The sequence below is a fragment of the Dreissena polymorpha genome, chromosome 15 (genome assembly GCF_020536995.1).
Source record: "Dreissena polymorpha isolate Duluth1 chromosome 15, UMN_Dpol_1.0, whole genome shotgun sequence".
NCBI classification, from domain to species: Eukaryota; Metazoa; Mollusca; class Bivalvia; order Myida; family Dreissenidae; genus Dreissena; species Dreissena polymorpha.
Genome location: NC_068369.1, coordinates 7,031,571 through 7,103,659, shown reverse-complemented (window position 1 = coordinate 7,103,659; position 72,089 = coordinate 7,031,571). Strand labels below are relative to the sequence as shown.

The 72,089-nt window shown below is 35.1% G+C and overlaps 4 protein-coding genes, 2 long non-coding RNA genes and 1 other non-coding gene across 7 annotated transcripts in view; 5 read left to right on the top strand and 2 right to left on the bottom strand.

Annotated features, from left to right (window-relative positions):
* LOC127860898 (toll-like receptor 4) overlaps positions 1-3,414 on the top strand; it is a 3,839-nt gene extending 425 nt beyond the window's left edge. The window contains exon 1 of the mRNA XM_052399204.1: positions 1-3,414. This exon is cut by the window's left edge and continues 425 nt beyond it. Coding sequence (XP_052255164.1) covers positions 1-2,232 — 2,232 coding nt within the window. The 3' untranslated portion in view covers positions 2,233-3,414.
* Positions 3,415-10,269: 6,855 nt separating this feature from the next.
* On the top strand, positions 10,270-17,246 carry LOC127860940 (uncharacterized). The gene is made up of 8 exons (XR_008039973.1): positions 10,270-10,413; positions 10,825-11,041; positions 12,965-13,180; positions 14,561-14,629; positions 14,883-14,930; positions 15,101-15,154; positions 15,363-15,391; positions 17,233-17,246. It is a non-coding gene; the product is annotated as an uncharacterized LOC127860940 (long non-coding RNA).
* Positions 12,160-12,241, top strand: Trnas-aga (transfer RNA serine (anticodon AGA)). Its single transcript has one exon. It is a non-coding gene; the product is annotated as a tRNA-Ser (tRNA).
* Positions 17,247-17,364: 118 nt separating the features above from the next.
* LOC127860815 (uncharacterized) lies at positions 17,365-20,642 on the top strand. The gene is made up of 7 exons (XM_052399105.1): positions 17,365-17,409; positions 17,447-17,524; positions 17,851-17,973; positions 18,306-18,414; positions 19,041-19,120; positions 19,355-19,525; positions 20,221-20,642. Exons 1-7 carry the CDS (start codon positions 17,365-17,367, stop codon positions 20,329-20,331), a joined length of 717 nt encoding a protein of 238 aa, XP_052255065.1. The 3' UTR covers positions 20,332-20,642.
* A 2,223-nt stretch (positions 20,643-22,865) lies between these two features.
* On the bottom strand, positions 22,866-27,059 carry LOC127859280 (uncharacterized). The gene is made up of 3 exons (XR_008039287.1): positions 26,362-27,059; positions 25,926-26,069; positions 22,866-23,016 (listed from the first exon to the last, which is right to left on the bottom strand). It is a non-coding gene; the product is annotated as an uncharacterized LOC127859280 (long non-coding RNA).
* An 8,640-nt stretch (positions 27,060-35,699) lies between these two features.
* On the top strand, positions 35,700-41,693 carry LOC127860517 (toll-like receptor 4). Its single transcript, XM_052398631.1, has one exon. It carries the CDS (start codon positions 36,173-36,175, stop codon positions 38,405-38,407), a length of 2,235 nt encoding a protein of 744 aa, XP_052254591.1. The 5' UTR covers positions 35,700-36,172; the 3' UTR covers positions 38,408-41,693.
* A 15,492-nt stretch (positions 41,694-57,185) lies between these two features.
* LOC127860518 (beta-1,3-galactosyltransferase 2-like) lies at positions 57,186-62,300 on the bottom strand. Its single transcript, XM_052398632.1, has 2 exons — positions 62,169-62,300; positions 57,186-59,943 (listed from the first exon to the last, which is right to left on the bottom strand). The coding sequence occupies exons 1-2, from the start codon at positions 62,181-62,183 to the stop codon at positions 58,645-58,647; spliced, it is 1,314 nt and encodes a 437-aa protein (XP_052254592.1). The 5' UTR covers positions 62,184-62,300; the 3' UTR covers positions 57,186-58,644.
* Between the last annotated feature and the right edge of the window lie 9,789 nt (positions 62,301-72,089).

The following is a 72,089-nucleotide window of genomic DNA, read 5'->3' as shown; positions in this document are numbered from 1 at the left end:
GCTTTTTTGCCAGAAACACTAAGCACACTGATTCTTGATGGGTTCACAGTTGATAACAATTCTATACCTAGCTATCCAAATCTGTCACACTTGCGAAAACTGCAAACATTAAAACTAGATGGTCTTAGCGACAACTTTGACATTGGTAAACACACAAACAGACTGAAAGAATTGAGTTTGTCAGGATTATCTTTCTACAGTCACTGTAGCATACCCCATATTTCAAACTCGACATTTAGGCAGTTGTTATCAATTGTTAAATTGAACATTTCGTCTTGTTCCGTAAGAAGTATTTCAGCAGGGGCTTTTGAACAGCTTTATCATCTAGAAGTATTAGATTTATCTTTTAACAGGAAGCTTGGATTCAGATCATTTGAAAATTTATCCTATGGACTTCAATTTACAAATATTCGAAGCGTCAATATTTCATATATTCATACCACATTTGGTATTGGAACAAGACTATTTAAGCAAGATATATGTTACCTTTGGAACACCAGTGTAGAGGAAATCGCCATCTCAGGAAACAGAATAATGTCTTTCGAGACCAATGCAATAATACTGCTTCCTGGATCGTTAACTACCATCGATATGTCTGAAAATGAAATCACTTTTGGGCCATTTTTGTTACAGACATCGTGTATGACTAACCTGCGAATATTTCTTGGCGGGTTGCAGCATCTTGCTCACAACCCGTCCAGATACTTTGCTGACGACACTGAAGAGGAACCAACATGCAACAATGACCGGATGCTTTCTAGATGTCCATTTATGCATGAAACATTTCTAAAGCAACTAGCGGCGAATAAGTCACAGTGTAATTATTTGAAATCCGCTGGGAAAAAAACACCGCGTTCGTCTTACTTTCCAAAATATCTAGAATTTGTTGATTTGCATGAGGGAAATTTCATTTACAATTTTTTGATCGATTATAATATAACACCAAATGCTAATTTTGTCAAAGTTCTCGATTTGTCGAATAACATATTCAACATATTCATCGGTCAATTTGGACCGTTTCCCAACATTGAAGTGTTTAATATATCCCGATGTTACATCATGCAGCTAGGGCAAAATACACTAAACTATCCTTCATTACAAATCCTGAGACTGGATAAAAACTACCTTGGCGACCAATTAGCTGACAGCTTGCGATCAAATGTTTTTGCTAACTTAATATCATTAAAGACTCTTAATTTATCGGCGAACGGCATTCCGATTTTGCATACATCGCCGTTTGTGTCATTAACAAATTTAACACATCTTGATCTTAGCTACAACAATATAGGTATTCTGAATATTATGACTACATCTTTAATAAGCTTATTGAAGATAGATTTACACGTAAATTCACTCCACACAATTACGAGTGATATCCGGAAAAGCTTGGAAATGAACGCAAACAGAAGAAATTCCACTTTCGGACTTGACCTACGAAACAACTCGTTAGATTATTCGTGTGAAAATCAAGACTTTCTTAACTGGCTATACGAACATAAGAGCAACATGAATGCGTTTGAGATGTATGTTTTTCGATTGTCAGATGGTAGGATCATGAATGTCACATGGTTCCAGAACGACATCAGTTACCTCGCAGGTAACTGTAGATCTTACACGCTTCTGATCGTCATTTGCTGTATCGGCATATCTTCAGCACTGGTCACAGTTGTGGGAGGTGTTATATACCGACATCGCTGGAAACTTCGATACCTGTTGTTCATGTCTAGGAAGAGATTCTTCGGTTATCGTAGATTACCGGGCTACACGCTAATAGAAAACTACATATTTGATGCGTTTATTTCATACGCAGAGGACAATTTTAGATTTATTTTGGAGGAAGTAATTCCAAAACTTGAGGCGGAAAACGTTTCTTTGTGTGTGCATCAGCGGGACTTTCAAGCAGGAAAGGCCATCTCGGAAAACATTATTGAAGCCATTCAGAGCAGCAGGAAGACCATCGTAATACTGTCGGAAGCCTACCTGGACAGCAAGTGGTGCATGTATGAATTCAACATGGCGCGAATGGAGAATCTTTACTCGAGAGAGGATCAGGGGTGTCTTTTGATTGTTATGCTTGAAAATGTGCCTCACAACAAGATGCCACTAGAAATGCTTCGATGGATTCAGGAAAACAGTTATATTGAATATACAAACGAACCAGAGGGTAATACAATGTTTTGGGATAAGATGGTATCGGCAACAAAGTTTAATGTTTTTGCACTTCAGGATTAAGATAGGTCTGATACCCGATATAACCAACATTTATTATGTTATTTTTAAAAGTATAATATTTGCATCGATGTGTATTTTTTCACTGAACTTTATTATATGAAAATAATACATTTTAGTAAATCAAGGTAATCCCGCAATGCTTTGCTTGGTTGACAGTTCGTATGGGTTAATAATTTTAATTAGTGTGTGTTTCCTATGGTTGTGTCTATCGTCTTAACTTTTGTGCAATTGCTCACTTGCAATAATTTAAGGGTCTCTTGCTGATGCGATTGGAGCTGCACTTTATGGTGTTCTGTTAGAACAACAATGTACTATATTATGTATAAAACATATTATCTGTCAATGTATTGGTATATAAGAAGTAAGATTGTGCCTCAAGGATTTGCAGCATTAAATTGGCATTTGTATTTAACTCACCAAAGTACGCGTTTTTTACTAGATATTGATAATTCGGTAAATTGTTAATTGGTGGCTGATTTATACGTGAATGTTTCAATGCTTGCATAAATATATTTACACCAATCAATAAAATTGAGTTTTAAAATCGTTCCAAATATATGATGTGTTTGTTAATATTGTTCACGTTTAATTTTATCACCACGATTTGTCGTGCAACTTGGGCTTCACGTGGCTTTTAGCTGAATGTTGGAAGGAATATTGTTTATTTTTGCTAAGAAATGAGAGAAATCTGTTATTAGGAGTATATACACAACAAGGCAATATAATCGCATTTGTCGCACAATGCTCTTGTGGCTTTATGGAAATTTCAGGACGAAGATCCGATTATTTTATATGTTGCTTTGTCAGTTTAATAAAAAACGACATGCAGTCATTTCATTTCATAAATATTCAAAAGTTACACTTATATTGGCTCTGGTGATAACAAACACTGAATTGTTAAATAATACTAATTATCTCATTAAAATATATTTTATAACCATTTCTCTTGATTCCTATAATATGCCATTTATATTTATTTACACTTATATTTTTTGTAAATACTCTTAACTACCGGTACTTTTGAGTGTTTGAGCTAAATACAATCTTTAAAAATAATCCCAAAGAACCACTCCTGTAATCATGGTTTGTGTTTGTTTTGCAGGCGTGAGCTCTGTCTAGTGTTGATGCAATTTGTCAGACTGTTTTTAAATTGGTTACTGTTAATAAATGCCATACCTTTTATATGTTATGTTGTTCTCATTCTGCTACAGCTGAAGTCTCAATATATTTTAATTACATAAACGTAGCTGTATGGCATCGTACAAACGCAGTACAAAGTGCGTATGAGAGAAACCTTACCCAGCAGACACAAGACGTTCGACGGACGTCAGATTAACGTCGGGTTCCGACGTCGGATGACCGTCAGACTTATGGTCGGATTTGCAAGTTTTTTAGACGTCATTTTCCGACGTCATCCCGACGTCGGGTTTCGACCATTTTTCTAACAAAATCTGACCTGTACCGACCAAAAACCCGACCGTTTTCCCAACCAAATCAACCACTTTCCTGACCACTTTTGGACCAAAAACCCGACCATTTTTCCAATCAATTTCCCGACCATTTTTCCAACCAAATGAACCACTTTCCCGACCATATTCGTGACCAAAAAACCGACCAGTTTCTTGACTATAATATTACCCGAAAACTAGGCATTTTTCAATCAATACTTGACCATTTCACCCATTTCAAACCAAAATCAAACTGCAATGCTCATTCATATAGTCTTTGTCAATGTGTTTAAATTGTCACCTGCTGCCATGGAGCCAAATAACACAAAAGTAAGCACGTTAGGTGACTGAAATCAATAGAATAACAGAATAATATTGAAAAGTGAAACAAATTTTATTTAAAATATGAACAAGCACATGTTTTTACATTTCTTCGGAAAATACAAATTTACATAGTGAAGTTAAACATTTAAACAAACTTTGTCAAAGAGACAAATTACGCCCATTTTATTAGCAGTCGTATGACATAGTCATAAGCATATACATTCAACCTGTCATTCAATCATGATAACAAGATCATGTATCAGACTCTGTCGACTTAAGCATTGTGTGTGTGTGTGTGTGTTGGAAACTATATTCAAAGAGCAACAACAAATTAACATTTTCTATATCAAAATCAACTTTCAATTATCCAACATGTACACAGTTTTTTTCTTGAGGCTGTAAATTTCACATACTATAGAAACTGTTTATGAAGTAATCGTATTAAAAACATTTTCAATGGAGTATATACATTGAATTTTATGGATAAACTAGTAATAAAGCCAGGTGTGTTCAAACGTCACAATACTTAGATTGAACTCAAGATTGTCTCTATGTTTGTAAATACAGAATAGTCAATATTTTGAATGTCTTGACATATTCTAAGCGAGTGGCTTTTTGTCGTGAAAACACTTATGTGCTAAGAATTTCGTCTTTTAATAAACCAATAGTTCTAATTCAACTCCATTTACCAAGGGGCTCCTATTTCATAACAGAGTTATGTGTTTTGAATCCAATATGTTTGCATAAAGTACCAATAAACACAACTGCCTCTGTGACACAGTTGATTGACTAATGCTGGAAAACAAAGATTTAAATAATTAAGCAAGTTTTAGCTCTAGAATATTTACTTTTGGAAAAAAATACACCAAAATGTGAAAAGCTCCTACATTAAGGTAGCAACAATCATGCCATCTTTAACTAGGCTGTACACCCTAGCGAGAGCAACTGCTCCACTTATCTCAAGGCTTGAAAGCATTTCGTGTAACCGACTGACGAAACCTCTAAATTATGCTTAAAAAAAGAGTGTTTGTTTTCAAATAAACATAACTAGTTAATTACATCAGTGTACCGAGTTTCAATTTAAAAGCCTTGATAGTGTGAGAAATCCTTTTAAGTGCAGAACTGACTATTTTTGCAATTGACTAAATATATAAAAAGTTGCAAACAATGGTAAATTGCTATAAAATATATGTTATTGAATTCAAAAAAGGAAAAAAATGCAATTGTAATGTACTTATGCCATTGTTACGTACAATTCAAATATCTCAGAAAATGGCAAAAACACATCTTCATCAAGCATAATATCACATACATGTTCTAGTGAAGAAGAGTTTGTGTGTAGTTGTTTATCAAATTTTCTTATCACGTTCTTCCACCACCTCCTCTTCTGTCATGGGCATATTAGAGACAGTGAGCAATGGCCTGGCATACATTCTGCTCCGCATTCGGTGTCTGGAGAACATTCGCTGAAAAACAATGTAATAATCGTTAATATTCCAATGAATTTAATGTACCTGATTGTGTAAACATGTACATCAATATGATATTAAAGGTTTTTATCCATGTACATTGACTGGTGCATATGAATAAGAGATATAGAAATCCGCATCAGCAGCCTGTCGCTGGGCAGTGTTTCATGTTAATTCAAAATCAAGATAAATAAACATCCATCAATTGTTTTCATCATTTTAACTTTTAACATCTCTTTTCACATCGTGGCAAATGGACTATGTTTTTGCCAGAAAATGACAAATAACCGAATTTAATATAGGTACATTAAACATTTCTAATCCTTGCAAGTTGAAAGTGCTTTAAGTTCCTACGACTTCTAAAGTATTTAGCCAACTGTATATAATAGTACGACAAAGGCCGAGCGCTGTTTATTAAGGTGGGTGGGGAATAACAACAAGGCTTGGGAATTGATCGACGTGCGGTTAAAGTTTAAACATTTCAAGCTTTTCATGCTAGCACAAATCAACGGCTTACCTTTTCCTAATTTGAAATAGTAGAACTTTGCTGTAAAATGTTGTATTTGCGTAAATAGCTGTATTTGAAAATGGCTGGAAACAATGGCGCCGCCTGTTTGAAATCCCGCACGTCTGCGCTTGCGCGAGCAAACATATTCTAAAAATAGATTCTAAGAGCTGTAACTTTGTGTACGTGCGATGATAATCGGTAGATGAATTACCTTCCATTACTTCGAAAAAGCACCAATGATTTAAATAATTTTTGTTTTATACCACTTTTATTTATAATTGATTATGAATATACAGTATCTGCAAATACCGACTGAAAAACCGAAGTCATTCTGACGACTTTTTCCGACGTCTAACTTACGTCAGGGTTGGACGTGGGATAGAGGTCGGGTTTTTGGTCGCCGACGTCGCGACTAGAATCCAATGGTAAACTGACGTCTACCCGACGTAATGTGTTTGCTGGGTATGGTCGAGATAAAATAGCGTTTCAATGTTCGAAAGATTCCGCGTCTTCGAAACTTACTGGCCATCATATACACTTCCTTTACGAAGACTGCTTCTTTGCTAAGCAAATAAATATACCAAAGCGTCTTAACTCGTTTTATGCAGGATAAAATGCGCATTCTGAACAGAAAATATGGTAAATGCGTGTTTTCTAAGCAATATAAATTAACTATGATAGTCCTGTGCAGACTGACAAAACTTATAAACTTGTTTAAGCAGCGGTTAAAATCTGCCCAACAAAGACGATAGTGAAACGTAAATAATCATTTTGTTGTTGAGAGCTGGTTTGGTCCACGGCCGTCTTACTATATAAAGGATAATCCACTATGGTCACGTGACGGCTTCAAATACTCTCTTTTATAGAAGGAAAGAAAGTAATAAAGTTACGTCCCTTTACGATTTGAAAGAGTTCAAAAATACTAGAAATCTGAAGGGTATTGCTTACACGGCAGCTACTTGTTCACAGTACGTGTGATATAGTTCAAAGGTGTTCATTTTGAGCGTCATGAAATTTCATTTATAGTTGCATTAGTGTTGCGAGCAATCTTCAATGTGAATTGTGACTAAGCTGTTAGTGTTTGACGTGACATTCATTTTCGCGACCGTCGTCTTGAACGCGGTGAGGGCGTCTTCAGAAATTAGCTGAATGTCCAGCTTTTAAGTGTTGTTTATGTCAATAAGTGCTTAAATTTAAACGTAAAAATTATTTGGAAGTGCATTTGATAAGTCTTCTTTGGTGTAAAGAGGTTAAATGTGAAGTGCTTTGTCACCGTTGATATCCTAGTGCAGTGCTCAGTGACGCATTATTGATATCAAAATCTACATAGTGCATTGATCAGTGACGCTTTCTTGATATCAAGATACAGTAAATCAGTCTTAATTCATTATTATAAAATTGATATGGTTTCTTGATGTTAAGAAACCAACATACATACACACGTCGAAGCAATTCCTAACGTCACTCAATAAACATTATGTTCAATTGTTGACATTTGTAAAGTGCGTGAAATGATTCCATCTGCGTAAATGGGCAATAAAATAGTTCCAAAGAGTTGCATTAAAACTCGCAAGTTTTTGCACGATTTATCGTACATTTAAAAGTCATATTTCTTAATTTAATTAACGTTTCGCGATAATTATCAATTGCTGGTAATTATTTAATAATCATTAAAACTGTGTAGCTTTGAACTGCTTCTCAAAGGATGACAATTTGCAGTGTTTTTCAAACTGCAACTAACTTCACACCTAATCGAGCGTCGTTTGTCTGCTTGATTGCGCTGTTTTCACAACTCGAATATTTTTAGCACCAACCAGACGAGAAAGCGTCCTCGAATAATTGCCAGTTAATTAGGTGTGAAATGCCTTTCATGGACCGGCACACGACCTCGAGTTATCGAAAATCGCATGTTTGAGTTATCGCGGGTATTTTTATATAGACATTTAAGGAAAATGCTAGGGACTTTCTTTAATGCTCGAGTAATCGCCAGTTTTCGAGAAATTGCCAGCTCGAGTTATTGCAATTCTATTGTATATAAAGTGAAGTGCTCAGTGACGCTTTCGTGATATCAAGATCTAACTGGTGCAGTGGTCAGTGACGCTTTCGTGATATCAAGATCTAATTTGTACAGTGCTCATTGACGCTTTCTTGATATCAAGATCTAAATAGTGCAGTGCTCAGTGACGCTTTCTTGATATCAAGATCTGTATAGTGAAGTGCTTTGTGATACTTTTTATATTAAGATTTATAAAGACTAGTGATATAGACCTTTATATAGTGTTCAGTGACACAATTTGATATATAGTTCTATTTAGTGCAGTGCTTTCTTATTTTTATTAAAAATGTGTACACTTTTTAGTGCATCTGTAAGACTTTTTAGATAATCTTTTAAGCTTAAAGTTTAGAGATTTTTTATTTTATTTTTTTCTAGATATTTAAGTCAAGTGCATCTTAATAGTTATTAATTGTAATTTCTGCTTTTTAGTTTATTCACAAGGGTTTTCTTTCTTTTAAGTCAGAATAAGTGAGCACAATTTACGATTAGCCTGGAATTTTGTGTCGGGAAGCGTTTTTCTTCTGTACTTTCAGATTTAGAACCAAAGATGGATGCGCCAATGTTGATAGCAGGTGATTCTAATGTGCACCGCATGAAGTGGATCGTACCTGAGAATGGCACGTCTTTCACGTTTTTGCCTGTGTCAGGTAAGCAAACACTCAAATGTAACATTGAGTTTGTCGTGCACATCATTTCATTTGTGTTTTTATGCCCTCAAAGGTGGGCATATAGTGATCGCATGTCCGTCCGTCTGTCTGTCCGTCACACTTTGCGTTAAGGTTTCGAAGTCTGTCCGTCACACTTTGCGTTAAGGCTTCAAACAATGCTCATGTCGCTTCAGATTTAACCTTCATATTTGGTATGCATGTGTATATGGACACTGCCTTTCCATAGGTACACAAATTTTGACCCCTTTGACATTGACCTTGAACTTGGGGTCCGCGTTTATGTTTCAAAATCTGCGTATTATGCATTATATTATATTATACATTTAACATTACAAACAATGCCATTATGAAAAAAATTAATTGGTTGTATATGTGTGTAGTTGCAAAATAATTCAACTCTCAGCTTTATAGCCCAATGACAAAAATTATCAAAGGCTCTGGGAGTCCGTTTATATGGACTATATATTTGTGCATGATATTTAACTCAAAATAGAACATGCTGACCTAATGTATAAAAAAAGACGCATTATTTTTATAAAAATAAAACACACAAGATTGTTCCAATTATAAAACTTGACATAATGTATGCATGTTTACATATATTTAGCTTACCTTAGCACAAAGTACTTATAGTGAGCTATTGTGACCGGTCTTTGTCCGTCGTCGTCCGTTGTGCGTTGTATGTCAACATTTTTACTAAAACAACCTATTTTCTTAAACCACTGAGCCTATTTTGATGAAACTTAGCAGGAATGTTCCTTGCGTGGAGCTCTTTCATAGTTGTTTAAAGATTTGCATTCCATGCATAACAGGTTGCCATAGCAACTGAAAGTTCTCCTTATATGTATATAGTAAAAACTTCAAAAGTCTTCACTAAAACCACAGGGCCTAGAGCTCAGATATTTCCCATGAAACATCGTCTGGTTTAACTCTACCAAGATTGTTCAAATTATGTGCATGCCATATTTTTCAAATAATGCCCTTAGAGTCCAAATTGGCCCTACCCTGAGGGCAAATGCGTTTTCCATATATGTATAAAGCGAAAACATATTCTTTTCTGAAACCACTATACCTAGAGCATAGATATTTGGCATGAAACATTATCTAGTGAACCTCTACCAAGATTGTTTAAATTATGTCCCTGGTGTCAAAATTTGGTGCAATCTCATGGGCAAATTTGTCCTTATTGGTTACATGTATAGTGAAAACTTTAAAAATCTCTGAAGGAGTAAGGAATTCAGTTCCAGTCTGTAAAAAAAACATAAGTCATGTATAGGGTCATTATGACCCTCTTGTTTAAACGGGATTATATTTGAATTAATTGCAATCTGGTCTAAAATGATGGAGACTTAGCAGAAAAAGAAAGTAGAAAATATCAATCAGAAAAAAATTGCTGAATAAATAATTTTGTTCAATTCATTTATGTAACAAAATTGGCAGCAGAAAAGTGTCACTAGGCATACATTACTGGTTCGCAAAGAACTTGAAAGAAGCAGTATACATGTCACTCATGCAAAGCTAGTTTTACTGGTAATATTGTTCAAATTGTATTTTCAATCTTTGACTTTCAAATAGGAGCCATATTTGTGAAGGATAGACGGAAATTTATCAGGAGTTTGTCAGGTGCCATGGAGAAATCTCATTTTCAACGCATCTATTTGCATCTGGGCTCTAATGATGCTCTGGTTGACCAGTCTCTGTTGTTCAGGTAGTTTTACCATTAATTTAGCCACTCAACCTTACAATACTGTAGTTGTTTATTTGGAATTTGTAAACAAAGTAATGTTAAAAGAATAAATTAAATTCATATTACTTTGTTAATATTTAGGGCATTTTATGTCAACTGGTCTAGAAGTCTTGGTGAGCTGTTGGCGTGGGAGACCTCTTCCTCAAACATTGTCTTGTGTCTGTATGGCATGCACATATTAAACATGTTTTGTATTATTTTCAGAATTTTTATTCAGATCATGCAGTTTTCTTGGTGAATTTTTATGTTTGTGCATACCCTTTTTCGAACAATCTACCCTTCAAATACCGAAATCAATGTAATTTGTTCGCTCCCTCTCATTGTTTTTTTATTGTTTTAAGTAAAGTGTGCATGTCTGAAACTCTTTTGTAGACATGTTGTGAAAACCTGTGACGTCATACACGAGATCAGCCCAGACACAGAGATTGTTATCTGCTCTGTGTTGCCTCGTGATGTTGACAGAAAAGATGGCCGGTCTATATCACAGGACAAAATGACTGCTATTTAACGCTGGATACTTCAGGCCAACCAGTTGTTGAAAGATTTGACTAACAGCACAACCTTCATCCGGTTTATAGAGTATAGGAAGGTACCTAATAGACATGACTCATACACATTGTTCACAATAAAATAGATATGTCAGGGTTTGTTATCAATAAAAAATTGGCATACATGTAGACAAAATATTTCTGTTTTTGTGATATATCATGAGAACTTAATTATTTATAGTTTTATACAATAGTGCACATATACATGTATAACTAAATCAAAGGCTTATACAATTGCCCATTGGTGAGCTGTTTTGGTTATTTACCTACAGTAACAACATATTCGTCATATAAATCAACTGCAATTTCTAGTTAAACAACAATAAGTGCACATCCTTATACCTGCAACTATCATCTGGCCTAGCTTAAATAAAAGTAGGTTAAGAACTGCCTTATCAAGGCTTTCATGATCAATCCCTACAAAGCGTACAATTGATGAAACCACCAGCTACCAACATCTTTTGTTGAGCGCATTTATTAACCGGACCTGTCCTAACCAGCCTGATGTGATGCATTTATAAAGCCTTATTGAACGAAGTTTGCTAAATACAGATAAAAAGTCCTTTAATGCTATAACTCTTTATATTTTAATATATCAAAAAAAATGTATTGCTTTTTAAAATAAATTTCCAAGAAGTCATTTTTTACACACACAGAATTGGAACATGTTTGGTACACTTGAAACATAAATATACTCTTTTTTAGCTTTTTTTCTTGCATACAATTTTTAGTTCCATTGAGCACACTGCAGAAAAGATGTCACTAGCAAAATAAAAAGAAAAATATGTATTATACTAGGACATTATTTCATGAACAGGCAATGAAATAATATAACAACTGAATATTGTATATTTCAATAAAGGTATTAAATGCGTAGTTTAAGGTAGCGCACCTCTAATGATTTCCCGCGATTTATTTTAAGATCATTGCCGATCTTCAATGATCGCTTATTTCCGAGAGATGCATTTTATTTTTTTTAAACTTCGAATTTTGATATATGTTTAACTTATTCATTTAGAATACATTTTTTTCACTATAAATATTGACTTTGATCCAATTATCATCTGAAAAATACGATTTTGCAATTTCTTCAAAGATCGAGCGAGCCTTTTAACCTGTTTACATATGGGTATCTAATTTAAGGTTACACTGATGTAAAGTTGTCGTGGCCGAGTGGTTAAGGCAATGGACTAGAAATCTTTTGGGATCTTCCCGCGCAGGTTCGATTCCTGCCGACATCGCATACTTTTTGCGACGCGTTTTATTTCTTTTCTAACGTAATTTGATTTAATATAGCACATATGCTATGTTTATTGTTAAATATGTTGAAAATTGAATGCACATCCTTCAATTTTAAAATTAAAACAACGTTATGGCTAAATTGATTAATTTACTGCTAAAAATACGAATGATGCATGTTGCATTTTTATTTTTATTAAAAAAAGTAAACGGTAAATCTGTCTATTTTTTTGGTATTTTTGCTGTATATAGTGTTTCTATAAAAACTAAGTTTAAAATATAACTTAAATGATACTATTTTGAATTTTATGACACTTTGTTTTTAACCGACCCAATTTTTACTTGGCTGAAATCACTTACATTTCATGGCGCTATTCCATAGATTAAAATTTGTAAAAAATAAAAGTCTGTAAAATAATACTTATTTCATCTTGCTCAAACTTTAAACACCTTTACTGCATCTGTACACACCAACTGCATGCCCATATTTGGAAATTTGAATGAATTATGGAACTTTTATATACCCCAGGGGTGAAAATAAACTGGACAAAAGCCGAGCGTGAGGGTGGTTTTGAAAAAATCGGTATATTTTTTTAAAAAGCATGGAAAGCCAACCTACAAATTTGCATGTAGTTCAGTGAAATGATGCTGATTAGGAAAATAATTAACTAAATTATATTTGGATATGTGCCCATTAGAGGTGCGCTACCTTAATGAACCTGTAGGTGGCCAACCTGCTGACGGCTGATGGTCTGCATTTGAGCCAAGCAAGTGCCAAGAACTGTCTCGAGTGCATTGTCCAAGATGTTCTCCAGCATGCAGAGGTCAAGGAGTCTGCCAGCCTTGAGGCTGACCCTCTGTCCGGTCCCTGGCCTTCTCTTGGCACTGCAAACACTGATGATGCCTCATTGACAAAGACTTTTGCAGCTGTAGTTCATGAGGTACTTAATTTATTTAGTGAACATTTTAAATGTTACAATTTTCACAGGTAATAGTGTTATCTCCCTCCCCTCCCTTAAAAGATGGGCATATAGCTTTGCACATGTCAGTCGTCCATCGGTCACTCTGTTTCTCTAGACGAAACCTTGTCCGAGTGATATTTCTTTGCTACCAAATTCTCAAACTTGGTATATATTGTTTCTAACCAATAAAGGATGACCCCTTTTCTGGTATTGATACCTCAAATGTCAAGGGCGCATATTAAAATATTTCTTTAATATGAAAATTGTGTGTCAGTAATATGTTAAGTACACCATTTTAGGGAGTAATACATGTCTAACAAACATTTCTTGTTCAAATTGAATTATTTCTCCCCCATATGGGGTATATATTGTATTTGTTCTGTCCAGAGAAATGTCTGAATGGATAATCTTCCTGGATACTTGTCGGCACTTCTTCTTATAAACTACTGAAGTGTTTGGAAGAAGTGATCAGTACCAACCTTAGTTGTGCATATTGAAAGAAATTTTTATTTGGGTCAAGGTCACTAGGTCAAAGTATATAATTCATAAATGCTTTAAATCTCATAAACCAATAAAGGGATGTCAATGGTACTTGGTCAGATTGATAAGCTCCTAGCCTAGTTGCGCATATCGTCTGGAAGTTTCATTTGGGTCAAGGTCACAAGGTAAAAAAAAGGTTTACCTGATAAATTATCTTGTCAGCACTTCTTCTCATAAAGCAATGAAGGGATTTCAATGTAACTTGGTCGGATTGATTAGTACCTAGCATAGTTGTGCATATTGTCAGGAATATTTATTTGGGTAAAGATCACAAGGCAAAAAATTAGTATCTGACAAATTTCTTGTAGTTGTCCATATTGTCAGGAATTTCTGTTTGGGTCAAGGTCAAAACATAGAATTCCCTTGTCAGTGCTTCCTTTCATATAGCATCAAAAAGATATCCCTGAAACCTTCATATATTGAACAGGCATAAAGTGATCAGTACCAACCCTATTTGTGCATATTGTCAGGAATTTCTATTTGGATCAAGGTCAAAAAGTTAAAAAAAATCCTTGTAAATGCTTCTTCTCATAAACCACTGAAGGGATATCACTGAAACTTGCTTAATCTGATCAGTACTAAGCCTGTTTGTGAATATTGTCAGGATTTTTCATTTAGTTCATTGTCAGGGTCACACGGTCAACAATTAGTTTGTCCATTTTCCCTACTCATCAGTAAAATTGCTAAAAAAATGGAAACATGTTTTTGCCCAGTAAAAAACAGCTCTAGTTTTTAAAATATATATTATGTTTATTCTAAACCTGTTGTTGAAGGAAAACAGTTAACTCAATTATGTATTGAATCATGCACGCACTTCAGCTCGCTGCCAAGAACTTCATGGAGAAGACGAAACCTATTAAACTCAAAGAAGGTCCTCTAAATAAAAAGGTACCATACATTTGTTTTTTTGCTTTTTATGTTACTTTAATTTGCATATGTTTTTTTTTACAGTGTTAAATTGAAATGTCTACATTTTGCATGATACTATATTAATCATTAATAATTTTATTGAAAACATGCACAAATAACATATTATTTACTATTGGTCAATTCAATATTAAATCATGAATAGACATGTGTAATAATTTGTAATGACTTAGATTGAGCCATAAGTGATTCAGATTTAAATACTGTATTTTAGGTTTGCACTTGTAAAAAGCCAAGAAGACCAATACTAGGGCGGAAGGAGGTAATGTGTTATTGTGTTATCCAATAACGTGTGTACGATGTTAAATGTTAAGTTTATAGAACTGTTAGAAAACAACATTCAAGTGTAAATTCAGTACTCCTAGTACAGTGCAGATTGAATGATTAAATGGTAAAGTTTTTTTGTTTTTTTAGTCCTAATACTTTTTTTAGATTGCTGTGACATCTGACAGCCATGGGAGAAGGCATATTCTAGGACAGAATGAGGTAGTCTTCTTTTGTATTATTGTGGTACACAAAACATTATTTTGAGCAATTTAAAGATGAGTGCTGGAAATGTATGACTAATTAAAGCTTATTTTTATTGTTAATGTATTGAAATAGATTATTTATGCTGGTACAAAATTGAACAAACACTTTTAACATGAATAAGACTCTTAAGACTTGAACTAATCATTGTTCAATCTGTAATAAGTTTCAGAAGGTTTCGAATTTCCAAAGAAGGTATTGTATCAAATGTTAAAATGTTGTTAAAAGTTGGAAGTTATTAGTATTCTTTTTCACATCATACTGTCACACACAAAAAGTTCGGTATAGTTGTCAGTCTGTGATCAGGGTTTGCATTAGTGATTTTTGAAAGTTCTTCATTAAAATTCCTTCCATAAAAACAATTAAAGGCAATTATTTTAGTAATTAAGTACACAATTCATGAAGAGGAAAGCATTCTTAAATATGTGTGTTATCCTTAGCATGTGTGGTACACTGAGAATGTGTGGTACACTGAGCATGTGTGGTACACTGAGCATGTGTGGTATCCTGAGCATGTGTGGCATCCTGAGCATGTGTGGCATCTTGAGCATGTGTGGTACACTGATCATGTGTGGTACACTGAGCATGTGTGGTACACTGAGCATGTGTGGCATCCTGAGCATGTGTGGTACCCTGATCATGTGTGGTATCCTGAGCATGTGTGGTACCCTGATCATGTGTGGTATCCTGAGCATGTGTGGTACCCTGATCATGTGTGGTATCCTGAGCATGTGTGGCATCCTGAGCATGTGTGGTATCCTGAGCATGTGTGGTATCCTGAGCATGTGTGGCATCCTGAGCATGTGTGGTATCCTGAGCATGTGTGGTACCCTGATCATGTGTGGTATCCTGAGCATGTGTGGTATCCTGAGCATGTTTGGCATCCTGAGCATGTGTGGCATCCTGAGCATGTGTGGCATCCTGAGCATGTGTGGTATCCTGAGCATGTGTGGCATCCTGAGCATGTGTAGCATCCTGAGCATGTGTGGCAACCTGAGCATGTGTGGCATCCTGAGCATGTGTGGTATCCTGAGCATTTGTGGCATCCTAATCATGTGTGGTATCCTGAGCATGTGTGGCATCCTGATCATGTGTGGTATCCTGAGCATGTATGGTACCCTGATCATGTGTGGTACACTGAGCATGTGTGGTATCCTGAGCATGTGTGGCATCCTTAGCATGTGTGGTATCCTGAGCATGTGTGGTATCCTGAGCATGTTTGGCATCCTGAGCATGTGTGGCATCCTGAGCATGTGTGGTATCCTGAGCATGTGTGGCATCCTGAGCATGTGTGGCATCCTGAGCATGTGTGGTATCCTGAGCATGTGTGGTATCATGAGCATGTGTGGCATCCTGAGCATGTGTGGTATCCTGAGCATGTGTCGTATCCTGAGCATGTGTGGCATCCTGAGCATGTGTGGTATCCTGAGCATGTGTGGTATCCTGAGCATGTTTGGCATCCTGAGCATGTGTGGCATCCTGAGCATGTTTGGTATCCTGAGCATTTGTGGCATCCTGAGCATTTGTGGTATCCTAACCCTTATCACCCATTGGATTGTCAGAAGTCTGCCGGAATTTGCAGATGTTGAAAAAAGCTCTTGACATAATGAGTGTTATGGTTGTTTTCCCTCATCCTATTTACGAGCACACAGGCACAAAACAATAATATCTTGTTCAGTGTTATAAAGGTTAATTGCCAGAATTATATTTTTTATGGGGATACTTGATCTGTAATGAGTTTTGACAATTTTATAGGTGTTAAATGAACAAAGTAGTATCTAATTTTTCTTTAATACATATTTTGTAGTATTGACATTTTCAATTATTTAGCATATTTGCAGATTTTAGGGCATTGTTGAGAATGTTATTTCAAAAAGGTACAACTCTTGAGACGAAAGGATGTTATAGATATATAGCACATGCATTCAGACCTGTAAACTTCCTATTCCATGCCACATTATTTTAGATCATCAAAAAAATTCTCATTTTTTGTTCATGAAAAAATTTATCCAGCATAGTTACAATTAATTTTGTAGGGACCGACTGTCAATCAGTGAAGGAGTAGAGATTGTATTGGTGGGTGCCAAAGTACAAGTCAAACTACTCAGATCCACGGTTCATACTTGGTATGATTTTAGGTTGTTGTATTTTTAAGTGAGAATGTAGTTATGTTATTTTGTAGCAATTGTTTCAAGTCTTGTCATAGTTACTCAGCAATGATAATGTGATTTTTAATTGTTATCATAATAGAAGAGGACTTCTCCAGCTCGAACCCCTGTGGTGCAGCAACGCCCGAAGACCTACCGCATAGTCATCCGGCCTAAAAAGGTTATTTAAAAAAACAAAAACAGAATTGTTATGGGCATCCTGTTTTCCATAAATGTATGCTTAAGTAACATGTATTTCTTAGTTGTTTTACAGATAACTGCAGATATATCACTTCTACTTTGATCATTACAAATTAGCATCTGGATATTTGGAAACTAACATGCATCACAAGAGCTTAACAAATTTGATCATTAAATCTGATTGTCCCTAACATCTTTTAGGAAAAACAGGCCTTATTAGTATATCACACATTTTAACATTGCAAATTAATTGAAAGCGTTGTATTATTGTATTGTTATGTTTAAAACAGTCTTTCTTATTTTTAGACTACCTGCCACACTTGTCCTGGATGTAAAGTTTTATGCTCATCTGATGATGCATTACTCAACCACTACATTAAACTACATGTGCGATCCATCACCAATAAATCTAGTCATCCGGTTTCAAAGGTTAGTCAACCGGTTTCAGTGGTTAGTGTTGTAATCATATTCTGTTTAGATAAACTCCCTTCACCTATATGCAATATGCATTTTGTTTATTTGTTATGCCCTCAAAGGGCGTGTAATTTGTATGGCGTCTGTCATTCTGTATGCTTGCACACAAATGTGGTTCTAACAGCAATTTGATTAAACAAGATTAATACAGTAACATTGTCATTTCGCTGCATAATACATTATGACCCGATGGTCATATATTTTAAAAAAGCTTGATATACCTACACTATTAACTATTTTTTACATATGAAGATTAAATGAGTGTGATTGTATTCTTTACTATTTAGAGTGTTCAAGAAGAGTCTGTCCTCCGTGGAGTGAAGCCTATTGTCTGTGAAGAGGCGACCAGTTGTAATAAAGACAAGGGAAAGCCAGACCAGTTTGCCAGAGCTGAAGGTATGAAGCAGACTAGTGTCTTTGGTTTGTTTTTGCACACATAATCACCTTAAAAGATTTTTCTATAAAATATTGGCAAAATCCCTACAACAAGAGCTGTCACCATAGGATGATATATACCCACGTCCCTCCCCCTCGCAAGGTCATTGAGGCGTCAAGGTCAAAAACACATATGTCAGAAGAAAGGTATTGTCTAAAGGGATGTTGTGAGGTGAATTGGTTTACTATTCAGAAAGTTATGGGCAATGTGAAAGTTTTCGGACGGAAGGACAGACTGACTGACTGACAGACGGCTGGACTGATGGACAGTTCAAAAACTATATGCCACCCTTTTGGGGCATACAAATGTAATCAATAAACATGAAAATAAAAAAGTATAAAACAGTATATTTTATTTGTAAATGTCAACTGTTGTTAAATAATTATTCAAGTAGATCTTCATGTGCTTCAATAGTAGGACTTGTATGAAAGTAATGCGTAAGTCTTTAAGTATTTAATACAGAATATCTCTCAAAACAGACTGATACCCAAAGAAACAATATTATGGAATATCAACTAGATATGATAAACAGTTTTTGTAAATGGATGTCTATTTAAAAATATTATCTGCAATTGTCTTACTATAGGATTGTTCATCGCAGACGATGTTGACATCTCTCAACGGAAACTTATTTTATTAAATGATGTTGAACAACACCCTGGACCAGTAAGTTCTTGTTAATTTGCTCAATGTGTTTTTAAACAATCAATACATTAAAATTTAGTTAGTATTCATGAAATATGAACAAGTTAGGGTAAACAGTAAGGAAAAAACAAATACCACTATCATATGCAAAGCGAGACAAAAAATGTTGACAATGTTTCAATTATTTTGTATGATTAAGTGTGGCCTTAGTAATGCTTTTAATGACTACCATGCTATGCTTATGAATAATTTTAGGTGTACTCCTGCAAGTGGTCATCCTGCAATGTTAAGTGTACAACAATTGGATTTTTAGATGCACACACCGTATCACACACCACACGTGACAAAATTTGCAGATGGGACAACTGTACAGAACTGACTAGGAACAATAATCTTGAAATCCATGCCCTTCAACATCTTTATAATGTAAGTCATAAATTTCATATTTGTTTATTATATTTCAATATCAGGATGACATTATAATGATGTATCCCTAAATATCAAATAACAATGTTATGATAACACTATACATTTTGTGCCTGATGAGTCTCTTTGTCACACAATAACACAAATTAACACAATTATTAATATGGATTACATAGGTTTCCCCATGTTCTTACTTTATGTAAGTATCATTTTTATGTCCCCCCCCACTATAGTGAGGGACATATTGTTTTTGTCCCGTCGGTTGGCTGGTTGGCTGGTTGGTTGGTTGGTTAGTTGGTTTGTTTGCCCAAACTTTAACATTTTGCCATAACTTTTGCAATATTGAAGATAGCAAATTCATATTTGGCATGCATGTGTATCTCATGGAGCTGCACATTTTGAGTGGTGAAAGGTCAAGGTCATCCTTCAAGGTCAAAGGTCAAATCCAAGGGAAGTAATAAGCTTTAAAGGGAGATAATTATCTGAACCTGCCAAATGATAAAAAATATAAATAAAGCGGCGCAGAAGGGGACATAGTGTTTCTGACAAATACATTTCTTGTTATAAATGCATAAACAATTTTATATGAAATTAGAAATATTTAACTATTTCATCAACATTAAGAACCAAAGACAGGAACATCCACTTGCATGATAAATGATTTGCAGCAATAAAATAGCATTTTTTTTTATAAGGACCAGACGATATTTGGAGCCCTTGATGACTGGCTGTCAGTGTTAGGAGATCAGAAGCTGCAAGAAACAACAAATCTGGTGTTATGTTCAAAGCATTTGGTAACATTTTAATTTGATTTATTATAATTTGGATTTTAAGTTTAATTTCAGGTTTCACTTTGTGTTAAATATGCACTTAAGTAACCTAAAAAATATATTATGTTGTATTGTTATTGATATTTAAAGGGACATGGGCAATGAAAACAAAGTTACTGTGAAATCAAACTGGAAACGGTACTATGTTAAAACAATCATTAAAGCGGTGCTAAAGTGACGTCACAGCTCTTAAAATTTAAAAGTTATAATGGTTACTGAAAGTACATGTGGTGTTTTCATTTTGAATTTATTGGTCCATATATTTGTATTGGTCACTTTTTGACATACGTCCCAAAAGTGTTTAAACTCAAAATGTAAACCTAAATATACAAATAAATAAACAAATAGGCCCAACATAAACAAAATATTTGTATATTTATTTTATGCACACTTTTTATTAATGATTTATACATAATTATAGGACATGTATAGACATAATATTATAAATGTAGACATTGGATCTAAAAAGCTACAGTAAAAAAAAATCTAGAATAAAATTAAAAAAAGTAAAAAAAAGTAACCAGGGCTCCCTCTGGCTCAATTTTTTTGTAGCCAAATTTACCTTTATATGTCTTTATTCATATTATTTTCGATATTTTATGGGTGATGATGTAGAAAACCTTGTAACCAAACAGATTTTTTTGTCACCAACTTTCCTTATTTGTAGCCATTGGCTAATTTGGCGAATGGCAGAGTAAGCCCTGGTAACCCTCAACAGGGCTCAACCACTGGCCCCAGGAGTCCTAGAGAAAAAGTCTACCACTTAGACCACTCGGTCATCCGTGCTCATACAATGATCGATGTATTTTATACTTTATATAAGCAATCCTTTTAGTTTCACAAAATATAACGACAACAACAGAACTCTCTAAATTATGCAATCGTTTCACTTTGCAACGCTTTATAATGTTTAGGTTTTCAAATGGTCAAAAGATGCATATTATTGCTATTTTAGAGGATGGTTAATGTTCAGTATTTCTGTTTCGTCACAAATATCATAACTAAAACGAAAATTTGCGCATCTGAAACAACTTTTTTATTTTTTCAATTAACCAAACAAGTGACAAGGCCCTTTAAAGAGTCCATCAATAAAGGATTGCTTTTTGTAGAATGTACATGTATAGCCATTACATGCATACATAAAATTAGGAAATATGTATATTTAAAATGTATTGCTACATATAAAAGGATGGGGGGACTTCATTGTTTGTCCTGTTAAATGTTGCATCAATTGCCATTTAATCAAAAAGTAGCCTCATATCACAGACAAAAAATGCTTGTGAAACATGCATGCAACCCTAAAATACCATATATTTACAGTGCAATAGTAAGTTCATATGCTACCATATAATAAAATATCCTGAATAGAAATTTCTTGGTAAAAACCGAGTTGAACAAGCAAATTCGTTGAATTGATTTCCCCCGCCAATATGCTTCTTGACACTAAAAAAAGCATTTTTTCAAGATACAAAGGGCCATAACTCCGTTATTAACAGATGGTGTATGCTATTAGGCGTGCATCATCTTCATATATATATACAAACATACCAAGTTTCAATTAAATCTGCGTAAGCACTTCCAAGATATGGCTCCGGACACACAAAAAAGCATTTTTTAAGATACAAAGGGCCATAACTCTGTTATTAACAGATGGTGTGCAATGCCATTTGGCGTGCATCATCCTGTTATCCATATATATATACTCATACCAAGTTTCAATGAAATCCGCCAAAGCACTTCCACGATATGGTTCCAGACGGACGGAAAGACGGACAGACGGACAACGCCAAAACAATATCCCTCCGCCTATGGCGAGGGATAATAAACATGAAAATACAATTATCATTTTATGAGTTCCCAGGACGGATGCGAAAATACTTCATGAAATAGAAAGGTTAGAATGGGAGCTTGACCTTGTGTTCTGCTAGTTACAGGCAACTTAGGTTGAGTGTCAATAGATACTTTAGTATATCGTTCAGACACTATTTTCATATAATAAAACCATATAAAGATGTGACTTTGACCTTTGGAGTATCAACACCAAAATGGATAGAGGCCTGTGTCTTGGCATGAACCAAACTATACTAAATGTAAAGACAGTCAAACAAAACTTAGATATTACTTGCACAAGGCTGTCACAAAGATAAAATATGTTTACCAAACTTTGCGAACTTGAACTATAATGCATCAACGACAAAATCAAAAGGGGCATAACTCTAGTGGAAAACCATGACTTTGCCCGAATTGAAAACTAATGGACAAACATAACTGAAAAAATCACTTAAACAAGGTTGCAAATAAATAAAATTGATAATATCAATATAGTGACATAGACCTTCAAGATATTAACACCAAAATCAATAGTGGTCTTCCTCTGGTAGTAAGCAACAACCAAATATGAGAATGAGGGACAGAAAGAACTTAAGATATCCCTTCAACAAGGCTTTCACATAAAGGAAGTATGTTTATGACCTTTACCTTCGAGGAATCAACACCAAATTCAATCTTCCTCTGGTGGCGAGCTGCATGTCATGTGATTGATGACCATTGTTCAGGGTTATATCCAAAATTGAAGTTCAGTGCTGTTTCTCTCATCGATCAAGAGGGTTGAAGTCACATTTGCTTCAAATTCTGCACTCAGGTCCCAAGTCATCCCTAAAGCTGTAATGCAGGAACGTTGACTCGCATGAGCAGCAATACTTAAGGTAAAGTAGTAGTTATAACAATCCACGTGTCCAACTACATGTAACAACAATCTCCTAGTATAGATATAGAACAATTAAATAATCTTCAAAATATAATCATACAATTGTTTTTTTTTACCAATCAAACCTTATTATATTAATCATTATTTATTGTTAATCATATTTAAACATAGTAAGACATTGATATATAGTCTCAGTATTGCCCCTACGCACTGTTCTTGAAGTATGTGTATATATGAATAAAAGTTTTGAAGTTTTCTTCTTTCCCACCTAAGCATAATCGTTGAGAAGAATAAAGAAAAACTTCTTAGACCTGGCAAAAAACATACACAAAGATGAAACACTATGGTTCTATCAAATACTCCAAGAGGTTATATTAGTAGGATAATACAATTGCCATCCCCAGATGGAACGCTTAACTTGTCTCAGTGTTAAATAGTCTAGGTGTCAGTAGGTGAAGCCCTTAGTATTAAAGTAGCATGCTCCTGTGAAATCAGTATCCAAACTCAACATCCCATGTTGAAACAGGGGCCGAATTATAGCAAAATTGAATGCCTTGTGATATTGAACATGCACTCATTTAAAACAAATTTTCTCGGAACGTATTTTTTAAATGGCCACGACACAAAAAAAGTTATTAAAGCATGACAAACATTTCAAAGGCAAGAAAGGGTTTTATCATTAAATTTAGGGGTTATGTGTCACACCAGTATCGACCGGTTTTAACCGGGTATTGACCCCTGGCCCGGTCAATATGCCAACCCTGTTATGTGACCCTAAGTTTAAATATAAATATAAATGCTGACATCTCTTGGTGGAAGCCGGATCAGTATCAATTTATTTGCCCATTTAAAGTCTTAGTGCAAAAAATAGGTCAATGTCAAGATCAAACTGAAGTTGAGTGATGTGGGTGTATAGAAACGGTTCCATGCAACTGTGAAAGCTTTGTAGCAAGCAGTATTGGTGTCATATGAAATGCACCATTTTGGTTAACCAAGACGTTTATAATTCTTAATTAAAGTGCAAAAGAAGGTCATTTTAAAGTTCCAAATATGGTCATGTTATTTAGGAGTGTTGAAAGTGTGCATAGATACAGGGTTTTTCACCTAATAAAACAGAGGCGATTGCAGGCTACTTCACAATTCCAAAAAGTAGGTTTTTTTTTCACAATTTTGAGCTAAAAAATCACAACTAAATAAACACTCAAGAGTATCAATTTATATATATCTTTGACACAACTGAAATGTGTTGTTACTTCTTTTCAGCTCAATTCAACAGTGAAAAATGCCCATAATATCACTTTAACTGTAATTTCATTTAATTCCATACAACACATACAGACAAAATTCTTAATTTCAATCAATTTAGGGCCAAAACTCTGGAACTGAGTCTAACAAAATTTGCAAGTGTTCCACAAAAATATGACACTTAATATTAGTTTCAAATTTCTTGACATTTCATCAGTAGTTATTAAAAAACCGTTCGTGGAAGGAAATAATACTAAATTTTAATCAATTAAGGGGAATAACTCTTGAGATACCAAGCTGATCCTGACAAAATTTATGCATGCACCACCACCGTATGACACAGAAATATTTTTGTTTCATTACATTTCAACCACTTGTTACTGCAAAACAGCTCTGGACTGACTAAATTAATAATATTTTAATTTATTAAGGGGGCATAACTCTTGAAATACCAAGGCTGTCCATACAGAATTTGCATGTGCACCACCACCGTACAATGATACATATGTAAATAAGTTTCATGAACCTCCATGCAATCGTAACTAAGAAACTGCTCCGGAGAGAAAAAATCTTCAATTTCAATCAAAGGGGTATAACTCTGGAGTTACAGAATTTGGGCTTGCACCACAGCAATATGATGATACATACTTATATTAAGTTTCAATAACCTTCATGCAATAGTTACTGAGAAACAGCTTCGAATAGGGAACACAAATCTTAAATCAATTAAGGGGCCATAACTCTGGAGTTACAAGGCTATCCAAGAAAATTTACATGTGCACCACTTTATCATAATGATGCATATTTATTATAATTTTCATGAACCTCCGTGCAATAGTTTCTGGGAACAGCTGAAGACAGAAAAAACACACCTCAATTTCAATCAATTGAGGGGACAAAACAGAATTTACCCGTGCACCATCGCAGTATCATACTACACATTTATATTAAGTTTCATGAAATTTCATGCAATAGTTACTGAGAAACAGTTTCAACGAAACAAAAAGTGACAACATTCATTAATTTCAGTAAAATAAAAGCGCTTAACTCTGGAAATACCAGACCGACCCCAACAAAATTAACACATGCACCACCGCAGCATAATGATATACATTTATGGTATGTTTCATGAAATCCCATGCAATAGTTAATGAGAAAGAGCTCAAGACGGAAAAGTGTGACTGAAGGACGGACGGACAACGCCAAAACAATATCTCTCCGCCTTCGGCAGGGGATAAAAACTATACCAAATGTGAAGACGGAGCATCACACAGAACTTAATATATCACTTGGACAAGACGATCACATAAAAAAACTATGTAAATGTGACTTTGTGCCCTTGACCTTTGAGGTATCAACCTAAAAATCTATAGGGGTCTTCCTCTATTGGTAAGAAACAATTATACCAAATAAGAGAACTAAGTGTCAAAGACAACTTATGTCATACCAAATTAGAGAACATAAGTGTCAAAGACAACTTATGTTATCTCTCAGACACGGTTTACTGACAGACAGACCAACTGTTATGTCCAAACATGTCCAAAGCTCCTCTCCTGTATATTTAGAGTGTCTTTGCTGTTATAAATTTATACTTCACATCACGCCCTCAGTAAGTTACCTCTTCCAGACTGTGGTGAGGTTGCCACCAGGCTGCATGAACAGGTTGTTCTACTCGTTCATCTATACCAGGAAGAGCTTGTTGTTGCTGAAGATACGGCGACTTAACTGCCGATCCATGTAGCCTTTAGATTCACCCAGAATGCTATTGATTAGAGAAAGGGATTGGGAATGGGGCATTTGAAGGGAAAATGTCCATTCCACTGAAATAAATCTGTCTGTTGTTGGATTTTGTAAAATCATGTTAGATTACTTCTAATTAATTATTTCAATACAATTTTTATAGTTAGCTGGATTAAAATTGTAAATCTTCCAATATATGTTGAAGGCTAAAAATTACCGGCCTCCAAAAGCAACTATCTAAGACCGCTCACAAACAATAATTATAACTCCAGAAACATACCTATGAACCAGTTTTTACAATGTGGAATACTTACAAGTCTTCCTTGCAGAAAAGAACAAGTCGACATTCACTGGGGGGAGGACATGCCCTGCCATGAAAGTAATTGAGAGTCCCTCGGTAAGCTGCGAAATGCACCTCCAATATTGTTCGATCCATCCTTAGGCAGTACTACATGCATAAAGATAATTACGAGTTTTAAATTATGTGTTCAGATAGTTAACTATCAAATGATTATCCATAAGATGCACTCTTGGCAGAACACAAGTAGTAGTATGAAAGAGAGATTATGGACTGTTGCGGGGCCAGACCAACATGTTTGTCAGAGCTATAGTAACACCAGTGTTATTAAAAGAGGGCAAACATTGTTTTAAGTTTATTATGTTTTCTTGAATTTGCAAATGGTTAAAAATACATTGAGGTTTAAGGAAAATGCACACTTTCAAAATAAGATTGAGGTCCTTCCATATCTGAGGTAAAGAAAGATCCAGAGCAAAATAAGAAGGTGCTGTTTTTATGTTGCCCCCTTTAAGCAGTCATGACTTCATAAATTGTGTAGTGAATGAACTGGGTCTCATAAATGACAAAATGGTTTTCCTATTTTAAAATGCACAGAACATGCAATGTTTAAAAAAATGCTGAATCTTAACCTACACCCTAACCACCTGTGTCAGGGAGCTGTACTCAAAATGTGTCAATAACTGAAAAGTGAGTGTACCAACCACAGCTCTAGTTGGACAACCTTACAATTGGACACTTATACTGCATTGGGCTTGGCCTTAAATTATGTACTTACTCGTAATTACTTCAAATCATCATTCCTCAAATAGTTGCAGTTCTGGTGCTTAACATGAAACCATTGCATAATTAAATCAATAAAATTGTTATTCTCTTGTATTTCTGATTAATTTGAACAGGAATGCTATGAAGTTAATGCTTATTTACACATATTTGTACGGTGGTAAATTGTGGGACAATTCTGAGGTTCATACCCTGTAAACCGGCAGTGTGTACATGACGCTTTTACAGTTCTAAGGTGGTGACCCAAGCTTCTCAAAACATTTAGTTTTCATGTTGTCTTGTTTTGTGTCTTTTCTTATATCTAATTAGTATATTGCTGGACCAAGGTTGGGATCTCTCAAATCAGTTTTACTTCCCAGTGCTTTGCAAGGTCAAGCAGTGACTGATCCCAGTTTTAATCACATTTTGTGTTTTTTGTTGTAATGTTTTGTTTTTATTTTTCTGTTAGACAAATGGTCATTTCACTTAAATAAGGGATTTTTTGTTGATAATAAGGCGTTCTCTCCTGATAATTGTTTGGGAGTTTCTTAATTTTAAATCAGTGATTTTCCCCAAATTTTACTGCCGAATACAGGCTGTTTCCCCTACCAAAATAAAAGTTTCCTAAAACTGATTTCTCCCCTAGCATTTAGGCTTTTCCATAAAATTAATTCGAAATACCTACTTTTTTATAATCACAAAAGCTTTATTCAATCATCTTTTGGATGCGAATATATGATGGTTCACCATATACATGAAATTCATATTGATCTATACCTTATTAATATCTTTTTGTTGATTATCGGCTAAAATTTTTTCTTTTGAGAGCCACAGGTTGTTATACCCACGCTTTTTAAAAAGGGTGGGGATATTGTGGTCATCTCCGCCATCCGTCCTGGCCACTATCTCCTCCTACACTATAAACACTAGAACCTTGAAACTTACACACATGGTAGCTATGAGCATATGTGCAACCCTGCACTATTTTCAATTTTGATCCGACCCCTGGGTCAAAAGTTATGGGTGTTGGGGTGGGGCCGGGTCAGAGATTTTCATTCATTTTTTTATGTTATTTTACATTCACTTCTTCATTTCTACACTGATTTACTTCCAATTGATTCTGAACATCTCTTATGACAATACGGTCAATCTCAACTATGCATGGCCCCATTACCAACCCTGGGGCGCCCCCTGGGTCAAACATGCAGCATTAATATGTGTAGGCCTCTGCCGCGCCATTTTTTTACAATAACTTCTTCATTTCTTCACTGATTTACTTCAAAATGATACTGAACATCTCTTATGACTATATGGTCAATCTCTAGTATGCAAGGCCCCATTACCAGCCATGGGGTGCCGCGTCCAAATAGACCACACCCCATCCAAAATTTTTGTTTTAACATAACTTCTTCATTTATTCACCAATTGACTTCAACTTAATACCAGTGTTTTTTTTTCACCTATAGGGGAATGGTGGCGGGGCCCATCCAAAAGGGAAAAACAAGTCGTTTTTTAGGAAAAGGGGAAAATTAAAAATTCAGTTTCACTCTTTCATATGTAATGATATTTATTTTATGAATACACATGTATGTATGAATGTTTTATTCACAGCTTAATGTCTCTGTCCTTTTTCTTAAATATATATCAATGATTTTTTTCAACATTACATGTAGTTTCAGACAGTTCAGCCCAGAGCTCCAGATAAGGATTTAGTCTAAAGGGTATTTTACCCACTGATATTATTGTTGAAGGGTATTTTCCTTCTTTTTTTCAGCCATGAAGGGTTTTTAAAAAGGCCATGGATCTTAACACACCTCGTAGTAATCCATTGCTCTATTATGGTAAGCGAACAACAAGTGCTGCACACACGCTAGGACAGTGAAATTTCGCAATTATGTTATGGCACTGCTTGTAAAAAAAGTAACACTGCCTGTGGTCTATGTAAGTTAACTATAAACTTTTTAAACATTTAGGTCGCTGAAAATTATTAAACTTGATTATTGGTTTAACCGGTTACGCACTTTAATCAATCACAAATACATACCAAGATTTGTATTGCATTATGTTACGAACTGGGCCGATTGTTAAGAGTTTTTTTTTTTCAATGCTTGAATACACAGATACACACATCTTATCTGAAGCTCTGGTTCAACTGTCATGCACAGTCTCAGTTTTCCTAGCCAATTTGAGTCTAATAGAAAAATTTTCAATCAATAAAATGGCAAATTTTAGCATTTTTTATCAATAAAATGGACCAACTTGGATTGTTTTTATCAACAAATATTGACACAATATAGATACATCAGGCATTTTCCTGGCCATTTTGGGAAAACATGCAATTTATGTGAAAAGTCCGCAGATTTGGGAAAAACTCATGTAATATAACTCTTTATAATAAATAAATTCATGATATATTTATCATTAGTCAGTTCTTTCTAAAAAAATAATTTTTTTTTCAACTTCTGGATGGGATTTTTCCTATAAAATTGGTGAAAAATACATAATCTTACTTGAGGGGAATTGGGCCGAATATTGGCCCCGAAATTGCCTTTAAAAAGCACTGAATACTGAACATCTCATGGTCGAGCTATTTCGACATAATTAAAATCAAAGCCGGATTGGCAGTCAAGACCCCAAGGTCCAAGCTATTTCAGCATAATTAAAATCCAAGCAAGTTTGGTGGTCAAGATCCCAATCTATTTCAGCATTATTAAAACCCAAGCCATTTTCGATGTCAAGACCCCTGAGCTATTTCGGCATAATTAAAATCCAAGCTAGATTGGCGGTTAAGACCTCAAGCTATTTCAGCATAATTAAAATCCAAGCCAGATTGGCAGCCAAGACCCCAAGCTATTTCAACATTATTCAAATTCAAGGAAGTTTGATGGTCAACATCTCAAGCTATTTCAGTATTATTAAAACCCAACCTATTTTGGGGGTCAAGACCCCATGCTATTTCAGCATAATTAAAATCTAAGCCATTTTTGTGGTCAAGACCCCAAGCTATTTTAGGCTTATTAAAATGAAAGCCAGTTTGGTGGTCAAGATTCTGATCTATTTTAACATAATTAAATCCAAGCCAGATTGGCGGTCAAGACCCCAAGCTATTTCAGCATAATAAAAATCCAAGCCAGTTTAGTGGTCAAGATCCAGAGCTATTTCAGCAAATCCAAACCAGGTCAAGACCTGGAGTGATTTTAGCATAATTAAATTCCAAGCCAGTTTGGTGGTCAAGATCCCAAGCTATTTCGGCACACATTAAAATCCAAGCCAGATTGGCGGTCGAGACCCCGAGCTATTTCAGCATAATTAAAATCCAAGCCAGTTTGGTGGTAAAGATCCCAAGCATTATTAAAACCCAAGCCATTTTGAATGTCAAAACCCCCTATTTCAGCATAATTAAAATTCAAGCCAGATTGGCAGTCAATACTCATTGTACACCAAGCTATTTCGGCATCATTAAAATCCAAGCAAGTTTGGTGGTCAAGATAACAAGCTATTTTAGCATTATTAAAACCCAAGCCATTTTGGATGTCAAAACCCCGAGCGAGCTATTCCAGCATAATTAAAATCCAAGCCATTTTGGCGGTCAAGACATGGGCTACTTCAGCATTTTCAAAATACATGCCAGTTTGGTGATCAAGATCCCAAGCTATTTCATCATCATTAAAATCCAAGCCAGTATGGTGGTCAAGGTACCGAGCTTTTTCAGCATAATTAAAAAATCTAAGCCAGTTTTGTGGTCAACACCCCAAGCGATTCAGCCTTATTAAAACCCAAGCCAGTTTGGTGGTCAAGATCCTGAGCTATATCAGCTTAATTAAAATCCAAGCCACATAACCCACCCCCAACCAAAGTTGTCTTTTCGTCCATCAGTCCTGGCCACTATCGCCTCCTTCACTATTATCATAAAAACCTTGAAATTTAAACACATGGTAGCTTGCGGCGTGGGGATACGAGTCGTCCTCTGCCGCGCCATTTCTAGTTTTGAAAAAAAAGAACTCCACATTTGAAGACATATTCCCTGCCAACAGGGCCTTGGCATAGAATAACTCGATTCAGGTCAAAACAACCCTATACAGTTCATTACAATACAGTGAAACGCATTACAACAAGTGTTTGAATCGGATCTAAAACTCATATTGAATGTTAAAAACACACATAATAACTGGTATATAATAATAATAAAATTTTTACCTGTTTGATGAAATTTAATTAATAAATGACAATGTAATACTCGAGACACTGATGGGATGGAAACATTTGAACATATTTAGTCTAGACATTTGACCTATAAGTGTGACCTTGACCTTGGAGGTAGAGATCTGGTTGTTTAGCATGACACATCATGATGGAAAACACTCAAAACAGTTGTAGAAAATTTTATAAAATTGGCTTAATAAATGACAAACTTATGCTTCGCACACAAACAGGAAGGACGAACAATCACGATTACGAAATCCCCCTTTGATTTATTGGCGGGGATATAGCAATGTTCTATTTTGGGGAACATTGCTATAAAGCTTCAACCATAAGAGGCTAAGATATGCTCCTGAATTAAAACATTGTACAAAAAATAGACATTTGCCCTTTGGGACCTTGACCTTGGAGATAGGCACCTGGCTTTTTAGCACGACACATCCTCTAATGATGAGAACAATTTGTGCAAAGTTTAATTAAAATCCCTTAAACAAATATCGAAATTATGCTCCAGACATAGATCAGTATACAACATTATGGACGTTTGACCTATAAGTGTGACCTTTATCTTGGAGGCAGGGACCTGGCTGTTAAGCGCTATACATGGTATAATGGTGCAGAAATTTTTTGACAAATGAAATTCACCTAATAAATGACAACGTTATCTTCTGGACACAATAGGGATGGAAACATTGCACCATATATAGACGCTTTACCTAAGTGTGACCTTGACCTTGGAGGTAGTGCCTGGTTGTTTAGCGTGATACATCGTCTAACAATGGGGAACATTTGTAGCAAGTTTAATGAAATTGGTTTAATAAATGAAGTTATGCTATGAAAATGAACTGGATGGAAACAATTGACCACATAGACATTTGTCCCATAATTGTAACCTTGAACTAAGATGTGGCCAGGGACCTGGTAATTTAGGGTGACACAGCGTCTAATGATGGGGATCTTTTGTAGCAAGTTAAAAAAAACTAGCTTTATAAATGATGAAGTTATGCTCCAGACACAATCGGGACGGACGGATGGTCGCGATTCCCATATCCCTGTAGGGGGGATAAAAAAACATTGTATTATGGTACTGCAGGGGATTTTCTGATCTCCAAAATTTGTGAAGATGCCCTAGCCTCGTCATTTTGTGAAAAGCGTGTCATTTTATCAAAAAAGTGAAATTTTAGAAACAATATAAACACAGTTGTGAAATAGTTGCTCGCAGCTATTGACCATCCCTATATACCAATAAAATCTCAGAGCATTCAAGAAACACTAGTACTGTATCCCGATTGGAAAAACGACTTGCCCCTTGTTTTATAATGATTCGCCCCACATATGTAGCGCCTCCCCCACATATATAAAAACTCGCTCCATCATAACTTATATGGTAAGATTTTTTTGTAATTTGTTCATGGCCTGGTTTTTTAATTCAATTTGTTTATGTTTATTCTGTATTTCGAATGTATTGTGTTTACAGTAAAGTAGGTAAACACGAAACATTAAAAAAAGTGGGTGGGGTATGGAAAATATCTTAAGATTTGGCAAATTTAATAGAAGTTCGATGATATTTTTTAAATGCTATTCTTAAAATAAGGACGAAAGGCTACAGGGCGAAACATAAAAAAGAGAAACATTGACAAATGAATATACAGTATGGATACAATACTCTGGTAAAGAAATCCCGGTCTTTAAAATACAATCGTTGCTAACCATACTAGGGTACACCAGCTATTTTCATTTCAGTTAAGTTTGAGTAAAAGGTCCTGTGGAGATCGATCCAGCCTAAGTAGGTCAGTTGAAAATAATAACGCTTCAAACCCAAAATATAGCACAATCAGATTTCTTAATTTAAAAAAGTCTATGTAGCATGAACTTGAATTTTCCTGCTTACATATCAACAAAAAATACAGATGGTAAATAGATTCATTGAATCAATAAAGTTTAAACTTACGAACCGCAATCAGAGACAATGGCGTCCATTTTAACACAGTCTGTAGTGTAGGTATTACGTGCAACTTTCTTGTTAGGAGCATGCGCAGAGTTTTTGACGGCCGTAGACCATCCGCCTAGTGTGTTTTATCACTTACGCCGAATCAAATACGATTTACCAAGTGCCATGGATTGATAGCACAGCTGTTTTACCGCTAAGATGCATGACCCTGGCTGGGATATCTTTACCGAGCATGGGGTAAACCCCCTAGAAAAATTATGCCTGTTAGCTGTGGCATAATATTGTTCAATTAACTCCGCAAATTAAACGTGTTTACGTTTTAAAACAAATACGCGATATAGTCCTATTCGGCACGGATATTAGAATTGACAGTGTTAAACGTAAACAATAGAAATACTTGTCAATGACACCGAATACGTGAACTTGAATCACACATTAATAGATCGAACTTATAATTAATATAAGTAAAATTAAATTGAAATCGGGACACTGTGAGAATCATCGTTACAAACTTGCATTACCAAAATAGCGTTCTCACATAATTCAAAAGCCCGCGTGGTAAATTGGAAGCGCGCTCTCATTGTTTATAAGACATTCCGGGACCCGTATTCACCAACCAATTCTTAGACTTAAGAATAAAGAATATACTTAGAACCAAGAAAAATGTGTTCAGTGTTTAAATATATACAGGCCTCCACTGGTGATTATGTCATTAACAAAATGTTCTATTTGAAGAATAATATAGATAGAGATGTTTACTGCAAAGTTTGACTCAAAATTAAAAAAATTCTTGAATATTCTAATTTAAAGAATTTTCTTTATTTTTAGACTTAAGTCTAAGAATTGTTTGGTGAATACGGGCCCTGTTCGAACCCCAGGGCAGCCACATTTTTTATTTAGCGTATTTTGCTTGTAATTTTATATGTTCAAAATTCTTCAAAATATTACAGTTTATTTGGTAATTTAATTTCATTACATCTTTCAAAAATACGATAACCTGTGAACAACTCTTGTGAAGTAAGAATATATGGTTGTGATTAAATAAAAAAAAGCGTTATTATTATATGCCAGCACAAGAAAAGTGCAAGAGGGGTTTATATTTGAATTAACTCCTTTTAACACATACATGATAATACCCTAAGGTGAGGTGAGGTAATACCCAGATTCTATATAATAAACAGCATAAGCAAAGACCAACTAGTATTGGCTCATAAGGTGGTGGGGTGTCAGGGTTTTAAGGCTTTCAGGTGATTTAAGAAGAAGTCTACTCAAATCACATCGAACAGTGTCAATCTACACGCAATTTTTCTAGTTTAGCTGGTAAACCAGTTTTAAGTGCTCATGATTACACAAAGGTAAACGATAAACGGCCGTATGTATTATTTCACGACAAATCCACGGCACGTTTGTGGACGGTTAGGGAAGTTTATCACAGGATAATCTGATTTGATAGCGTTCACGATGCTTATCTGTTGGAGTCATATATGCTGATCACTTAATTGAAACTACCGACACTGACACTTTGCGGAGTTATAAACATTACAAACGTGTTTTATTTTTAATTGTCAATTAATAATCGACATCAAATTCGCATACGTATGATTCATCTAAAGACCCGTTGCACATGTAAGTTAACAGGATTAATAATGAATAGTGATTTACGTAAAAAGTTTTTTTTAAGAGTATAGAACCATATTATTTTCCTTACATGTAGTAAATCTTGTTCCAAATTTACTTCCCTCTACTTGTTTATCTAAAGTCATATTGGTTGCAATACACTTTTGCTAGGAAGAGACTTCCTTTAAACGAAAAAGTACAATGGGGACTGCACAAGGTCATCTCAAAGAACACTTGACACATGCATAAAACTCCGTTTGTTCAGAGCTCGTTGATATTTATTTTGATCAAAGTTGAGTAATAAGTACATATATAAGCTTTATCGTTTTTAAATGAATATATATATATCCATATCATTTCATTGAAATGCTCTACTTATCGTCGCGTGATACATGTAAAATATATTTTAATATTTAATAAACCATGTTGTAAACTGTTAATATGCATTCAAAACAGTTAATAAACAATTTTGTTAACTGCGCATACGCATTCAACAATGCAGTGGTTGTGCTTCCTAAATTGTCTAACTTCTATTTCATATTCTATCTTACTTCCCATTTCCTAACTGACGAATTATTACACAATCAAAAATGCTCATTTCTCTTATAAAAAGTCACGTTTTATAGATCAGTATCACACATTTAATATAAAACAATGTTTTAAAACAAAATCTGCTGTCATGTGACATGTGCAATGTAAATCATGAAGTGAGTACTCAAGCGGTATGGACGCACTTCGTTAAGCGAAAGAGCATTAACATTGATAACAGGAAGAAAATAGGACACATGCAATTAAGCAATCTATTGTTTAGATGCTAAAATGTTTTGTAGCATAATTCACTTCGTCATGATATTTCATTCATTAGCTTTCTCCGAACATTTCATTAAATTTGCTAATACAGTCTGTTGTTAACAAGTCAAATATGGAAATAATTTTCATAGCGATCGAGTGTTTTATATTATTTGGAATATATGAAGCAGTGTCTGAAACTTATGGATGCGGGCCACGAAATAAATGTGAATGCTTTACGGATAAACGAAGCTCGGTTATGGATTGTGAAGGGAAACATATTTCGAGAATCGCAGAAATATGTTCTGTTCTAGGAAATAATACTATGGAGCCAAGGTTCACACTGAGAGCTGGTAGAAATAATTTTGGAAATTTTAACGCCACATAACTTGAAGGATGTGAACATTTGAATGAACTTCACGTAAATTTCAATCAAATAAGCGAATTCAGAAAAGACACTTTTATAAATTTCACCAACTTGAAGATTCTGGATTTATCCAGAAATAATCTCATGGTCTTCAAAAGTGGCTGGTCATCGGAATTTATGCCACTTTCTATAACTACTCTAATCCTAAATGGATGTCCTGTGGATACAGCTGCTATACGGAACTATCCAAAGCTTTCACACCTAAGAAAACTACAAATGCTAAGAATGGATGGGTTGAGAGACAACTTTGACATTGGGAAACTCACCAATAGGCTGCAAGAGCTAAGTTTGTCAGGGTTGTATTCCTACAGTCATTGTAGCATACCCCATATTTCAAACTGGACCTTTAAGCAGTTGGTATCAGTCGTGAAACTGAACATTTCAGCTTGCTCCGTTAGGAGTATTTCAGCTGGGGCTTTTGAACATCTTAAACATCTGCAAATATTAGATCTGTCTTATAATCGAAAGCTTGGCTTCAGATCAATGGAAAATATATCCTACGGACTTCAATTTACGCATATTCGTAGTGTATATATGTCATACATACATACCACGTTTGGACTGGGAACAAGTCTATTAAAACAAGATCTCTGTTACATTTGGAACACAAGCATAGAAGGAATGTTTATCGCAGGCAATAGACTGATGTCATTCGAGACGAATGCCCTAATTTTGCTTCCTGACTCGTTAACTACCATGGATGTGTCCGACAATGACCTAGTATTTTTACCGTACTTGTTACAGACCTCATGCATGAAAAACGTCCGAAAAATGTTTGGCGCTTTGCAGCACTCCTCTCACTACCCGTCCAGATATATTGTTGAAGACACTGACGACGGAAGACAAGGATGTGAGGAGAGGGCTTTTTCTAGTTGTCTATATATGCAGGAAGCATTTCTGATGAAAATAGCGGCGAATAAATGGCCATGTAATTATATACAACCAAATCTGAGAAACATATCTCTTGAAACTAATCTTCCAAAACATCTAGAATTTGTGGATTTTCATGAGAGCAATTTGATTTACAATGAACAGATAAATTTTAATATCACACCCCATGAGAATGCACTCAAGCATATTGATTTGTCAAATAACGTTTTCAACATATTCACTGGTGAATATGGACCATTTCCGAATATTGAAGTGATTAATGTATCCCGTTGTTACATGGTGCAAATCGGAGAAAAGTCATTGAACTATCCATCTTTGAAAATCCTACGACTAGACAATAACTACCTAGGGGACCAATTAGCGGACAGTGTGAGATCAAATATTTTTGAATGTTTAACATCATTAAAATGTCTTAATTTATCGGCAAACGGCATTACGATATTGCATAGATCGACCTTTGCCCCTCTGACAAATTTAACAGATCTAGATCTTAGCTGCAACAATATAGGAAATCTGGATATTATGCTGCCTTCTTTAACAAATTTGTTACACATAGATTTACACGTTAATTCCCTTCACGCTCTCGCAAGAAATATGCGGGCGGGTTTAGAACTGAATGCTAGGAAATTAAATTCTACTTTCGAAATTGACCTTCGAAACAACTCGCTAGATTATTCGTGTGAAAATCAAGACTTTCTAAACTGGCTATATGACCATCAGAGCAACATGAAAACGTTTGAGTTGTATGTTTTCCGATTGTCAGATGGAAGGATCATGGGCGCCCTATGGTTCCAAAAAGAAATTAGCCATTTAGAAGGTACCTGTAGATCTTACACGCTTCTGATCGTCCTTTGCTGTATCGGCATATCTTCAGCACTGGCCACAGTTGTGGGAGGCGTTATATACCGACATCGCTGGAAACTCCGATACCTGCTTTTTATGTCTAGGAAGAGGTTCTTCGGTTACCGTAGATTACCGGACTACACGCTAATAGAAAACTACAGATTTGATGCGTTTATTTCATACGCAGAAGATCATTTCAGATTTATTTTAGATGAAGTTATTCCAAGACTTGAGGCGGAAAACGTTTCTTTGTGTCTGCATCAGCGAGACTTTATGCCAGGTAACGCAATTTCGGACAACATTATCCATGCCATCCAGAGCAGCAGAAAGACCATCGTCATCCTGTCAGAGGCGTTTCTAAGGAGCAAATGGTGCATGTATGAATTCAACATGGCGCGAATGGAGAGCATGTACTCAAGGGAAGACCAGGTGTGTCTAGTTATTGTTATGCTTGAACCCGTTCCTCATAACAAGATGCCTTTAGAAATGCTTCGATGGATTCAGGAAAACAGTTATATCGAATATACGCATGAACCAGACGGTAATAGAATGTTTTGGGAAAACATAGTGTTGGCAATTAAGTAAAAATGTAAACTGCCGAGAATAAATGTACATGGTTAAGTAATTAAGTTGAAAATACAACTACGTCAGGAACATGTTCATAAACGCATAGAACATTATTCAAGCTGGTGTTATCCATTCCATGATATGTTATTTTGGATAAATTAATTTCAACTTGCAAAAATAAAGTATTTGCTTTTTAAATTACTTTTAGTACAGGTACAATGTTGGACTGCGCATTTTTTTGCAGCAAAAATTAACATAAAACGAATGTGTGTATTATTATTCCATGAATAACGTAATGTGTGGATATTTTTGTGTGATTGAAATTGTGATGATTTGGTGTAAGACTGTTTTCACATGTATATGTTTTGTAAATAAATCTAAGTTAAGTTTAAAGTTTTGGCCCTAAAGCGGGTTAAACTCTCAACGGTATGCCATAAAAAGAATCGCGTTATGATGATACGTTTGATCTTTAATATATAATATACAATATATAATATTTATTTGTATATTAAGAGGAAGATAAAGCCTCATGATTTGGCAGCACGAATCCGTATTTTAACAAACGAGTTATGCGTAAAGGTTGTTTGGCTAAAGATTGATCACTCGGTAAATTGTTAGCTTGTACCAAAATAATTAGTAAATGTATCTGTGTTTGCCATGATGTTAAAAAAACAAATCATACATATGCATATGATGAGCGTTTTGAAGCGACCCAACTCTTCTATGTGCCTGCAAGCTAAAATTATTTTCGTACGTTTTGTCTGATTACTGATCTTGTGTGTAGGAATTTTTTTTTTTTCTGGTGGAACTGGAGTTTCACGTTGGCAATAGTTGTATGTCCAATTTTGTACTTAACGATTAATTTTGTTGACAAACACTATGTTTTATTTCAAGTTTCAACTTAAAACATTTTAGTTAATTAAACAACGCACTATTGACTCTTGAAACTTTATTGTGCAAAACACCAATAGCATAGGTTAAAAAGTGCCCACACGTACATCGTATTGTTTATTATACCAAAATTGTCAAACCTGGAATAGACAACACATATAACGTTGTTCGGAAATCTGTTTGGGACTCACAACCTACTAGCGGGCAGTTGTTAATGGGTGGCCACAATCTGTTACAAAACGAGGCCTTTCACGAATATAAAGGAGGCTTTTACAGCATCTTCAAGCCTGCATTGAAAAACTCAAAGACTGCACTTGACATTGTCATATATCCACATATGTTGTTAATGGGCAAATTTTTGTTAATAAAACTAATTTCCATGGTGAATTTTGCTTAGTAATATACATTAAAGTTCTGTCGTTGTTGGCTAGACTATTTTATTATATTAAAGTTATCAACGACGTTTCTTATAATGAATTGTTTAAAAGCCCGCCAGTCCGAAAAAACAACACATTGTCAGAATTTTAATATAACCCATTGAATTAAGTGTATTAAGTTCTCACAAACGATTATTTAAATAATTCCTGGAATTATTTAATTATGTTTGGCAATGTACTTTATCAGGCTTATATTTTAATGGATTAAACATTACTAACAACATTAATTTTTTACTTACATCATAAACTGCTGACATTTAAGATTGTTAACGGGAGATGTTTCTATTGAACAGAATAATCCGTTTAATATGAAATAGACAAAACTATTTAATTAGGGTAACGTGTATTCAGCAGTCCATTTGCCGTTGTTAAAACTCACCTTTCTATCCCGTGGCAGTATTGATTGTACATTACATATGTGATCTCCTCTGTTTGTATTAAAGTAAGTAAGATCTGCCATATTTTCTTTTCGTTGGAATATATCCACTTTTTGACGTTGATCCGAAATCATGTTTTCCTTACTATTTTAGAAGCGGCATTGCTTATGCATTCAAGTTAAATTAATCAGATGATAAAATTCACGTTTTAGATGTTCTAGTTAAATAATCTTCTGACTCTTGTACGACCTTTGTTCCTGTTCTAGAAAACATGGAGATTGTGGAACATTTGTAATAATATGCTGAAATTTGCATTTATGTAAATAATTCTAATTCACGAGATAAGATGTTATGTAAAGGCTGTAGGTAAGATCAGGGATGTTATTGTGTTTTATATGGATGAGCATTTCTAGATATTGTTTGTCTTTGTTACTTTAGCTTGCACGATATATACTTCTTCAGTTAATGAATTTCTCCTCTGTTTTTGTTGATATTATGTATTGTCTTTCTTGTATTGTGTTTTTTGCATTATGTTGGCTTTTGCACGAATACATCTAGGACTTATTACATTTGAATTATATGCCTTATAAATGGTGCAATTATATTTTGAATTTGTAATTCAATAATGATATTATTTGAATTTGATTCGCTGTGTAACAATAACAATACATTTTAACTATTATTGGATGTTTTATTTATTAAAGTTAACAAAGTGTAAAAGTTTTCACTCAGCAAAACTGAAGGAAAGAAATTGGCTAATTTAAATAGTGAAACAAAATATTATTTGTACGCAATTTGTTCTTGTTCAAGTTTTTACCATACCCTTCTTAAAATATAATCCTTATCGAAAATAACTTGTCCTTTAAAGTGATTTGCTCATTGATTTGTAAACTCGTGTCCACGGGTTTTCAAATTTATTTCATACATGTTTTTTGTAAGCGTTACGAACGGAATATACCAGCCCCGCCCTTTTAAATAGACGTACTTTTGCGCAAATCTTTAAATATAATCTGTCATTATAAACTTATGAGCACTGATAATTTGATATTGCTTTTTTACTTGCGTTGTGTCTTAATTCAGCTTAATGTAGATTTTAATTTAAACAAGAGCACCGCATAGCGGGTGCCAATGCTCGGCTGCGAGTGCAGTTATGAATAAATGAAAGCTTGTCAGAAGATTTTTTTAGAGGTCACAGTGACCCTGACCTTTGACCTAGAGACCCAAAAATGGGTTTGGCTTGTAGAAACATCAAGGTGCAGCTACATATGAAATTTCAAAGTTGTAGGTGGAAGCAATTTGATTTTAGAGCCAATGTTAAGGTTTTAGCACGACGCGGAAGGCGGACGACACGACGAGCAGGCTCTATGACAATAACTCGGGTTTTCTGCGAAAACAGCCGAGCTAAAAATGAATGTGTTTATATACATAATTAATATTGATTTTTTTCCAGATAAATTGTTATAAACATATTGTATAATGCGTTGAATACTCGGAATACTTTTATTTTGCTTTGAATGTTTTGCATCAATTTCCTATAAATAATTACTTGTGAATAATAAATGTCATAAATGCTCTTGTATATACGGGAGAAAACAAACATTAAGGATTTGCATTTTGAATTTTGTCGCGCTTGTGACGTGGACATGTAATGAATTTTAGGTGACAAACTCTGAATTAAAAATACATAAACTTATTACTTATCAGAATCAATATTGCCTTGTGTTGAAATGACCGAATTGATCAGTTGGATGACGTTTTCACAAGCTTTGCCGTAGATGTATGGCGGAAATTTTGGGAAATTAATGGCTGCAAGCATCATCGTAAGCACAAATCTCTAGCTATGGTATAGATATGGTATTATGTTGCCAGCAACGGAAATACCAGCAAAGTGCATTTCTATAAATTTCTATTCTATAAATTTTACTATATTTTTTACGGTAAAAGGCTTGTCAAGTTCAGTAGTAAACCCAGATAAACAGCATCTAAACGCAGATGATACAATCAATACCAATTAGAGTGTCATAGAATTGTACAAAGATGGAGTAATTGGTACCCTTGAGCTGTTTTCATCCCTACACACACATGTACAATCCTTGAAAATGTAAAATTCTCCACAAAAAGTCCAGGATTTTCCTGAAATCGCATTGCCAGTCACAATTTCCCCTGTGATGTTCTTAAAGATAAGGTTACTCCACATAGACTCCGACTGAAGAAGAGGCAACTCTCTTCCTGCATCTCTTCACATTGTCTCTCAAGATCGCTGACCTTGGTCCTTGGTAGGCATCAGAGTGAAACCTATACCAGCAAAATCTACCATGTTTTCTAATCGGTCTACCCGAACCTTAATCGCATTCCAAACTTTTCATATCTACTTTTCAAAGTATGTGACTCTCTGCTTTAGCGACTGAATACTGTATTTTTTCATAACACGTATCTGCTGTAGTAACACTTGTATTGTGTCAGTAAGAGAGTTGATTCAGGTTTGCAACCCCTCACCCCAAATTGTTCTCAATTCTACCAACAAACATGAAAATGTACAAATGTCTATTGAAGTATAGAGGATGAACAATTGGTAAATTACGTTCTACGATTTACTTAACAATAAATTCGATCTGATGCTCAACAAATAAACACAGTTATATTAGTTTAGACCTATTGGTTAATTATAGCAAGTGTACTAACTTAATAACAGAGATGGGTGTATCAACGAATAAATACATACAAAATGAAATGGTTCCTCAATATATGTGACATATACTTTGTGGACAGAGTAAATATATGTAATCGGTCAGTAAAAACGCTGTCTTTTATCACATTATATCAGAAAATTGTTATCTGGTCGTTGTCATGACAGCATTATATTAAACAATACTCAAAACATTATATACCAGTGGTTCCATTGTACTATTTTTCTCTCGATAGAAGCGTTTTAAAAAATAGTTTACAAGTCGTGTGTTAGTATTTAAAGGCATTGTTGCTTTCTGTCATGACCTCTTTACTTCCAACCAAAATTACTAATTTATGATGCGTGCAGTGCAAACTGTTTTAATATCAGATCATTTCAGTGATATCATTTTTTATTATCGTATATTGGTTTTTTATATTTTATTTTAGTGATTATGTAAAAAAATAAACGTATGAACTATCAATCTTTTTACCATTTAATATTAAATATTTATCTTACCCTAGTAGGCAGAAGTCAATGAAATCTTCAAACAATAATGCTGATGTTGAAGTATTCATTATTTGCATTAATAAACTAAAAATCTAACAAAAACATGTGTATACCATATAAATATTTTCACAATACAATTCCACAAATCCAATAATAACAGCATTTACGAATGTGTCAGGAAATTTATTTCTGACGATGACTATGGTCACCGTATTATGCTTCATAAGACCCTTCATATACTATTGATAAATATTTTTTCGTTTTGATATAACATTAAAAAATTCTTGAATCTGTGAACATATTTGTCAGGATATTTATGTGCGCATGTCTGGGTGTGTTTTTGCTGGTAAACTCAGATCAGTACCAATCCGATGTTCGAACTGCTTTATCATTTCCACCCAAGTTTCCTCGCTCTCTCCGGGATGCCAGGATTTAGTCACCAAAACATAACACGTATTGCTGAAATTCTCAGTCATATTTCTGTAGCAATTCAGCGCTGTTGGCCAGATAAGCGCATGTTCAGTGAGGCTGCTGTACTTCATTCCAGGCACGTGGCCTGGAGCCAGACCATAAAGGTATACGTCATCAACCCAGAAAAATGGCGTCATCGTTGCCGCTCTAAAAACTGCGGGAATGACATCATTAGTGAACAAAACCATAAAACCGCTGCAGTATTCAGAATACCAGTTTTTCCCCCGGAAATGATTTTCGCTCACATACCATTTACGCCATATATTAGTCTTATTCCGAATTATCGGCATTGTGTTGGCCGGAATATGATTACATACTATTTGTTTCGTTTTGTTCTCAAAGTTTGGTAAGACTCGAGTAAACAATATGAACATATTGATAACAATGTCATCGTCAGTTTTTAAAATAAATTTCGCGTTTCTGCATCGTTCTGTGATCCACTTGTACCCCATGACGCCCTTGTGAGTGAGGTTCCGGTAGGAATCTCGGAAATCCCCTTGCAGCATGTCGCGGTACTCATTGAACTCAGCTTCCATCTTCATCTGAAGCGCCGAATCCCCAACCTGCCCCAAAAGGAAGAGCACCCGGGCGACCCCCATTTTCCGGTAAAACGTGTCGTTCGCCCACGTCCTGCGTATCGCCAGCCTCATTTTGAAATGATCCGGAGCGGTATGCACAATTATTAGTACCGACAAATTTGCCACTGAAGAACACAATTGAGGATTTTCAAATATGTACTTTCCGTTAATCGTAACTGGATACTTCGCTTTAGACGATGCATTAATTAGCCTATCGAGTTCAGGGTTGGGCGTTATCGCCATAAGCTCTGACGACAGGTTCGATGTTGTGTGTTGCGAAACCATTGTTGTCGCCGTCGTCACTTTTTGAATAAGAGACCATTCACCGAGATACGGACGGTTTAGCACTTGCTTGGTACCAAGCTTTTTCCTCTGAACAATCCCTCTCTGTATGTTATCAGTGTAGTTCAGAATAATTACGAGGGATAAGATAGATATTGCTACAGCTGCTGTGGCGATAAATCCCAAGGAGCGCTGACACATTTTGAGCAGGTAACCTAGTATATCCGGTCCGGCAAATGTCCAGCGCCTCTTCAACTTGACCCGCTGTGTCTTCGTTTGTGACGGCATGGAAGTTATCTGCGAGTAAACAAAATAGTCGTAACTATGACTAGTTTAAATATTACCCCTCATTTGGTAAACAAGTGTTATTGCTGTCAGTGCTACTCCCGATGCAACTGATGATGCTACTGTAGCTGCTACGTTTGTGACTATTGTCACTGTTACTCTTGCCTCTTCTGTCGCTGCTACTGTCGCTGCTACTGCTGCTGCTACTGTGCTTTTACTGTCGCTTCTACTCGTGTGGCTACTGTCGCTGCTACTGTTGCTGCTACTGTCCCAGATACTCTTGCTGCTACTGTCGACGCCAGTCTTGCTTTGATGACGATACTGCGTCTAAATTTTTACTCAATGGCTTTAGCCAATCGACTTTATTACCGGAAATAAAAAAAACACGTCTCGTAGTCAGGTGCGTGCCTATCAAGAGGTAAAAATACCCGCATTTGGGATGTTTCCAGAAAAAGCAGATAAGATATTAACATAGAATTTTCTAATTTTTACAATTTTAAAACTCCGTTTCGAAGATTACCTTATATGAATTGTTCTATGACCTTTTTTAGTGAATTTGTTTATGATCATTTTGAATGAAACACGTTCTTAGAAAAACAAATTTAATCATAAAACAAATCTGTTATTGGCAAGAGGTAGATAACATTAACCATACGTATTATGTTTCGTAACAGTTCATGAAAGTTTGCGTGTCGCAGTTGTAACGCGTCCGCTTACTGATCCTGATGATACGGACTCGAATACCGGCGACGTCAGTTTTTTCAACCTTTTTTCATACTATAAAAAACAGCTAAGTCTATTAAAACGTTGAAGATTTGTAAGCAATCATATCTAATGACATTCATAAAACATGCCAAAATCTGTTAACAATTCTCCTAAAAACGTGTATCGGAACGAGAATGTGATTAAATTATCGTAGTTCCAGAGCTTGTTTCATATTTGCCATCATTCCAATAAATACAATAAATATATTCATAGCATTTTTGTAAACCTTTTGCATACTCTGTTACCGGTATGTTTTCTTTTACAAAGTGAATCTCGTCGTATTTGATTTTGAGATAACATATGTTTTCAATGTATTTATGAATGAGGTACGTTTCTATAAATAGTTTTAACATATATACAATTGTCATTGTTCTTGCGGAAGAATGTAGAGTTATTTTTGGGGCTGTTATATCGTTAAACGTTGTAACGGAAAACAATTATTTCGCGAATAACGGTGGCAAGAGAGGGGGTCAAAATACAATATTTTGATAATATCTGCAAATTGTGTTGCATATTATTTGATTAAAAAAAAATTAATTTGAATAAGGATTAAATACTTCAGAACGTGTGCTCCAAAATACAGCGAGCATGTAATAGTTTGCGTATGTAACGAAGTCGGTTAATATAACAACAACAAAGCAACAACGACAGCAACAACAACGAATTGTTTCTTTCTGCTTAAAAGAAAATGAAGCGATCGTAATAGTATTATTAAAAGTAACAAACAAAACAAGAAAAACAAAGATAAACCTTTGACCTTAGCGTCCGAATGAAGAAATTGCTCGGTCTCGTTAATAGTAATGATGTTATGATAACGTTAATTTAAAAAAAGAGCATAATTAAATGGCCAGCTAATCAGAAATAACAATTGCATACGGGCATTGACTTGCTCTCAAAATTCCAAGCTCCATTGAAACATATTTATGATTTTCCGATTGATATAGATTTTTGCAGTATTTTACCACTTCTTGTTTCATTTATTTGTACTTATTCTAAAAAAAACTTTTCTTTGTGATAGCCTTTCAGATTTTCATTCAGTCAACTGTTTCTTTAACATTTACTTCAGCAGAAACTTCCCTGTATCTTGCCATTAGACTTTCAACGCCGTCGGCGCTCTCCATTCTGTTCCTAACACTTCCGCTACATGTGCTACTATTACTACTGCTAATTTAGTCAAATCCAGTATATTTATAGGATGCAGTTTTAAAAGTGTAGCCAACAAATGTGGAAACAAGTATTCAATATGTTTATAAATTCTGATCATTACGGTAGTAAATACGTGCCGCGAATGTTCTCGCTAAAGCGATGCGCTTTTATTACAAGAACAATGTTGTGTACTTTTACAAACCTATGAGTGCTTAAACAAATAAATTAATAATACTCGATATGGACCGTGCTCTGTGAACAGAAAGTTTAATGAATGTGCGTAAATGTCGTCTTAGATGAGCCTGGGCAGTCCGCACAGGCTTTTCAGGGACGACACGTTCCGCTTTTATTATATTTTTCGTTCACAAAAAGTCTCTTCTTTGAAAAATTCCTGTTTAGGCGGAAAGTGTAGTCCCTGATTAGTCTGTGCGGACTGCTTGACGCACTTTACGCACATGCATTTAACCCACTTTTCACAAATCCAGGCTCATGTATTTATACAAAAATGAATTTTATTCTGCATAACGTACAATAAATATAGCAATATAAAACGTGCATTACAATTTACGTTATTTATGTAAAACCATGGAATCAATAATGCAACTATAAATTACATTTATAGATTGTGCACACACTTGTATATTTTACGACAAACCCAGAAAACAAACCGGAAAAGGTGAGACTCTAATTGCTGATGGGTTCTGCCTAAGAAAGACACTCTTTCCCGGAAACAAGTGATCGCGTTATAAAGTCATTAGACAAACATTGAATGTTATTTTCAAATTTTGGCATTTTATAAAGTAAAAAATTGAAAGATATTATAAAAAAAGTCGGCGAAATAGACAAAACCTACATACTTTAAGTCTTTACATTTATCCAGAATGTCCTGTGCTTTAAAGTTAACGCACGAATTATGATAGAACGGCACTTGTGGTTAATGCGTATTTAAGTTTTGTATTTCTATGTCAACGTGAGGACAAAACCCATCCAGTGTGTATTGTCTTTACAGTTGTATCCTATTTCTCATGATGCAGTACATACTGCACATTTCATTTATTGATAACGCGTTTGTATTACTCGTTTGTATCATTGACAAAAGGCAACAAATGTTTGTAACAGATTGACCATCTTTCCCTCAAATGAACCGAGCCCAGAACATTCAATGGCGCTTAACAGTTGTTACATGAACACAAAAATGGTCATATAAGAGTGTTTTTTTCTCCATTGTCCATTTAAAACTTGTAATTAATACAGGGTGGCACGTATGCTGCGCAAAATTTAGTTTATACCGATCCCACTACTTTAAAATGGCAACTAGACTGGTTTAGAAAAGATGTCCTATAAACATAAAGTTGCATTAAAGCGAACAATGATGTCCGCATAAACTTATCAGAAACGGTTCTTTCCGTTTGTTTTGATAATGTTTCGTTTTAAGGACATCATTCTGTTCTTTGCGTAAATTGTGTTATGCGGAAGGTATCGCCCCTGATTAGCTTGTGCAAATGTTTATTTTAAGCCAGGTTTTTTTTATCAGGGCGATGCTTATATATTGTAAATTAAAATGATATCCGTTTAAGGATTGAACATATAACAAGCTGTTAATAAAATGAACGATATAATTGACGTAGAAATACAGATTGCCACCAATATGACAACATTTGTAAAAACAAATTTGTGAATAGTGAAAACGCAAATGAGAAATGTTTATTACATGTTTAGAAGCGTGTATGTTAACTACACACGTTATACGTGACAATACTCAAATATTTGAACATATGCTGCTGTAATTTAAGCTTGCATAATGATATTACAGTGTTGGTGTTAATTTATGTTATTGGTCAATAATAACGCTGTCTTTCATCACAAATGAACAAAAACATACACAGTGAAATTCGTTCGCAATATCCGTGACATGTTCACGATTCGCAGTGAAGCGGATGAGTTATTCTCAAAATCGTATACGTACAGTAATAAACCTTCATTCAATATTGACATTTGTTTAAAGCAGACTGGTTTGACAACGAGTGTATTACTGCACAAAATCACTACCATGACGCTTTAAGATATTTTAACCTAAACAAAACCGATTAAAATAGAAAATCGTTGTGTGAAAACAAAAGTGTTTATAAGAAATAAATTAAGAAAAACATAAATAATTTATATCAGCGTAAAATGGCGGAAATTGAATGTTCAAAAAAAAAAAGCCGAAAGAATTTTGGACAAATTTTAAATCAAGAAATATTAAGGTTATTTTAATAAAATTCCATTACATGTAGTATTTTGAAAATTTGAGTAATTCTAATTCTGGAAATAATAATGCAGAGGCAGATTTTTTTTGTGTTCGAATATTAACTTTGACATTGAAAGTTGTACTTTTCCAGAATAAGACCAACCTATAAAGGTAAATGAGGTCTAAAATGCAAACAAACATTTGAAAAGTAATAAAGCGTATGGTGGTGACTTTATTTTAAACGAATATTTTATTGAGTGTATTGATATATTATCCGGTCATTTGTGTGATGTTTTTAATAGCATTTTCACATCAGGCTATTTTCCTGAAAAGTGGACAGAAGGTATAATTATACCATTGCATAAAAAAGGCTCTGAGGATGATGTAAATAATTATAGAGGGATAACCCTTGTTAGTTGTTTTACTAAGCTATTAACAACTATTTTAAACAAGCGCAACCAATCATTTTGTAAAAATAATGCAAAATTTCGGATGCACTATTCGGATTTAGAAAAGGGTGTTCAACTGTTGATGCCATATATATTCTTATTTCAGTTGTACAACATTATCTAAATGATAATAATCATCTGTATGTTGTTAACGTCGATATGCTTCAATGTTATAATAGTATATATCGCAATGCATTATGGCTAAAAATTTACAAATCCGGTATACAAGGCAAAATATTAAGAATTATTAAAAATATGTATGAAATCATAAATGTATTGCAAAACGGGTTTATTTCAAAACGGGTTGTAACAAAGCTCTTAAGGCTATGAATACTTTGCTTTTTAAATGCAAACAGTACGATCTTAAACCAAGAATATTGTGTCAGTTGTTTGATGTATTTGTTGGCTCGATTTCGAAATATTCATCAGAGATATGGGGTTTGAATAAATTAAACGATATTGGCCGCATTCACTTCAAATTTTGCAAAAGGTTGTTTAATGTTGAAAGCAACACATGTTATGCAATTGTGTATGGTGAACTAGGTAGACACCCACTTTATATTAATATGCATGTTTGTATTGTAAAATATTGACTTAAAGTTGTAAATAGTAAAAATATAATCATACAAACTGTGTATTACCAAGCGATAAATGATTGTGATAATGGATATACAAATTGGTTATCGAATGTAAAAAAGTTGTTAAATGATTATGGATTTTCATATAAAATCATCGAAAATGCAACTATGATTAATACAAATACGTTTTTATGTGAATATAAATGTAGAATTATAGATACATCTAAACAAAATGGTTTGGCAATATGAATAATAGTTCTGTTTTAGATATGTATAGGATATTCAAAACAACTCTTGAATACGAAACGAATTTAGATTTACTGCCAAAAAGTTTGCGTTCTTACCTTTTTTAACTAAGGGCTTCTCGTAATGAACGAAACTGTCAATGTTGTGATCAAAGGGACATAGAAGACGAATTCCACTTTATATGTAAATGTCCATGTTTTCGTCAAATAAGGCAAACATATATAAAAACTGTAAACTATGTGAATCCATCAGTTTTTAAGTTCCATACTTTATTGAACTCAACTTGAAAAATTGAAATTATAAGTTTGTGTAAATATATTAAGGAAGTTCTTACCGTTAGATATTGTATCCAAATATTATTGTCAACGAAAACTAAGTATTTTCTTACTGCCAGTGAAATGATATTATACTATGAACTATAAAGTCGTACTACTTTGCTAATTAAACTTTGTCGCAATTTGTTAGATAACATAAGCCATACGTTGTAATATATAGACTCATGACAATATTTTGTATTATATTTCATGTATTTAGACGATGTACATTTGTATAAGTCTTAATAAACAGTCTGTTCTGTTCTCTGCCTGTTCTGACATACTGATAATACAGAATACAGTGTAAGTTTATGTAATTGGTCAAAACTAATGCTGTCTTTTGTCACAATACATCAGGCACATGTTATATCGGGTCGTTGTCATGGCAGCCGCATGAAACATTATATTTAACAATACATACCACATGCTATACCAGTCGTTTTCATGTGTTTTGTTTTCCGTGTATTATATTCCTCTCGATAGATGTGTGTTATTGACATAGTGTACAAGTCTTGCGTTTGTTTTGAAGGACATTGTTGCTTTCTGCCATCTGCTCTTACTTCCAGCCCACTCTATTATTTAATGATGCGTGCATTGCAAGCTGTTTTAATTTCAGATCCTGTTGTTTTAGTGAGGTAATTTGCTATTTATCGTATATTTGTTTTGTATATTTTTGATTTTAGTAATTATGCAAAAAATAAACGTATGAACTGTCTATGTTTTTACCATTTAATATTAAATATTCATCTTAACCCGTAGACATGATAAAGGAAATCTTCAAACAACAACAATACTGAAGTTAAAGTATTCAGTATTTGCATAAGCACACTAAAAATCTAAACAAAACAAATGTATACCGTTTAACAAAAAGAATTCACAATAATGTACCACAAATGAAATAACAACAGCATTTACGAATGTGTCAGGAAATGTATTCCCTTATACCTTTTAAGTCCCCTAAATTAACCACAAACACAAAGATATAAATTGAAAATACAGCTTGTATTTTGGTATCTATGCGCACGACCAGATGACAAATTTATAACGTATGACATAAACAAATGTGAACAATTCACATTTTGATATATATTTCATAACTCATACATGAAATAACGCTCATATAGTTTACACACAAAAAACAACAACAGACTATATTCCTGCATATAATCATTTCAAGAGAAAACTTTTCAATATTTTATATCCAATAAAATATTAGGGAAATTAACGTGTTCTCTGGTTCGTATCGCAAAGCCGAATGGCTATTCCACAAGCATTTTTACCCGCCAAAACAATACACTGAGCGACCCCTACAGGAGACTTTCGTATGCAAAGGAAAATAATTTTCCTCTAATTCGCTGCGCTCAAACTAGGAAAATTATATTTCCTTATACCTTATAAGTCTCCTTAATAAACCACAAACACAACGATATAAATTGAAAATACAGCTTGTATTTTGGTATCTATGCGTACGACCAGATGAACGAAAAGTTCGGGCAAAAACTAGCTAAAAATAGATTGACAAGTTTTCTGTAAACTAAACAAAAAACAAACGTTTATAAACCAAGCGATTAAGAGACAATCAGTCTAGAATCCATATCATCTTTCACATACCCATCTTTTGCACTTTCACTAGTCCATCGACCATGTCTTTTAAACAGTCTATCTCTTACACCGCTGTTTGAAGCAGATGCAGCTCCTCCTGATCACAAAGAGTGGAAACCAAAGCTAGAAATATCTGACACGTGCAGTTGAAAAGCCTTAATATACTGCTCGCGTAAGCTTGTATAAGACATAGCTTTCATTCCTTTTCTTGGTTTAAATCCGGTTTTAGTCTTAGACAAATTGAAAAATATATAATCATCTCCCTTCAAATTTGCGCATTCAATGTACTATTGTAGATGTGTGTAAAGACACAAAACAGTTCCCGATTAGCGATTGGTATCCATGACCCATCTCTATACTTGTCAGTTTAACTCGACTCAACAAAAACTAAAATATATGAATCCTCAAACACAATGTCAGATACTTGCAATTGTAATAATTCTGCACTGCGCGAAAAACCCCGCATAGCCTAATAAACTGGCGACAATAATTCGTGGAGACATTACATCTTTATCTTTGTAAATACGTTTGTACTTGGCTAATAATATTTCAACCGTTAAGGGTTCCTTTTTATTAGTTTGAGTTGACAAAATTCTTTTTGCTGACTCTACAGCATTAGCTACTATTTTTGAATCAGTAGGAGAATCCAAACCAAATAAGTCATACATCCATTTAATCCCGTAAAATGCAAATATAACATGTGTGGGGGTTTTAGCACTTTGTAAAAGAGACATTAATACAAAGGCACCGGAAAAGCCTTAGCGGGCAAAATGTCACTACTCCCTAACTGATTGCACAAAGCCCAATTTCTCCATCGAATAAATGCTCTTTCATATTTGAAACATGTACTTTCTGTTCTTGATTTGCGCAAGATGCCCGGGAGCAGCTCTTCCCTGTCCGTAAAGACCTCCGGTAACGCCTCTATTTCATGCGCATGGATCTGAAAAAAACATATGTAAAAACACACACAAAATAAAAACAGATTCTTTTTTACTAATCGATGTACATCATCAATTTCAGATCATTCTCAGACAAGCGTCTTACTGATCTTCGACTTCAAACAAGCGTCTTAATCGATCTTATATCACAGACACGAGTCTTAATGATATTTAATCACATACAAGAGTCTTACTGATATTTAATCAAAGACAAGCGTCTTAAATGATATTTATTCATAGACAAGCGTCTTACTGATATTAAATTCCAGGCAAGCGTCTTACTAAAAGTTAATCACAGACAAGCGTCTAACTGTTATTTAATAAAAAACAATAGTCCTACTGATAAATAATCACAGACTCGCGTCTTTCTAATATTTAATTAAAGGCAAGCTTCTTATATGATATTTAATCATAGACAAGCGTCTTACTGATATATCATTCCAGACAATCGTCTTAGCGACATTTGATCACAGACAAGCGTTTCAATGATATTTAATCCACTATAAGCGTGGTGATGATATTGAGTAAACGACAAAATATCGTTTTCTTACAAGCGTCCTGACAGCCCTTCGGCTAAATAAATACAAAATTATGTATTATTAAGTCTTTATAACTGCAGTGTGATTATATCAAAACCTATTCACTTTCTGAAATCCATGTAACAAGCAAGCTTGTCAAATTTTTAATTTATGGTGCCAAACATACCTTTCCACTTTGACATGGAACATAAAATCGCCTGTCAGATGGCAGATGAATAACATACAAAACCTCAGGAATAAAATGTCCATTCGGACATAACAATGGCCAAAATACCGCAGAGGTCCATTGCGGAACAACTAATACACCGCGTGCTCTATCAACCATCATTTTGTTCACAACTCTTGATATAACAGAAATAGGAGGCATAAATAATCCTAACTCCAAAGACCATCTAGAAATTAAATGCATCTATACCTTCCGAACCAGGGTTCCAAACTCTGGAGTAAAAACGATCTAATTTTCTGTTGTAATGCGATGCAAACCAACCCATGGTAGGCACACCAAACTTTTCGACAATTAACGCCAATAACTCGTTTTATATCCCCCAATCATCAATGTCCTCTATCTTTGACAAATAGTCTGCCCGTTCATAGTCCGTTCGAGCGACCCACTCAACTTCTAATATAATGTTATTTGCTGAACATAAATTAAAAATATCCATTGCCAAATCTTGCAAATATCTTTTTCTGGAACCTTTTATGGCCACAACAGACTGATTATCAGAGAACCATTTAATGCTCTGATGAACAAGCAAGTGTTTAAGAGAACACATTATTCTAAACACAGCTGTTACCTCCCTCCATGTTGAAGACTCTTGTGCTTCATCAAGTGACCACATTCCATGCGAAACACCATTGATCGCATCCACTACATTACCAACGTAATCTGCGTGACTAGCGTCAGAGTACACCACTTTGGAACATTTATTTGAATCCAAAATATCATTTTTATTCAATTTGGAAAGATTTGCCTGCCAAAACTGAAGTTAATTAACACTTTCTTCTGTTATTCTTATCTTCGAATTCCAAGAAATGGCTGAATTGATATCAAAATTAAAGTACCTGGTCTTGATTTGAACGAAATTTCCATTAACAATTGTCATTGATATGATTTGCCCAACAAAACAGGCTATTTTTCGTACCGAAATAGGCCTAAGTAATGTAGATTCTTCAATCAATGAAGAGCATGTACATAATGCCTTAGTTTTCCTTTGCTCGGCAATCTGAATCTCACCATTGAAAGAATCAAGTACAGCTCCCCAAAACTGCATGACTTGAACTGGTATCCAAATGCATTTGTCTGCTTTAGGAATAAAACCTGAACTGAGTATATCTTGCTTTATTTGAGTGCCTTAAACCAACGTGTTTTTTATGAATCTGAACAACCAAATCCGTCATCAAGAAAGATAAGTACGGATTTACCCTTGCTGCGCCATGCTTTGATCGAAGAGCGACAAATCTTTGTGAAAATCCAACACGAACTACTTAATCCAAACGGAAGTACTAGAATCCGGAAGTAGCGGACCTTGCCGTTCGTCCAATTCCAAAAAAATCCTAGAAAAACACAATGTGGTTTGAAAATTTCAATAAAATGATAAGCGCTTGTAATGTCAAATTTCACAATGAAAAATCCTTTTTAAAAACGACAAAGCAACTTTTAAATAATCAAATTTAACACTTTGTTAATATAAATGTTTGTTTACGGCTCTTAAATGTAATATAAGTTTCTTTTTTCCATCACTTTTTTTCTGAAACTGTCACTGAATTAACAACATGTGGAGGTTCCTCGCAAATTTCAATTTAATTCCGATCTAATAAATTTTGAATGGCCTCAGACACAAACTCAGTATTACTGCTAGCAGATTTATTATTGTCCAATAAATTCCTTGGTGGCTGTGTGTTTAATGGTATTTTTTAACCAGATTTAATAACATCAAGAACATAATCATTTGCCCCAATACTTTCCCAAAATCTAATATTTTCTCGTAGTCGTCCCCGCAAAATAATGTCTTTGTTACATTGCTCGTATTCAAATAGTGTATGGTCAATTTAGTATAATCATAAAAATACTCATCTTTTAATTTCTCTGATTTCTCTCGCTTGGGACTGCTACTTGGAACCGGAAGTGGATGTCTGGATGTTTTGACCTCTCGGGACGTATGGACAGTTTCGCCGGAAATGTGAGAATTCTTGACAGGCGAAACAACTTCCTGGACGGGTTAAACTCGCACTACTGGGTCTGCCGCTGTTGTATGGTCTGCTACCTCGAAAAAGACCACCGCGACCACAGACCACTTTCTTCGTCCTCGCTGTCGCTAGCTACAGGGTTGGACTCGTACAGCTTCACTGTGTCCCATCCGCCCTCGGACGTGTCAGCTATGCGTATCAGTTTGTCTCGTTTCTTAATATTGGCCATCTTTTCCGCTATCAACTCTCTACAATAGCCAGTTTTTCCGTGTTCAATGTTCCAGTCAATTTGTTTTAGACTGTCTGCAATGTCCTCGTTGAACTCGAATTGAACTCTGTTTCCTTTGAAACGCCACGTAACGTCCTTTTCTCTTTTTTTAAAGCGTTCTTCTTCTTGTGCACTAAATGCCGACCCCCGAATCTCTTCCATCATGTATTTAAATTCACTTAACAGAAAATTCAATTCAGGCGTAAATATCGTCGTTTGAATGTTCCTCCGCCATGTTTCCCAAATACACAGGTGATTGTAGTCAATAGAATAAAATATTAGGAAAATTAACGTGTTCTCTGGTTCGTATCGCAAAGCCGAATGGCTATTCCACAAGCATATTTACCCGACAAAACAATACAATGAGCCACCCCTACAGGAGACTTTCGTATGCAAAGGAAAATAATTTTCCTCTAATTCGCTGCGCTCAAACTAGGAAAATTAAATTTCTCACGGCGCATATGGTCACCGTATTCTGCTTTAACTAAATTGCGTTAGCTGTATACTGAGTCAAGGGGCACGGTATTCTGATGATATAAGGACAATTAAACAGTAGTATCGATCCAAAACAGATAAGGTAATGGACAATGTAATAGTTTTATTATTTAAACGACAGACTTCTCGTTGCACAAAATCTTCCGCACGACGTGTTTCTTTTGTTTACAGAATTACCAACTACATATCCAGATTTGTTTTCAGTGATTGACTTTGGGAAAAAGGTGGATTCTCTACTAGTATCCTACTCACACTCATATTTACAACAAAAAGTTCTGTCCAGTATTTGCCATACATTTCACATCATATATTAAATATCAAGTTTAACAGATACTAAATAACTAGCAACTAATATACATAACCCTTGCAATATTCTCATGTCCCTAGGAAACTGCAGCAATCTTTAATTTACTGACACAGTGTATATTATTTCCTTTCGCATGGAAAAAGGCACCGATTGATACTTGTTTCATCTAAAGGGACAATAACTCAGACAGTACATGATGCTAAATAATATTATATTTTATTTATCAAGTTCCATCACTATACATATTAGTTATATAAGTTTTATTAAAAAAGACCCAAAATTCAACTGATGTCGAAACAATGCCCATGTAAACAAGTTGTAATGCTTGATATTTCCCATGTATAAAGACATGGTTACCAAGTAGCAGGTGTGATTTGTACTATAGTCTACAGTTCTTAAGTATTTCTTACTAAAGGATAAAAATGAACATTATTATCGCACCCTTTTTTTTAAACTGTATCTTTATAAGCAGCCAGGTAAATCTATACAGCATAAACATCAACTTACTTATTTAGTAAAGTGTTTCTAGGTTTAAACATTCCTTTATTTCCTGTATTGCTTAAACATGTCGACACATTGACCATGTGGCAAAACACCATTGTAAAAAACACTATCTAAACCACTTTCTCGTTGCAGTAAAACTTGATATTTGTTTGCATACTAATGTTTATTTGGCAATTGCCGAATACTATACATTTATATACGGTATTCAACGCATTTTAAAGAAAACACGTAAGTTCGTGGAATATCAAGCTCTTAATAAATGCATCATTTGCAGTAAAATGTCAAGTTTTTCGATCATTTGAAATTATCCAGGTCATGCTTCATAAGACCATTCATATACCATTTATTAATGTTTATTCGCTCAAGAATAAACTGTCTTATTCAACGCAAACGCGTTTTTCCTAAGGGATCGCCGAAACCCGAACCCCAATTTTATAACCCATCCTACCCAGTCTACTCTAACACATAGACTCGTCCACTAAGTATAAAACCACTGCCCGTGCAAATTGTTGTTCTTTTAATCGCACCACAGGGTAGTTCGCGCTATGGTTTACAAGTTTGCATTTCCACCCACCCTCCCACTTAATTTTTTATTGTAACACGATGCTTGCCAGATTTTTGTTATATTCCAGTGTTGTCGAGAATTACGAACTCCATTAGAAACCCACATCGTCATGGCTAGGACTTATAACAGCGTACGGCACACCGTCAGTCTGTCCAATGGTCTTCTTAGTTCGGCCCCCGACGACAGGTTCCTGCGTAATTGACTGTACTAGTGTTAGCGAATTTGCTAGACTTTGATAAGTAAACTTTTATTAATATTGGTTGTTTTCGGGTACAGTTTTCCAGAGTTATTTTACATTCAGTGAAGTTTTATCTCTGGTTTTTACTCTGGCCTTGAAAACACCATTTTAGTATAACGAATAGAAGTGATGTTTAGGCATAGTTTCCACGAACACACTTCCCGCTTGTCACGGGGGATAGACATTATGTACTTAAATTTCCCGCCGTTCTCGGGGGAACCTGTATAATACAATTGATCCCAGCCTTGACATTATTATGCCAAACCTTTAAGATAATAAATTGCGTAGTTAAACTGTTTGGCGTTTGTCGTTGAATAATAATATTTTTGCGTTTTGCTATAACATTAAAACTGTTTTCTTGATTCTGTGAAGATATAAGTCATGATATTTATGCACGCTTGTCTGGGTGTGTTTTTGCTCGTAAACTTAAATCTGTACCAATACGATGTTCGAACTGCTTCATCATTTCCACCCAAGTTTCCTCGCTCTCTCTCAGACGCTTGGAACCAGTCACCAAATAATCACACTTGTTGTTGAGATTCGCAGTCATATTTCTGTAGCAACTCAGCGCGTTTTGCCAAATAAGAATATGTTCAGTGAGGCTGTTGTACTTTATTCCAGGTACGTGGCTGGGAGCCAGACCATAAAGGTATACGTCATCAACCCAGAAAAATGGCGTCATCGTGGCCGCTCTAAAAATTGATGGAATGACATCATTAGTTAACAAAACCATAAAACCACTGCAATATTCAGGATACACATTTTTTCCCCGGAAATGATTTTCGCTCACATACCATTTGTTATTCTTATCCCGAATAATCGGCATTGCGTTGGCCGGAATATGATTACATACTATTTGTTTCGTTTTGTTCTCAAACTTTGGTAAGACTCGATTAAACAATATAAACATATTGATAACAATGTCATCGTCAGTTTTTAAAATAAATTTCGCGTTTCTGCATCGTTCGGTGATCCACTTGAACCCCATGACGCCCTTGTGAGTGAGGTTCCGGTAGGAATCCCGGAAGTCCCCTTGCAGCATGTCGCGGTACTCTTTGAACTCCGCTTCGATCTTCATCTGAAGCGCCGAATCCCCAACCTGCCCCAGAAGGAAGAGGACCCGGGCGACCCCCATCTTCCGGTAAAACGTGTCGTTCCCCCACGTCCTGCGTATCGCCAGCCGCATATCGAAATGATCTGGAGCGGTATGCACAATTATCAATACCGACAAATTTGCAACTGATGAACACAATTGTGGATTTTCAAATACGTACTTTCCGTTAATTGTAACTGGATACTTCGCTTTAGACGATGCATTAATGAGCCTATTGAGTTCAGGTTGGGGCGTTATCGCCATAAGCTCTGGCGACAGAGTCGTTGAAGTGTATTGCGCAACCATCGTTGTCGTCACGTTTTGAATAAGAGACCGTGCAACGACATACGGACCGTTGAGCACTTGCTTGATATCAAGATTTTTCCTCTGAGCAATCCCTCTCTGTATGTTCTCCGTGTAGTTCAGAATAAATACGAGGGATAAGATGGATGTTATTACAGCTACTGTGGCGATTTTTCCCAAAGAGTGCCGACACATTTTGAGCAGGTAACCTAGTAAATCCGGTCCGGAAAATGTCCAGCGCCTCTTCAACTTGGCCCACTGTGTCTTTGTGTGTGACGGCATGGAACATATCTGAAAGTAAACAAAATAGTCGTAATTAATAACAAATTAAATATTACCCTCCATTTGGTACATTAGTGGTATTGCAGTCAATGCTAGTCTTGCTGCAACTGATGATGCTACTTTTTCGGCTTCTGTCACTGTTAGTCTTGCCGCTCCCGTAGCTGCTACTGTTGCTGCTACTGTCGCTGCTACTGATACTTAAACTGTCGCTTCTACTCTTGCGGCGACTGTCATTGCTACTGTTGCTGCTACTGTCGCAGATACTCTTGCTGCTATTGTCGATGACAGTCTTTCTTTGATGACGATACTGCGTCTAGTTTTAGTCAATGGCTTTAGCCAATAGACTTAATTACTGGAAATTAAAGGCATGTCTCACAGTCAGGTGCGTGTTTATCAAGAGGTACAAAAACCCGGATTTGGGATGTTTGTAGACAAAATTAATAAGATATATAACATCGAAGTTTCTAATTCTTACAATTTTTAAACATTTTTTTGAAGATTATCTTCTAAGAATTTTTCTAAGACCATTTTGAGTGAATTTTTCAATGACCATTTTAAGTGAAAACACGTTCTTAGAAAAAAAATGTTCATAAAACAAATATGTTATTGGCAAGAGCTAGATAACGTTAACAACAGGTATTATGTTTCGTAACAGTTCATGAAAGTTTGCGTGGCGCAGTGGTAGCGCATCCGCTTACTGATCCTGCTGATATGGACTCGAATACCGGCGACGTCATTTTTTTAAAAACATTTTTTTCTTACTATTAAAGTTAGTTGAAGTCTATTAAAAACGTAATCAATCATATCTAATGACATTAATTAAACATGCCAAAGTCTGTTAATAATTCTTTTACAAACGTGTATGTGTACGAGAATTTGATTAAATTATCGTAATTCCACAGCTTGTTTCATATATGCCATCATTCCAATAAATACAATAAATATATTTCTAGAATTTCTGCTAACTGTTTGCATACTCAGTTATGTGTTTTAACAAAGTGAATCTCGTCGTATTTGATTTTGAGACATCGTACTTTTTCAATGTGTTTATAAATGGGGTACGTTATTTTAAATAGTTTTTACATATATATAATTGTCTTGTTTCTTGCGGGAGATTGTCCAGTTAATTTTGGGGCTGTAATATCGATAAACGTTAATGATGGCAAACATTTACCTTGCGATTTTCGGCGGTAAGAGAGCTGGTCAAATTACAGCATTTTGATATTATCTGCACATTTTGATGCATATTATTTGAAATTATTTGAATAATTTGAAAAAGTATTAAAAACTTCAGAACGTGTTCTCAAAAATACAGCGAGCATGTAATATTGTGCGTATGTAACGAAGTCGGTAAATATAACAACAACACGACAACAACAACAACTCGTTTCTGCCTGCTTAAATGAAAATGAAGCGATCGTAACAGTACAATGAATAGTAACAAACAAAATAAGACAAACAAAGATATAAATATGGCCTTAGCTTTCGAATAAAACATTCGTTCAGTCTCGTAAATAGTAATGATGTTATGAAAACGTTTATTTCATTTAGAGCATAAATAAACAAATAACATTTACATCCGGGAATTTACTTGCTCGCAAAATTTCAAGCTCCATTGATACATTTTTATGATATAGGATGGTTGGCAGTATTTTACTACTTCTTGTTACATTTATTTGTACTTATTCCCCAAAAAGTATTTTTGATAGCCTTCCAGATTTTATTCCAGTCAACTGTTCCTTCAACATTAACTTAAGCAGAGCTTCGCTGTATCGTGCAATTAGACTTTAAACGCCGTCGGCGCTCTCCATTCTATTTCTAACACTTTCGCTACATGTGCGGACTCCACAGGCTTATCTTGTACGACACTTTACGCACATGCATTAAACCCCCTTTTCACGGAGCGAGGCCCATATATTTGTATGAATGTTAGTCTACCTAGAATTTACTTTACATATAACAATATAAAACGTTAATTAATTTTACAACATACAAAAGGCATGCAATGAGAGATTGTGCATACACTTTCATATTTTATAACAAACCCAGAAAGCTGACCGAAAAAGTGAGACTTTAATTGCTGATGGGTTCTGCCTTAGAAAGATACTCGTCGCCAGAAACAAATGATCGAAATATAGTGTCATCAGACAAACATTGAATGTTATTTTGAAATATGCAGTAAAAAGAAGAAATCTATAATAAATAAGTCGACGAAATAGACAAAATCTACATACTTTAAGTCTTGTCATTTTCCAGCTTTTCCTCTGCTTTAACTTTAACGCAAGAATTATGATAGAATGGCACTTGTTGTAAATGCGTTGTTAGTTGTCAGTCGTATTTAAGTTTTGTTTTCCTATGTCCTTGTGGGTACGAAACCCATCTGTGTGTCTTATCTTTACAGTCGTATTGTATTTCTCATGACGCAGTGCATACTGGACAATGCATTTATTGATAATGCGTGTGTATTTCTCGTTTTGATGAAGTAAAGGCAAACAAATGTGTGTAACAGATTGACCATCTTTCCCTCTAATGAACCGTTCCTAGAACATTCAATGGCGCTTAAAAGGTGTTACATGAACAAACAAATGTTCACATAATATTTTTTTTCCATTGCCCATACAAAACTTGTACTAAATACGGGTTGGCACGTATGCTGCGCAAAATTATGTGTATACCGATCATACCACTTGAAATGTTAGAGCGCTCAAGCAAATATGAGTTGGGCGTAAAGTGTCGTCCCAGAGCAGCATGTACAGTCCACACAGAATAATCAGGAACCACGTTTTCCACCTAGACTTGCTTAGAAAAGAATTCATATAAACAAAATTGCATTAAAGCGGATAATGTCGTTCGCATAGATTTATCAAGGACGGTACTTTCCGTTTTTTGTTTAAAGGACATCTGTCATTTGCGTAAATCTTTTTTTGGCTGAAGGTATCGTCCCGGATATGCTTGTGAATAATGCTTGTCAAGCCACGTTTTCCCCAGAGCGAGGCTTATATATTTTACATTAAAATGTTGTCAGTTGTAAGTGTTTAGCATATAACAATCTGTTAATAAAATGAATGATATGATTGACCTATATAAAATACATATTGCAACGAATATTACATGAAATTTGTGAATCGTGAAAATGCAAATGGGAAATGTTTATAGAACATGTTTAGAAAGCGTGTTTGTTAACTACACAAATATACGTTACAATACTCCGATATTTGAACATATGCTGCCGTAATGTAAACTTACAACTTGATTTTGTACGGATTAAAAAATGCATGTTCTACTGTTGCCATTGAATTGTTTTAATTTGAACGGAGAAGCGATGAAGACAATTAAAAAATAAGATTTTATTAAAGGGTCCATTTCACTTTTGACATGTATTGAAGGTTGTCATTAAATGCTTTATATTGATAAACGTAAACATTGGATCTTAAAAGCTCAAGGAAAGAAAACAAGAAAAACATTTAAGAAAGAAAAAGAGAGTAACCCTCAACTGGGATCAAGCCACTGACCCTTGGAGTAAAAGTCTAGAACGTGCTTATAAAATGAGCGGTGTATTTTATACTTTATATAAGCAATCCTCGTAGTATTACAAATTATAACGACAACAACAGAACTCTCCAAATTATTTAATCGTTTCGCGTTGCAACGCTTTATAATTTTCAGGTTTTTAAATCGTCAAAATTTGCATATAATGGATATTTTAAAGCATGGTAAATGTTCAGTTTTTCTGTTTTTTTTAACAAATATCATAACAACAACGAAAACATGCAAATCTGAAACAATTATTTTAAATGATGTCAATTTACCAAAACCTGAAAGGGTCCATTTATCTTTGCAGAGGGTTCAAGTCCGAGCCGCGCACTGGATAAACCGTACTTAAAATATTGCCCAAAGTTTTATCCCAGACAAGCCTGTGAAACCCGAGTTCAACGCATCGGCATAAAGCCAAGTTTTCTAAGAACATCGCTTATTTCAATTGTCAGGTTTATTCTCTATAAGGAAGTATTCGGCAGGCAAGAACTTTAAAACCGATATTGGCGAATATGAACAATGCATTAATGTATAGGCTATATCAGCAAAAAGATATGTAGCACCTGTATAGGCCCATGTAAGGAATAACAGTTAATGTACAACCTTAATGGGACCATATGATGAAGAAAAATATGTAGAGTCTATATGGAATCATATTAGCAAAATGGTGAATCACGATATGACGATTACCTCATTTTGCCATGAGTTTGATCTCTGTCTGCCTCTCGACGTCTTGAGCCCGTTGTCTTTCAATGTTTTTCCTTTAAGTGTTGCTGGCTTCTTCATTATTGTTGACTTGAATGTATCACATTTTCCGATACAACTCGCTCACAGTGTCTATCAACTGTTTGACATATGTATCCCAAAGTCTTGACTTTTGTCAATTGAGATACATATGTAACATGTATAAGAAACTAGTCAATTAAACACCTGTTACGCAAACCATCTGAAAACAACAGCCATCATTCTACATCACCCAACTCCTATCTATGGCAGGTTGGAAAAAGTCCTTAATATATCGGTAATAAAGTAATGACAAGTTTATTTAGGCTCTTTAAAAAGGTGAATCAATGAGTAAGGATTGCGATCATCACTACCACCTACTCTACATTGTTGACTTGAATGTATCCCATTTTCCGATACAACTCGCTCACAGTGTCTATCAACTGTTTGACATATGTATCCCAAAGTCTTGACTTTTGTCAATTGAGATTCCGATCAACATGCCTCATATTATTCAGACATTGAATACACCCCTATGTTTAACATTTTAAAAACAAAACAGTGAAATTATATTAAATTTACCTGTCTGTATTAAATCTGATATTATCAATGAACACAGCTTTGGCCATCATATCAGGAATGTCATCAGGCTTTGGCGTCCCAAGGCCATTAGGGTCCATATCTCTAAACGTGCTAAACAATTGTTCAACTTCTTGCGTACAAAAGAGCTCGTGCATTGTATCCTAGTGGTGTGAATTGGTATATTTGCATCTTACGTTCCAGATGGCATAATAATGCTTCGAATGTTACCATTGGAATCCTAAGGATGTATTGCGTCTTATACGGAAATTCATTGAAAGGATTTTTGTTTAGAAGATATTTCCTCGGTTCAAGTCTCCGAAAACAGCGTTCAGCCGCGGTTTTACCACCTTCATCCTCTGCTTCAAAGCACCTTCTTATTAGACGAACAAAATTTGCTTCTTTGTGATAGTCATTAGCAATCATGAATGTTTCAACATCGTCCCCAAAAAATCTTTTGGCGAAAGCGACACTTTGCTTATCGATGCATTCATTTACAATAGATATGTTCAAACTAGTGTCTTTGCTTAAAGCAGCTTTCACTCATGCTGCCTTTCTTTGTCCTTCTATGCCTGTTGTGCATATTTTGGTCCTGAAACATGTCAATCTCAATGAAATGAAACCGTTCTTTACCATTTCTATCCTTATGAGGTTTTGAGAACCATTGCAAGCTCAAATATTCATGTAGGTCTGGGATATTAACACGGGTAGTTGGACTGTCTTTCTTCCACGTATTTACTTCTTCATTTCAACTGTCTTCACACTATGGAGAAGTTAGTGTATCTTTATAAAGTGTTTTAACTTTGGAGAAAGGTAACACCTTCAGACTTTTAGTAAAGTATCGTATTGTTGGAACTGATGGTTTGTTATCAATGATATTGATCGACGTTTCGGCAAGTTTATGTTTTACCCAAGACTTCTTTCTAGGAAAACTTCTACCTGATGTATTATTTGCCTCATCAATTCATGCTGATATTTCATCTTTTAGCATAGCCATGCAAATACTTTCAGGGGTTTCAAGTATTTTAACGAAAGAATCATATAATATTACTTTCCATTTTTGCCCAAAACGAATGTTGTATTGTAGCATATGGTTCATGCAATTCGCTATTTCCGTGCTAGACGTTGTAGCTTGATGTATGGAACTACTCTTAATACTTAACGGTCTTTCAGTTGTGACAAGCTTTTCTTCTGAAGTCCCAGCAGAGTTTTCATTATGGCTATGGTTATCAAAATATATTGCACCGAAAACCAGATTATTATCTGAATATACATGACATTCTTCATTTACTCGGGCGTTCAATGGCGATACTTGTTTCTCCACTTGCATACAAAACTGAATATGCATTTTCGATCCCCCAACCATCACCACATACTTCATCATGACTTTCATTCAAACATCAACCTTAATCACTGAATAAAGACACCAGGAAAGTCGACTGATCGTAGAATAAAGACTTTCTGACAGATAAACACTTTGACTTAACTTTATTACTATCACCAAACGTTCTGTTACAATACACAGTTGATGAATTGTTGTTGTAATCATATACGTCGTTTGAATATCCTATATCCATGGCACATCCGACATCATCAACAATCTCGTCTAATTCTTGTACTTCTGAAGGTTCTTCATTATTATCTGAAATCATTGTTGAACTGTCATCTTCCTGGTCACTAGACTGAGCTTCTTCCTGGTCAATACACTTGTCGACATTTTCCTGGTACCGCCTGTGTGGTTGCTTGAAAACTTTCATAAATTTGTCTCTAATGTGACCTTTTACATATAGTACATTACCAAGTTTCTGCACCTGTACATCGTAATTGCGTTTGACAGCAGCTAATGACTTTAATTCTGCTAACAGTTCTTGTTTGTACATACTATGCGATTTCCAGATATCCCTTTGCAGCTGATAGATAGTAAGTAGCTCATCGTCTAGACCACGTACACCAAATCGATGCCACTGGCCATCGATACAAGTTGCCAATACATTTTAATTATTACTTTTACATACTTCAATAGTATGCCAAATAATTGCACTGAAACGATCATTACTAAGACTTGGACCTTTCATTTCATATGCAAGCGGATGGGCGATCAATATTTCAGTTCGATAACGTCTATCCAAATCATTGACCATAAATACAAGTATTTCAGATGCCGTTGACCGAGACAAATTGTATGTGTTCTTCAACCAGTTTGATATGTTATGGAAGCAAGATAGAACATCCTCTTTAACCACAGAGTTTTCATCACTATTAACATATCAGTATTACTGTTGTTTTCAGTTTTGTTGTCTTTGAAACATACATAACTGTGCTGTCTGTGTAGTTGTCTTTTGACAAATTTACACTTTTGAAATAAGGTATTTCTGCCAGAATTTGTACATTTTCTTTTTGAAACTTTACTATTGATTACCTTAAGTCTTTGATATTTTCAGGAAATTTCGTCGGTCTTTTTGGTGATTGCTGCCTATGTGTCTTACCCAATATGTCCCAGATTTTATCGTATAACTCGTTGTCAAATTTTATCTTGAAAACTGTAAGCGACTGATTGGACCAACAGCTGAAAAGAAGGTCAGTACATGAGTAAGATTTCATTTAAGCAAGCACCTGTGGAATGTAGTACAGAGGTATTTTGTAGTAAACATCTGTTGTGTACTCATTGTGACATTTGCATTTAGTTTCAAACATAAAGACCGGCTTTTTGTTTTCTTTTGTTTGGAAACTACTATCCGGGCTGACTACCATAAATTTTCGTTTTCTTCATATGGAATGCAAGTGCAACCTTTTTTTCAAACTACTGCAGGAATGGATAGTATGCCGGTAAGAAAGTACCCACAATAGTTGCAACAGCATGAACTTCGTTTGCTGTTCAGTAATTTATATTCTTCAGTTGGTCTTCAGATGGTTGGTGGAGACGCTCTTTACCATTGACAACACAGTCAAATGTAGTTGTTGCTGATTTAATTTCTTAAGCCTGCAGCTTTATTGCACGTACTCCCTGTAACTAAAGCTTGACTTCTAATGCAATGCCATTTTGGCGTCCTTTGTTTGATGAATCTTATGGCATCCGTTATGTAATTCTCTTTTAGTTGGTTATAATTGGTCTTTTCCGAAAGATTCACTTGTAGAGTAACTGCGTATCTGACCATTTATTGACGCCATAAACAGTAATAGCCTTGATGTTAACTTGAAGGCTGTCTCTATAGTTTCATTGATGCCATACTTGTTGACTTTAAGGCTGCGTATTACTGGTGCGAACCTCGATTGTTTCCAAGTTTTTTTTTCTGTTTTTCACCGAGAACTATGAATTTCTGAATTCCTCGGTCAACTTTGACTTTTTCTTGCCTCAGTGCTTGAATTTTTTCACTGATGATACAAACTGTATGCTTGAAGTGATTTATTCATGTTTGGTCTAAGACTACACAGAGATTTACTATCTGAATCATCGACTACTCCGTAAACTAAATTGATATGTGTCAAGTCTTTTTCAATACGTGCCTTTCTTTCCTTTAATGTTGGAAATTCTTCAAATCCCCAGCAATCAATATCTCCAAGAACTTTTTCTTTTCCCTTTGAAATGTTTTTATCAATTCCAATTTTCACAGGCCAATCTTTAAAATGATCTGACATTTCCTTAATCGCATCCATAAAAATACCAGGAAATATTGGAGACAGTGAATTTTTATTCATAGGGGTTTTCGACGGAACTGCATCGTTTATTTCGGAATCTTTTGTACAGCAATTACCTAGGTAACACAGCCCGCTTACAACTTGCCCTGCATTTCGTGGACCACTCATGTAGCGTAAAAACTTCCCATGAAATATTTTATAGGCCACCTGTCGGAAATTGGGTGTTTTCTCTTGAATATATCTAATTTCAGATGAACTAGAATGACTGTACCACTCAATAACATCAAGAAAAAAAGATATGTTTTCAATGGAAATTAATTCAGAAGCAACTAGCTTGCACCATTTCTTGTATTGTTCAATTTGGCCATGTTCATTGAGGTTTTTAATTACACCCGGCATTAAACTGATTATGTCATCTTAGTCATCTGATTCACCGTGCGAATCATCTTGTACATTCACTGAAGATTCATCTTCAGACGCCATTACTTCAGCTGTGATATTCATGATCAGCACGTTTAAATCTCTTTGTGTTAATTCTAAGGTACCATCTGATATATCCTTTGTAAAAGATTTCTGTTCAATTATCTTTGTCCGATAACCAAATTTACGATTGTGGTCGTCTAACTCTAACTGTCTGTATTTTAACACTTCACTTTTATGCAAATTGTTGACATGTTGTAAAATACATGTATAGTCACCAGATCTTAAATTGCAATAGTAGCACACCAAAGTTGATGATGTTTTAAAATCTTTTGAAGTTGTTATATTACGTGTTTTATCGGCAAGACTTCTTTTATACACTAAACGGTTATCATCACAAGCCAACACTGTATGCGTTGATGGTTGAACGCCTTCTAGTGACTTTGTCCTGTACCATGGTAAGCCTGTAGTGATATCTAGTTCAAGTTTCTTATATTTTATGTCCTGTTTGTTGGGGCGATGGTTGAGATGTTAAATTCTTGCTTCAAACACTTTAAACTTGTCCGCACAATAGAATCAAATGAAGGCAAACATCATGACCTGTAAGAAAAGGAATAATAAATGAATTTATTGCGACTGAGACAACTAGAGCTACCACTGAAGGTGATTCATACCCCCACCATAAGCCTTGATTAAAAATGTGATATTATTATATATTTTATTATATGTAAAGAGATTTCCACTTGATTTAAACGTACACTGTATATGTCGGACAGAACAATTAAAGGTACAGCTACAAATGAAGTTTTAAGGTTGCAATCCCTTTATTTTAGAGCCAGTGTTAACGTGGATGCAGTGCCCTTGACCTTAGATCTAAAGGGTACGTGGTGCGCAAAAGTCATTGATGCATCTACATATGAGGTTTGTATGACCCAGGAAGCGCCAATGTCATGTTTCTTTATCAGAGAACACAGTGACCTTGACCATTGAACTAATGGCCAAATAATGTAGTGTGATAATGTAGAACTCATTGAGGTCAGGTGTATCTACATAGGAAGTCTGAAGATTGGAGATGGAAGCATTTTTGTTCTGGAGCCAACATTAAAGTTTTCTATAAGAGGTTGAAGTGACATTTACCTTTGACCTTGTGATCTGACACTGGATTTGACCTGTAAAACTCATAGAGGTGCATCAACATATGAATTTGTAGGCTGTATGTGGAATCACTTTCATTATACAGTCAATGATAAAGTTTTCTATAAGAGATCACATTGACCTTTGACCTAGTGACCTAAAACAGGGCGTGACGTGTGACAATCATCTAGGTGCATCTACAAATGAAATTTGAAGGCTGCAGGCGGAAGCAATTCAATTTTGGAGCCTATGCTACAGTATTCTATAAGAGATCACAGTGACTTTGACCTAGTGACCTAAAAGACGATGTAGTGTATATATAAAGCTAATAAGGTTGCATCAACATATGAAGTGTGAAGTTTGTCTGTTCATTTGTTCAAAAGTTATTTCATGAAAATCAATCGGGACGGACAGACGGACACAAAATCGGAACGGACGTGACGTACTGGGACAGGGACGGGCGGGACAAACTGAATCCTATATAGCCCTCAAACAGAGTTTGTGGGGGTATAATAATGTGGGGGGGGGGGGCAACACAAGCATAGTGATACATTGTAATTTAAGCACAAACTTGCAAACGAGTTAGAAATTAAGATGAAACTATCAGCTTTACAAATCTATTTAAAGTGGACATAGTATAACCACATTTTATATCAGACAAAGGATTCAAGTTTCTGAAATGATGTTGGATGAAATGCAAAGAATATCATAGAATGTATTATAAAGCATTAAAAGTACATTCGTATGCATATATTCCCACATACACTTACTATAGGCCTCTACAAAGCAAAGAAATTGCAACAAAATGCATGGAAATTAGGGTTTTTGTCACGAAAACGAATTATAAAGTCACTGCTCACATAAGTTCCCTGGTCTTCTCCAGATGGTATCCATGTTTTTCCAACATGGTCATTAAAAACGCATATTTCTCCACAAGAAATAGTTTTCTGGAGAAACCCTGCTGAGAGGTTATGGCAGACATGTGTAAGTTTGTATAAATCCTTTAATTATTGTAGTGGCTTGCAAATTAAAGCAGTTGTTCTTCCCTAAATGCCTGAACATGGCCAATTTTGCCCGATCTTCCACTTTAGAGAGCCACAATTTGCTCATTTTTTAAGAAAATTTATCAGGATTTTTTCTTCATGTAGGCCAATACCTTTGTTATCAATGTTAATACACAGTTGTTTGAAATTGGAGTTTGAACATTTTATTTTCCAATTTACTTACCCTAAGTAAGTTCACGCTAAAATACACAACGCTGCTCGAATGGAATTGCGCTGCTCCCAAGGTATCGGGTTTCCTGGGGTGTATGGTGTTACCATCCTTGTTTTAACTATTTTTATCGCATGGACATGTTTCTTCGACATCTTTATAAAAAACTTAAGCATTAGAAGGCAGAACAAAATCAGTGGCCTTCGCATATTACACGTTTTCTTGAAAAAAAATGAGAGAGAACATGCAGACGTTGACAGTCAAAGATGCGACTCTTTTTTTAAAGATTTATATTGAATTTTTGTAGCAAATACATTACAAATTTCTTCTCTGCAAGCGCAAAGCGCATGGGTTGAATATTTGGTGTATAATATCGTCTATTGTTCGTCTCCTTAGTTTGCTGAATAAAAAAGGCACCGTCCCAGGGGTCAAGTGATGTTTATAGAGTTCTATAATAACGTTAAATAATATTCTTCCCTGAAACAAAGTACCAGTACTTTGATTTTCAGTAAATTAATAACAAAAGCAGTCATGTACAAAGATTGTTTAAATCATACCCATGAAATCTAAGCTGGACGCGCCCACGTTGTCGCATGATTGTTATAGAACATAACATTAACATACTTTTTTCTTTGAAACATTATACGGGTCCTCTACACATTTTTTGAATGATAAATCTGTGGTCAAAACCGGCCACGTCTACGGGGTGACTGTGTTATAATAAAAACGTATAGATGAAATAGGTTGTTAAAAGTTTCCATTAAAAAACACAAGTCTCAGAGGTTTGATATTTGGTGTGTAACATCATGTAGTGTTCCTCTACAAAGATTGTTCAAACATGTACCTGAACACTTACACGTGTGCAAAACATTCATGTCTGTTGCAGAAGGTCACCGAAGGTTAAATATATATTTTTT

Excerpts from the sequence above, each read along its gene's own strand:
- LOC127860815 (XM_052399105.1), top strand. The coding sequence starts at position 17,365 with ATGTTATTTTGTAGCAATTGTTTCAAGTCTTGTCATAGTTACTCA. Across the intron at positions 18,415-19,040 it reads CCAGTTTGCCAGAGCTGAAG|GATTGTTCATCGCAGACGAT; the intron begins GTATGAAGCAGA and ends GTCTTACTATAG. Across the intron at positions 19,526-20,220 it reads CCCTTCAACATCTTTATAAT|GACCAGACGATATTTGGAGC; the intron begins GTAAGTCATAAA and ends TTTTTTTATAAG.
- LOC127860517 (XM_052398631.1), top strand. The coding sequence starts at position 36,173 with ATGGTCTTCAAAAGTGGCTGGTCATCGGAATTTATGCCACTTTCTATA.